The 72089-nt window shown below is 39.9% G+C and overlaps 1 pseudogene and 2 gene segments (V, D, J or C); all 3 read left to right on the top strand.

Moving 5' to 3' along the window:
* Positions 1-11715: 11715 nt before the first annotated feature.
* Positions 11716-13169, top strand: LOC134372830 (Ig heavy chain V region 1B43-like). The segment is given in 3 exon segments: positions 11716-11761; positions 11846-12265; positions 13132-13169. Coding segments are annotated over 3 exon segments (504 nt in total).
* Positions 13170-22514: 9345 nt separating this feature from the next.
* On the top strand, positions 22515-66965 carry LOC134372829 (immunoglobulin heavy variable 2-70D-like). The segment is given in 3 exon segments: positions 22515-22560; positions 22650-22946; positions 66640-66965. Coding segments are annotated over 3 exon segments (669 nt in total).
* A 1784-nt stretch (positions 66966-68749) lies between these two features.
* On the top strand, positions 68750-69885 carry LOC134372828 (actin-related protein 2/3 complex subunit 1A-like; annotated as a pseudogene).
* The last annotated feature ends 2204 nt before the right edge of the window (positions 69886-72089 follow it).

Below are 72089 nucleotides of genomic sequence, written 5' to 3'. Positions count from 1 at the left end.
ACTCACACAAAAGTGCTTCAACAAATTCATGGAAACATTTATATCATCTTTTAATTATATATTTCCCCAAATATTTTAAAGTATCCTCATACAATAGCTCTTCACTTTTATTCTGTACTTTATGTTAGTGATGCCACATTGTACTTCTGTTTCAATTATGCGTCTATTAACACATTATCATACTTGTATGTATTCTTAATAATTTTTTAATTTTATAATAGAGTTTAAATGATTTATGCACCTCTATTACAATATTGGGGTGTTACTATTTTAATATACTCATATTAACCAGTAAGTTTCTATTTTCAATAAATTCTTACACTTGGATATTTACAGTCCTTTTGTTTCATCTCAAAGACATCTCTTTAGCTTTACCTGTAAGGCACATTTACTGGTGATAAACTCCCTTAGCTTTGGTTGATCTGGAAAAGTATCTTCTTTTTTCCTGTGAAACAGTTTAATATAGTATTCTTGGTTTGCAGTGTTTCTCTTTCAGCCCTTTAACTATATTCACACCCCTCTTGCATGGCCTATATGGTTTCTTCTGTTAAATCTGCTCATAGTCTTGTCCATGTTCCCTTGTATTTGAGATGTCACATTACTCTTGATGCTTTCAAAATTCTCTGTGTCATCATTTATTAAAACTTGATTATAATATGTTTAGATGTAAACTTCTTTAGGTTTACATACCACAAATTTTTCATTATAAATAAATATCACACCCACACACATGATATTTTAATGGGAGAATGACACACACAACATATGTGAGTTTCATGCACAAGTATGATTAGTATCATGTAAAGTTATCGCACATGAACATGCAGTTCATTTTGTGAAAAACTGCCACTCCCTGTTAATAAATAGCAAGGGTGGTCACTTCAGCCAGTCTTCCCCTGCCCTTTGCTAGTTTCTTTGCTTTATTTTCCAATATAAGCAATGATGAAATTTAAAATTAAGTCATACACCACTTTAAGGCCTCGACTGGGTGGGGATGATTGATCCTGGTGAATCAGATATGCAATATGGCCCGTCCTTCCAAGGCCATGTCACACTCTCCACTGACAACTCCACCAGCATTGCCCACCTGCAGTTGAACAGCGTGAACTCCTCAGACACTGCTGTGTATTACTGTGCGAGAGACACAGAGGATGTCAGTGGGAGCCCAGACATGAACTTCCCTATAGGGAAACACGGGACCACCAGGGGATGCTCAGGACCCACGAAGTTCAGGGCTGATTCCCATGGGCAGGTGCAGAGGGGCCTGTGCTTCCTTTTGGGTTCAACGGAATCATCCACTCTCCAAGTTCTCAGCTGTTCCCTGAGACGTTTTATGTCTTATAATTTGTGTCTTTAATTCCTCACACCCTCACGGGGTAATGAAGGATAAACCGAAGTGGTCTATATGTAGATGGGATGTGGCAATGGGCATGCTGCCAGCACGAATCTGGACTTCACATCTTGGGCACAAGGGGTGACAATCAGCTCTGTATCTCATGAATATTCATAAGCAATTATATATATAATATATAAATATATATATATACACACACATTAACTATTACAAAAAAAGATTCACTAGGGCCGTTTTCTTCCTGAGTTCCTGTAACTCATGTTTCATTCTCAACAAACAGATCATCCTGAAGATTCTCCTTTCTCTTTTTTGGAGCTAATTTCACTCATAGAAAAAACAGCTATATAGTTCAGTCACTGTGTGTCCCAAGCACACACTCTTTGGCCTCAGAGAAGCAGCTTTTGTAACTTCATGGACACCTTCACTCAGACAGACTACCTCTTCCCCTCATGGTCTCGAATAGATTTGATCATCAAACATCCAACCCCACATTGTCTCCTAATGTGCATCGTATGTGTCAGTCCATTCATGGACACCCTGGATAGGTGACCATAAGTGGGTCACCTGCAGCTTCCTCACTGTGCTGCTGAGCCCATGTGTCTTTCACATGCAGAACCATGTAATTCAGGCACTACTGCAGGTCAATCCTGCAGCAAGTTGGAGGCACAGGTGGCTAATGACCCCACAACACCTAGAACAACTCACGTACCTTATGCCATAAAATGTACAGATGGCTCCACCACCTGCAGGACACACTGGTAGGCAAATCTATGAGATGCTGTGGTTGCACAGTGATGCTTTGGGTGTCCCGGTCACCCTCAATATAACTTTTGTTTCTAGTGACCAGAGATATATGAAATCAAATATCTGTGCATTCCAATGTTATGGAACAGAGCTGAGGTAGAGATAAAAGACTAATCTAAAGCTCTGAAAGGCTTTTATAGAAACAAATAAAATATAGTAAATGCAAAGGATCTAAGCATTCTATTTAACTAATTGGACAAAGGGCAGAGAACGTGTATGTAAAACAAGCATGCTTCTTTTCCTTTAGATTTTATTTACTTTTCTTCACATATGGCAGGGGAAGTGAAACACAGAGAAGCAGTGACTCAAACACTTTTTTGAGTAGATACGATTCATGGAACGCAAGTTGTGAATATTTTATGTAAATTACAACAACATGAACAAAGACTATCAGACATGAGGCAATAAATCACTATTACATCTGCACTGCACTATGCTCCTCTATAAAAATAATAATATGTGTTTGAGACGCTGCTCTATGCCAGGCAGGCCCCACCCAAGCATTATGTAGAACAGCCAAGATTTCCAATTTCTACATGAGCCAGTTAAAGTTTTATATTCATTTGACAAAACAAACCCTTCTGGAAAATGTCAGATGTCCTATTGAATCAAAAAACTGTTTTTGCAGAAAAGTAGATACATTATTGTCTTCCTTTATTGAATAGATGCTATTGTAGCACATATATTAAAATGTGCCTTTTTAAAGTGAGTGTAATCCTCTTGGTAATAAGTTGATTGCTTCATGTCACATTCACCCATGAGAGCCAGAAAGTTGTCCTCATCTAATTTTTTATTGGCATTATTTACCTGTTCATTCATATTTTTCTTAATTTTTAAATGCATTTTGAAGTAACTTTAGGCTTATGCAAATATTGCAGAAATAAGACAGAGAATACCATGTGCCCTTCACCCACATTTTTAGCTTTATTGTTCTTTATGGTAGTTAGTCTTATCCAGTATGAGGATTTTCCTTTCTTGCCAAAGTCCTTTTCTCATAAGCAATGTCCTTGGTGCTGAATGTCTGTTTCTGATATGAGATCCTGCAGGATGTTGTCTAAGACCAAGGACTCTAGTTGTTGTTGAGTCATAGGACGTGAGGCCATGGGAACACACGCATGGGCTAAAGTTCTGATCCATCATTGAGATTTTTCCAGAAGTAGAAAAACTAATAGAACAATGGAAGGGCCAATTCAAGTCTCAGAAAATAAAACCAAATTGATGTGACTGAAGATGTTTTACGACATCATCTTCCAGAAGAAACTATGAGCTCTAAACTAATTCCATCACAGGCATTTCCCTGTAATCTAGCTCCCAGCATATGGTCCTATTCAATGGGCTGTACAGGAGGCTTGGGCCCAGTAGCTACAACACAGGGGTCTGGGAATCAGGGTGTAGAAGCAGGATTAATTGCTTTCACCACATTTGTAGTGACTAAATGCAAAGTTTTATTTATGCCTTCACAATCCTTCTACTAGGGCACAGAAGTGGTTCCACTTAATCTGAGTCTATGTTTGTTGTCTTCTTATGGGGATACTTATGACTGTGGCTCAGCTGATAAAGAGAGTTTTTCTACCAGGGATGGTAACTGCCCCATGTCTTTCAGGCTAAGATGGCACCTATGCACTGCGACAAAGAGGAGTCATTCTGGCTTTTGTGGCAGAGTGGACTGAGTGGACCTGTGTGGAACCAACTAAGAAAAGAGAAATATAAGGACACACTGGACTGGATTTTTGTTCTTTCCTTTCGTGTCCCCGAGGCCAAGACAAATGTTATCAGCAATTGCATTGGATATTTCTGTATGGACATGATCCATCTTTACCTGAAACAGCTCTCAGGTGATGCGTAACTTCCTTCACTGTAGTGGGAACTTTGAGTCCCACAGGTCGATACTGCCCTGATGTGTAGATAAGTCAAACCTCTCAGGGGTATCCACCAGCAGCGGAGGTTGAAACAGGAAGATAATGCCCCACTCTTAGTGCCCAGGTCCACATGTGGCTTCTCAAGAAGTTCCAAGGGAAGGATCTCTATTTCCTACTGGTGGTGACCTGCATAACATCAAGCCCATCCATACAACTTGATTTGCTATTCTAAAGAATAGAAATTTGTTTTAGTGCATTTTCAACTTTAGTTCCCAGACTATCTTTCTTCAGTGATCGAAGGATCTAACACTGCAAATGATTTTATTGAGAGCTTTTGAGCACTGATCAGCATAAATGGAAAATAATAATTTTCTCCCATTTTCCCAAATTAATATTTATAATTTTATTATTCTATGCCTTAAATTTTTTTATTTCATATTTTTTCTTAAAAGTAAATTTATTATATTATTTTTTATTGATTTTATTGAATTTTTTTCTGTAAATATTTGAGGGGTATGGCTTTGAATATCCATATCTGTGTATAATATACAATGCTCATATCAGAATAAATAATATATTCAACATTGTACAGTGTGATATGTTTTGGGGCCCTTTACCAATTCCTTGCTAAACCCATCACCCCTCCTCATTTCACACTCTGGTAGCTTACGTACGATCTCCCCTTTTGAAATTTCTACAAGTTATTGTGATCATTGCATCTTTATTTCTTTTTCTATTTTATTTTTAATTCGCACTTATGAGTGAGGACATGTGGCATTTCACTTTCTGTGCGCAGCTTATCTCACTTAATATAATTTTTCCGAAGTTCATCCATATTGTTCCAAATTGCAGAATTTTGTTATTTATTTATTTGGTACAGTAGTATTACATTGAGTACTGATACCAAATTTAACTAATCCAGTCGTCCACCAATTAGCATGTAAGTTGGGTCCTAATCTTGGCTTCTGTAAATAGAGCTGCAATAAACATGGGAGTGCAAGTTTCCCTTCAACATGATGTTTTCCTTGCCTATGGTTATATACCCAGCAGTGGGATTCCTGGATCATATGGCAGATCTATCTGTCATTGTTTGAGAAACTTCCATGCTGTTTTCCATAATAGCTACACTGATTTACAGTCACATCAACACTGTAGGAGGGTTTCACTTTCTCAGGATCCTGCCCAGCATCTCTTACTCTGTCTTCTGGATAATGGCCAGTCTATCTGAATCAGAAGATATATAAGTGTGGTTTTGATTATTTATTGCCCTGATGTTTAGTGATGTTGAGACTTATATAATATGTCTGATGGCCATTTGTATATCTTCTTTTGAGAAAAGTCTATTAGGCCCCTTTGCCCAATTTTTAATCTGGTTCATTATAGTTTTTCCTATGGCAACATTTTCTGGGTTCCTTGTGTATTCTGTATAATAATCCCACGCTGGATGCATAGTTTACAAATATTTCCTCCCACTCTGCAGGTTGTCGTTTTGTTTAGTTAATTGTTTCCTTTGCTGTGTAGAAAGTTTTTAGTTTGATATAACCCTATTTGTTTATTTTTTTTTTTCTTTTGTCGCCTGTGCTTTTGAGGTATTTCCGTAAAGTTTTTCCCCAGTCCTAATTCCTGGAGTGTTTCACTTGTGTTTTATTTTAGAAGTTGTAAGGTATCAGGTCTTACATTTAAGTCTTTAATCCATTTTGAGATGATTTTCAAATATGGTGGAAGATACAGGTCTAGTTTTATTTTGTTATAGATGGTTTTCTAGTATCTCCAGCACCATATATTGAAGAGGCAGTCTTTTCACCGATGTGTGCTCTTAGTGCCTTTGTCAAAGACCAGTTGGCTGTAAGTATGTGGTTTGTTTTCTGGGTTCTCTGTTCTGTTCCATTGGTTTTAGTGTCTGTTTTTATACCAGTACCATGCTGTTTCTCTTACTATAGATTTATAGGGGAATTTAAAGTCAGGTAGTGTAACACCTTTAGCTTTATTATCATTTTTTCTTTCTCTGGATTGCTTTGGCTGTGTGGTGTCTTTTGTTCCTTGATGTAAAATTTTGGATAGTTTTTACCATTTCTCTGAAGAACGTCATCAACACTTTGTTTGCAAAGTGTCAATTTGTCATGTTCGATTCCAAAAGCATATTTTCTTTGTGTATATGTGTGTGTGTGTGCTCTTGTGTTTAGAATTTTGACAAGCTCACTTGATGTAAATGTTTTCATAATACAGGTTGTAAACACAAAATAAAGCATCATTTTATCAACTGAAAGATTTATTTTCCAATAAATTTATTTGCCAATAAATTACTTCAAGACATTGAAAAAATAGTAAAACAATAAATAAAACATATTAAAATCCCCTCATGAATGGAAGCTGAAGAAAATCCACCAGGAAATGTCCAAAGTGTCTTTGAGGCTTGTTTCATGACCATGTTCCACCTTTAGAGAATTCCCAGGATTGTCTTGTTCACTGGTTACACGTGGTGAAAAAGAACCTAGCGGTGTCAGTGAAGTCTCAAGGCAAGCGCTGACTTAAGATTGGAAACTATTCATCTATACCATGTACAGCTGATTAATATAAATACTTAGCTAATATTAATATGAAATCATCTGCAGCCATCACGCAGCTATATTTACTTTTTATTTATTTATTTTTAGTTTTTATTATTAGCATACTCATTATTGAAAATCTCAGTTTTTCTTAACCCTTGACTTGGTGTGGTCAGCACCACGCTCACCCAGTGAGCGAACCGGCCATCCCTATATGGGATCCGAACCCAGGGCCTTGGTGTTATCAGCACCGCACTCTCCCGAGTGAGCCACAGGCCGGCCCAACTCAGTTTTTCTTTATGCCCTTGACCTGCCTTGTCGTTCCCTTCCACCCTCCCTCCCTTCCCCCATCTTTAGTGTCCCTAGGTTTGTTCCCTCCTTCTGAACGCTCAACGTATTGTTGTGGTCTTTTTCTTTCTTTCTTTCTTTCTTTCTTTCTTTCTTTCTTTCTTTCTTTCTTTCTTTCTTTCTTTCTTTCTTTCTTTCTTTCTTCTATCCTTCCTTCCTTCCTTCCTTCTTTCTTTCTTTCTTTCCTTCTTTTCTTAGCATGCATTTATGATTGAGAATATGCAGTATTTCTCTGTCTTTCTTTGGCTTATTTCACTTAATATGATTTTCTCCAGACTCACCCATGTTGATTCAAATGGCAGAATTTCATTTTGTTTTTATTACTGAGTAGTATTCCGTTGTGTATATAAACCACCTTTTCCTTACCCTGTAGTCTGTCGAGGGACATTTAAGTTGGCTCCATATTTTGACTATTGGAAATAGAGTTGTGATTAACATGGGAGTGCAGTTGTCCCTTTGACAGGATTTCCATTCCTTTGGATATAAATCCAGTAGTAGCATTGCTGGATCATATGACACTTCTATCTGTAGTTTGTTGAGAAACCTCCATATTGGCTTTACTAATTTACAGTCCTATCAACAGAGTAGGAGTTTTCAGATTTCTCCACATCCTCACCAGCATTTGTTATTCACGGTATTTTCAATAATGGCCAGTTTATCTGGGTTGAGATAATATCTCAACGTGTTTTTGATTTGCATTTTCCTAATGATTACTGATGCTGAACATTTTTTTCATTTATCTGTTAGCCATTTCAATATCTTCTTTTGAAAAATGTCTACTCATCTCCATTGCACATATTTCTGTTTGATTATCTGTGTGGTTTTTTTTCTTTTTTTGGCATTGAGAACCTTATGTATTCTGTATATTAATCCCTTGTCAGAGGTCTAGGCAAAGACTTTGTGAATATGATCCGAAAAGCACAAGGAACAAAAGAAAAAACATACAAATGGGATTATATCATTTACAAAAGCTTCTGCACATCAAAAGAAAAAATCAACACAGCAGAAAGACAAACTACAGAAGGCAAGCAGCTTTCTTGAAAGCACAGATTATCTGTGAGGACACAGCAGCTGCTGACCCCAGGACACCTCTCACAGCTCACACACCTTATGTCAGAGGACATGCAGACAGCGCCACCAGCTGCAGAGCACTGAGGGGGACAAGCCTGTGGGAGGCTGGGGTCGTACAACAGTCAGGGAATGGGCTGAGTAGAGTGGTCAGAACCATCAACCCTTGTGACTCAATGACCAGAGGACACATATACAGCCAAATATAAGAGCCCTAAAGTTTGGGAACAGACCTGAAGCAGGATGGAGACAGACATGTTCCTCAGAAAACACTTTTAGCAAAAAATTACTAAATCACATTAGCAAATTAACTCTGTTTTCTAATTTGGAACCTGGACACAGGACAGAAGAGTGTGTTTTTATATTTCAACTGAGCATTATTATTAATGGAAACCTTTTTAAATAATTACATGTGGCTTTCCTTTACATACAGTAACAGTCTCAAAATTATCACACAGATCAGATGTGAACTTCAAAGGGCTGACTTCGTAATATGCAAATATCAAATCAACCAGTGTCACACTCACTTATGTATTTAAAGGGGAAATTTAATGTGTAGCAGAGTGTTTTAGTTAACATTTACTAATTTCCTCAAGACACTGTTACATTTGAAGTTGAACTGCATTATCCTGTGTTGGAAAGTCTGATAGGAAGACCTTGAACAAAGTATGACATGGTGATTGGTTTGTTACCACGTATCAAAAACATGCATTTTGTACTTTTATCTTCACGCATAATTGAACTTCAATAAAGCCTTTGTCTAACATCTAATGTTTTATATCTGCATTGCTCTGGCAGGTATTTTTATTGTTGATTTCTGGTCCTGCACTCTCAACCATCTTGTATTCATGTACTTACACCGTTGCACAGCAAATATTGCTAAAAGCATGCAATTTTTGTAATGAAAGCCCCCATTTTGCGTTTTCTTTTACCTTTTAGTCTACTTAAACTTAATCCAATTACAGGTACATTTTGAGAAGGTGTGGTGTATCACCGATTTATCTCTGACATTATTCATGATCCCAACGCCCCCTTTCTTCACTGCCTAATAGGTTTATTCTTTAATCTCTTCCCTTTTTTCATCTTGATAGATTTCTTTATCTCTCTTTCTTCTATATCAATGATTCCACATATATAAGAGATTATCTGCTCAGTTCATGTTTCTGCTGGTTTCTAATCACATTGGTGTTTGGTGATTTACTATTACAGTTTATTGTTATTATTATCATCATCATTACTTTTTGCTTAGGGTTTCACTAAAAATGCAAGGAATATTAATTGTTAGTATTACTGACATAATAATAGCTTTTAATATTGTTTGATTTATTTAAAGGACATTTAAAATTTTCTCACCTAGAACTTTTACCACTTTTCTGATATCCCATCTAAGACCATTTTTTTCATGAAGATATTTTCACTTTTCAGTCGTGTGTGACTCTTACTTAATGAATTTTCGATACTATACTTATCTTAAAATATTTTTTTACAGTAGATCTATCCATAAAATACAACATTTATTCCAAGTTAGAAACGAGCATGTGCATGAGGCCTGCAAAACAATTATGATTCAAAGAAACAGGCTGTGATGCACTGACTCTCAAACACACAGGGCCATCCTGTCACTTTGTACTATACGAGATTCTACCTACACACTGTGACTTACTGCAGAACAGACTGTAAGGCTTCACATTTTACTCTATGACAAGGAGTTGTTCAGCATCAATCCAATGGAAAGTTCTGGGTAGATTTTCAAAAGACCAATGGTGATCGTTTGTGTGTATGAGTGGATGGGTGTGGAGAGAGAGAGACAGAGACAGAGACAGATACAGAGGTGACACGGACTCAGTGTGTCAGGCTCCAGTCCACACACACACCTGCTGTTCTCATTTATCCTGAAATAGCAGATAACACACACTTTTTATCTTTTGATGTAAGTCAGGGCCATATGACAGATTATGCCAAAGGAAATGTAAACAGGTATCACATACAGCCTCACAGCCTGGCTAATTAACGTAACATTCTCCAGGAGGAAAGTGGCAGTTATGCAGGATGAACAAGGTCTAGAGATCTGCTCTACAACACTGCATTAGTGGTTCACATCCTGTGTCAAGCACTTGCATTGTGTTACTAGGGAGACCTCATGTTGAGTGTCTTTACAGCAGCTAAAAACTTTCCACCTGAAATTCACCATTCCCTCACCTTCCGTTTTCTGTAAATGTCTGTCCACAAGCTGTAGATCTGGGGTCTTACACCAGTGGAGTCTGGGTTCCTGAGTGACGTTATGAATCAGTCACCTCTTCTCACTGCAACTTCCCTCCTGAGCACGTTAGAACAGAAATGAGCAAAATGTAGATCTTTGTCCTTGTCCCTTACTCCACTGAGAGGCTGCGCTGCTTCTCCATGAGGCGGAGCTTCCTGACAAGTTCTTCTGGACACACAGAGCTGGGCGACTAGGACGCTGGAGAGTCAGCTGAGGGTTTGAAAAAAACTGAAACATAGATCCACATGCACAGAGTTATTTCAAATCTCCTCTCTGATAATTCCAGATTCTGTGTCATATCTTATTCTGGTTGTAATACTTGCATTATCATTTGAGAGTGTTGGTTTTGCATCACATTTTACCAGGTATTTCAACATTTTGATAAAACTCCAACACAATGTAGGAGTCAACAGGACCTGAAGAATCATCCTCAAATTGCCCACCAGCAGCTCCTGTCTTGTCATTCATTCACGACTCTTGAAAGTCTGTCCCTCCTTGACATGCAGCTGTCTTTGGGGCTGAAATGGAGGTGACGGGGACAGACAAATCACAGCATCCAGCCCGGCCCTTGGCCTCTCTCTCTGTGGTGGGCAGTCATCCAGAGAGTGATGCCACAGACATGGACTGGCTCTCATGCCCACAGACAGGTGCACATCAAGGGAAAGTGTGCTTTTAAAAGTTTAGTAATAGGATGTTATTACTGCTTTCATGGTAACCATTTTAATTGATTTTATTTTTTGATATCTGATGAGATGATTCGATTAAATGAAGGATTCAAATCCATAAAATGTGGGTGAGAAATGAATTTAAGTTTGGATAAACAGGAATGACCATGAAATGGAGTCATTTAAGATTTTCCTCTTTCCCAAACATTGAGGGTCAGTTTCCTCAATGCTCAGGGCACCATTTTCTACACAGTCTCTGTGGTTCTGATGTGCTGTGTCTTGTATGGCAGGATGGAAAACACAAGGCAGGTCTGGAACTCATGTAACAACAACAATATAACAAGTAACAAGCTCTCAGGTGTGATGAGAACCACATCACAGGAGAGGGTCCAGGGAAAGAAACAAGGGGTTGTGCTGGGATCAGAACTGTAGAAGCAAGACCCAGAGCCTGGGTTTACGTGGGAGAGTTGGGCTGGGTCCCAGTCAGCACAGAACACAGGGTTTGAAGGAAGTTAGATCTTGGCTCAGAAACCTGGGGCCAAATTTTGGAATGTTTGAAGCTCACTAAGTTCCCTCCCATACCATAAATACATGTCAGAGAATTTCAAAGAAAAAAACATATAAACGTTTCAAAAAATACAATTGAACCCACCTCAGTTCCTCACGGCTTATAAGGACAGAGCTCCCACACATGCAAATTTTCATTCAAGCTCTAGGGTAAATGTGGACACATGCAAGGTGGAAGCTCACAGGTCTGTCCTCAGACAGGGCTCAGGTCTCTGGGGAAGGCAGAGTTGAGATCTAATTGAAGATGAGATTGTGGGGTCTTCTCCTTTGCCTGGTGACAGCTCCGCAAGGTGAGTGTCTCAGATGTCACACATGGATTATGGGAAGTTTGTGACTACATGTGACTGACAGGTTCTGATTCTCCTTGTCTCCAGGTGTCCTGTCTGAGGTGCAGCTGCAGGAGTCGGGCCCAGGACTGGTGAAGCCCTCGCAGACCCTCTCCCTCACCTGTGCGGTCTCTGGTGACTCCATCACCAGTAATAATTGGCACTGGATCCGCCAGCTCTCAGGGAAGGGGCTTGAGTGGTTGGGAGTAATTGATTATAGTGGCAGCACAGCTTATAACCCATCGCTCAAGAGCCGCACCTCCATCACCAGAGACACGTCCAAGTACCAGTTCTCCCTGCAGCTGAGCTCTGTGACCACCGAGGACACAGGCGTGTATTACTGTGCGAAAGACACAGTGACAGGAAGTCAGCATGAGCCCAGACACAAACCTCCCTGCAGGATACAGGAGGGGTCTGGGCTGCAGGGGGCGCTGAAGGCCCACCCAGCTCCTGTGCCCCATGGAGCAGGTGCAGAGAGGGGATGGGGGTTCCTCTTGGGATCTGAGGTTTCCTCTGCTCTGCTGACTCCCAGATGCCCTTCACGGTCATGTTCTGCTTTGTTCTTTGTGACTCTAATTTCTCACATTCTCACTGCAGGCAACACAGAGTGAAGTAACTTTCCTCATGTGCAGATAAGAAGGTTCTTTTCACTGGGGACTTTTCTTTTTCAGGTTTTTTCATGACCTGTTTTTTTTCCTGACACACAAATCATTATGATCTAGTATTATTTTCCTGAAACTTTAGATCAGTCCTGGAGCACCCTGTCCCTAAATTAGCATTTTTCCCTAAATAAAGTGCAGCTACACCCACGTGGTTATTATCATCCTGCAGGACCCCTGCCCACATCGTCTCTATCCTCAGTGAGGCAGTTTAGCCTCTGGATCCTCATCCACACTGTGGACAATTTTGTTCAGTATTTGTTCCTCTCTCTGTCCATTCCTCAGTGTCCTGGATGGTGAATCAGCCACCTGAAGGGTCACACACAGCCCTTATATTTCCATGTGGACGATTCTGGGTGACAAGCACAGAGATAAAAACACAGCAGAGCCCTGCTGGGCTGAATTTTGGGCTGGGTCTCTCAAAGTAGCCTTGTGACCTGTGTCCTAAGACTTGCCTCTCAGTTTCCATGGGTAGAATCTATGTGGATAATGAGAACCAGGTGACAGAGTCCTGAGTCCTGCCCACTCTCTGCTGTCCCCCACGTATCCCAGAGACACTCACCCTAGTGTCACTGCCTGTAGTCTATTGTTTAATTTCTCATTAGATCTGTCCCCACACACTCTGCTCCACAGATCTAGAGCCCTGCTCACTTCCTGTCAACTCTCCCTGTGCAGGTGCAGATCCGAGGCTCAGTGATGATGATGAGCTGTGAAGGCAGAGACCTCACGTGGTGCAGAGCAGGGAACCTATGGCTTGTATGTGCTTCAGGAAATGAGGAAATTCCACATGTAGAGGAGGTGAGACAACAGAATGATCTAGGTGAAAACCATGGACTGGCTGGAGTCATTCATTGAAAACTTTGTCCCTGCAAGTGACTATGTAAAGAGGATGATACAAGGAAAATGAAATGAAATGAATGGGTTCAGAACCATGCCAAGCCTGACTGAGGCTGTGCGATGTAAATGCGTTAACTGCACATGTCTGCTCCCCCCGTTTCTTTGCTGTTTGATGTCATTGCGCATGTGCGCCCAGGTTTTCCTTGTTTATCTGACTTAAGTGAAAAGGACAGTCTGTTCTGATCCACACTGCCCACCTGGACACCCCCTCACCTTGTGGGAGGCCACCATGCCTCTATAAGCTGCTGCGGCATCTGCTATAAGCTGCTGCGGCATCTGCTATAAGCTGCTGCGGCATCTGCTATAAGCTGCTGCGGCATCTGCTATAAGCTGCTGCGGCATCTGCTATAAGCTGCTGCGGCATCTGCTATAAGCTGCTGCGGGCATCTGCTATAAGCTGCTGCTGCTGTGTGCCCTGGGGCTGAGCTCACATCTGAATGAAGGCTTCCATCTTTGCCAATGGCTCCCAGGGTCTTTTCCAATTACCTGGTTCATGACCTGATTTTGAGAGATCTGTGACACAGCCTGTGTGTTATATGAGGTGTCTCTGACCCAGTCTGAATATGAGGGTTCCACGACCGTGTCTGCATAAAGGGTTGGAGAGGTCTGTGACCCAGTCTGGACAAGACGTTTGAAGGGTCTGGGAGCCCAAGCCTGACAGGATGACAAGATAAGCAACAGACTGCATAAAGTGTCCCCTGATGTCCTTGTTTTTGTCTGCTCTGTGGACTACATTTTCATGGACACTTCTTAAGTAGTGTCTAAGGTGCACGTGGTGTTATAGTGTTTCTCTGTCATGATACAGAAGCCCTGTTGATGTGGGTAAGGTGTGGGGTAGGGGAGCAGTGCAGTGTCCTAGGATGAGTTCTGTCTTCTAGGGAGCCGTGTCCTGGGTGGGACCTTCCCAAGTGCTCCTCCCTTTACCCTCCCTTAGGGGACACTGCAATCTCTTGGAGGAGGGGGAGGGGATTCATTTTTTCTCTTCTCTCAGAGAGACAGACAGACAGACAGAGGTGACACGTGCTTAGCGTGTGAGTCTCCAGGGCACACCCCACCGTTCTCCTTCATTCTGAAGACAACACGTAACATACGTTTTTGCTACTTTGATGTAAGTTAGAGCATATGATTAGGGATGTGAATGGAAATGTGCACAGATACAACACACACACTCGCAGCCTGGCTCTTTAAGTTAAAGTTCAACATGTATAACATTTCGATTACACAGGAGGAACAAGCGCCAGCTCTGGGCCCACCGTGACCAATACTGATCTGTGCACTTGCAATGTGTAAATAGAGTAGAGCTCATGTTGAGTGTCTTTACAAAAGAAGCTGAAATTCAATGTTCCCTCTTCTTCTGTTTAATGTGACATGAAGGGCTGTCTCTCCATGACATGGACCTGCCCTTGGGACTGCGAGAGAGCTGCCAGGGGCTGACTCAGTCCAGCGTCCAGCCCAGCCCCTGGCCTCTTTCTCTGTGCTGGGCAGTGGTCCAGGGGGCAGTGACTGGAGTCATGGTGTGGCCATCATGGACCCCAGCACATGGCCATCAAAGAAAATTACATTATTAAAAGTTTCATGCTGATTAATGATTTTCAATATTATTTTGTGCTTGCATGGTGACCATTGTAATTGATTTTTTTTAAGCTGGGATATCTAATGAAATTGGAGGATTAAAGGCAGGATTGGAAATGTTTACACTTTGGATGCACAGAAATCACGTTATGAAAGGGGCATAAAAGAGTCCTTTTGTCTTTCCCAGTAAGACTCAGTGTACTGAGTAAGGCACAGGGCACCAGTTTTTGCAGAGTCTCCCTGGGTTCTGATGTGCTCTGTCATATATCACAGGATCCAGAGCAATGGGCAGGCCAGAAACTCATGGAACAGCAACAATGTTACAATGTAACAAACTCTCAGGCATGATGAGAACCACATCAGAGGAGCAGGTACAGGGAAAGAAAGCAGGGGTTGTGCTGGGATCAGTGCTGGGAAGTAAGAGGAAGAGCCTGGGTTGACGAAGGAGAGTTGGGTTGCACCAAGACAGCATGGAAGGCAGGGGTTGAAGGAAGGTAGATCTGGGCTTAGAAAGATGGGAACTCCCTTTGGAATGTTTCAAATTCACCAAGGTCTCTTCCATTCCATGATTGGATGTCAAATAATTTTAAGTAAAAAAAAAAATGCATACAGGCACTTTAAAAAACACTATGTGCCTCACCTAAGTTTATAATCACTTATATGAACAAAGTTCCCCTCATGACAATTTTCCTTCAAGCTCTAGGGTGAATGTAGACCCTTGGGCTGTGGAAGCTCACAGGTCTGTCCTCATACAGGGCTCAGGGCTCTGGGGAAGGCAGAGTTGGGGCCTAATAGAAGATGAGACTGTGGGGTCTTCTCCTTTGCCTGGTGACAGCTCCCCAAGGTGAGTGTCTCAGATGTCACACATGTGTCTGTGAGATGGTTGTGACTTCACACGACTTACAGGGATAGATTTTCCTTGTCCCAGGTGTCCTGTCTCAGGTGCAGCTGCAGGAGTCGGGCCCAGGACTGGTGAAGCCCTCGCGGACCCTCTCCCTCACCTGCACCGTCTCTGGTGACTCCATCACAACCAGTGGTTATGGTTGGAGATGGATCCACGAGCACTCAGGGAAGGGGTGTGAGTTAATGGGATATATCAGTTCTGGTGGCAGCACAAGTTATGCCCCATCCTTCAAGAGCCTCATCTCCATCATCAGAGACATGTCCAAGCTGCATTTCTCCATGCAGCTGAGCTCTGTGACCTTCAAGGACATGACTACATATTACTGTGTGAGGGACAGTGAGGGGAAGTCAGCGTGAGCTCAAACACAAACCTCTCTCAGGATACAGGAGGGGACTGGGCTGCAGGGGGCGCTCAAGGCCCACCCAGCTCCTGTGCCCCATGGAGCAGGTGCAGAGAGGGGATAGGGGGTTCCTCTTGGGATCTGAGCTTTCCTCTGCTCTGCTGACTCCTTGATGTCCCCCAGGGTCATTTCCTGCTTTGTTCTTTGTGACTCTATTTTCTCACATTCTCACTGAAGGCAACACAGAGTGAAGTAACTTTCCTCATTTGTAGATAAGATGTCACATTCACTGAGACCTTTATTTTCTCAGGTGTTAACATGACCTGTGCTCTTTCCTGACTTGCAAATCATTGTAAGGATTCTTATCTTCCCCTGATTAAGAATAATTTTCCCTAAAGTTTAGCTCAGTCCAGGTCCACACTGTCCCTAAATGGTCCTTTTTCTCCGTCAAGCACACGTCCCCACATTGTAGTAATCGTTGTCCATAACCTCTGCCCACAGTGTCTCTGTGCTCTGTAAGGCACTTTAGCCTCTGAATCCTCATCCACACCACGGACACTGATGTTCAGGATTTGTCCCACTCTCTGTCCATCCCTCTGTGCTCTGGAGGGAGAAGCCGCTGCCTTAGGGTCAAGCGCTCCGCTCATATTTCCATGTGGAAGATTCAGGGTGACAAGCACACTGATAGAAAGCCATCAGAGTCCTGCTGGGTGAATTTTTGGTCTGCTTCCCTCAAAATAGCCTTGGGAACTCTGTCCTAAGATGCATCTCTCGGCTTCCATGGGAAATTCCATGGGGATAATGAGAGCCAGCTGGACAGAGTTCTAATCTCTGCCCACTCTCTGCCGTCCCCCTGTGTCCCTCAGACACTCCCCCTCCGTCACTCTCTGTCTTCTATTGTGTAAATTCTCCCTTGATCTGTCCCTGTACTCTCAGCGCCACAGGTCCAGGGCCCTGCTTAATTACTGTCAACTCTCTCTTCCCTGTGCAGGCACAGATCAGAGGCTCAGTAATGAGGCTGAACCGTGATGGCAGAATCCTCATATGGTGCAGAGCAGGGAAACTGCGGCTTGTCTATGTTTCAGGAAAAGAGGAAAAACTACATGCTGAGGAGGTGAGACAACAGTATGATTCCGGGAAGAAATACGGGCATTGTGGAATCATTAATTAAAAACTATGTCCCTGCAAAAGACACATGTAGGGGATGACAAGACAATGCTCCAGCTGAAAAAGAAGTCCCCTGATGTCCTTGTTTTTGTCTCTTCTGTGGACTAGGATTTTGTAGAGACTTCTTAACTAGTGTCTGAGGTGCATGTGGTGTTTTAGCTTTTTTCTGTTATTGCACAGAAGCCCTGTTGAGGTGGGTAAGTTGTGGGGTAGAGGAAGCACTGCACAGTCCTGTGATGACTTCTGTCCTTTACTGAGCTGTGTCCTGGGCATGACCTTCCCAGGTGCTTTTTCCTTTACCCATTTCTTAGGGGAGACTGGAAGGCTCTCAGTGTTGGGGAAGGAATTGGGTGTTTCTCTTCTCTCAGGTCAGTTATGTTCTGATGAAACCCCATCCTATTAGGATCAGCTGAATTAGTTTCTCCTGTGGTCAAGTCTTCTTATAAAGAAGATAATGCCCTGGCATACTTCCAAATGGCATCTTTCCCCCTCTCTCTGCTGGGAACATGAGGATTCTTTTTCTGATATTTTCTTTGAGAATGTAGTTGGAACCTTGAGGTAGAGTTTAAAGTGTTGGAAATCCTGAGACCATTCCCCTGGGATGCACCCAGCTCTCAGATTTTCCCACCCTCAGTCCTCAGCAATTCTTCAGCTACAGTTCTGGTTTTTCTACCCCTTCCCAGATCCATCAGAGATTTCTGCTCATGAGTTTCTGATCAGACAAGCTGTGACCCTCTGCTTCTAACTGACTGCATGTATTGCTATAGACAATTGTATTGCTAGGGCTATTCATAACTAAAGACAAAATGTTTCATTATTTAAGATACACTAAGGTTTCCATTCGTAATGTCAGGGCTAGGGCTAGGGCTTTACAGACGCTTCAAACACATCGTTCTGACTGAGTCACAGACCCCTCACTTGCTGGACTGGGTCAGCAACCTCTTCCATGCCTAGGACACTCACAGGCACTTCCATGCTAGGTAATTGGGAAGGATCCTGGGAGTCATTGGCAGACAACAGAAGCTCAGTCCCCAGCTTCCTCAGAGGGGACAGCATTTTCTCAGAAGTCTGGGCAGTCAAAGCAACAGACTTCAGCAGCAGTAGTGGCCTCCCTGTGAACCCCTGGGGGCATCCTGGGGTCAGGGGAACTGGATCTGTGCCACTCATCCTTTATACTCAAGTCCGATAACCCAGGACACCTGGGTGCCCATGAACAATTATGCTAGACAATAAACAAGGAACACCTGGGCAAACATGGCTATTTACAACAAATGCTCAGCAAGATTCTGAACATCTGCGGGGCCCTGACAATTAATATGTACTTTCCCTAAACTGCTTCTTCCATTTTGGGGACAGCAGTTCACCCTGTGACTTCACTTCTTTTACAGATGTAAGAAGAGTTACTGACTTTCAGTTCGTTCAGTGTTTTTCTTGTTGTCTGGTTGGGAGTGATGACGTCCAAGCTTTTTACGTGCAAAACCTGAAACCAGACCTCTTTGTGTCACACCTGGAGATCAAGGACTGTGTGTGTGTGTCCTTATGGATGTTGCTTCTTTACGTCCCCTTGTCACATTGAAGGTGTCGAATAGAAGCTGTGCTGGCAGCTGTGCTCACCTCGTTCATGATTCTGAGGGACGCCCCGATCCTTTACTACTGTGTGGTCTGAGAGAGGCTTTATTTCTACTTCAATTTTTATTAATATTACCTTGACTGACAAATCATGATTGTATTCATTTATAGGAACAATGTGACATTTTGATAAATGTATATAATGTGGAATAATAAGGTCAAACTGACCAGAGTATTAATCACCTCACCTTATCATTTTTGTGATGAGACATTCAAAATTTACTCCCTTTGCTATTTTGAAATACACAATCTATTATCATGGGCTATAATTTCTGTGCTATTCAATAAATATCAAATATTCATCCCTTCTTGGGGGAGGAGTATATGAGCGTATGTTGCTCGTCTTCACTTTTGAATGAGTGTTTACCTGAATATAGAATCCTGGGCTGTGGTGGTTGTCTATTCCAACACTTCATATATTTCAAACCTCTTGATTTTTGTTTGCACTGAATCTGACAAGTAGCCCTCTGAAATGCTTATGATTCTTCTTTTACATGTAAGCATTTCTAAACCTAACTGCTTTAAGTATGTTCTGTTTTAATGTGATAACATTTAATATCTTGGTCATAGGAGTGTGTGTGTGTGTGTGTGTGTGTGTGTGTGTGTGTGTGTGTGTGTGTGCACTTCATTGCTCTTGCTTTATTTATCATGTCGGTGCTCTGTAGACTTATTAATCTGCATTTTTATGTCTGCCATCAATTTTGAAAAAATCCTCATCCATTAATACTTCCATGTTTTTATCAAAGCATTAGAGTTTTCAGTATACAAATCTTTAATCTGGTTAAATTTATTCCCAAGAATTTCATTGTTTTTCTCTGATACTACTTTATATGGGATTGTTTTACTGATTTATTTTTAGACGGTTCAGTGCTAGTGTATAGAAACACTACCGATTTCAGTATGCTGATTTTCTGTCATGCAATATTACTAAATATGTTTATTAGTTATTGCATTTAATATGTGGAGTCTTTAGTGTTTTTGTATGAGAGATCATGTTAGCAAACAGGAGAAACTTTTATTCACTTTCATAAGTGGATGTCATTTATTTATTTCTATTACCTCAATGCTGTTGTTAGAAATTCCAGAATCTATGTTGAAGGGAAGAGGTGACAGAGGATGTTGTCTTGTTCTGACCACATATAAGAAATGTAATCTTTCACTGTTAAGCATGTTATTAGCTGTGTGATTGTCATATATGACCTTCAATATAGTGAGGGATATTATTTCTGTAACTAATTTGCTGATATTTGTTATTGCAAATATGTTGAAATGTGTTAAATGCTTTTTCTGCCTCTATCGAGATGACCATATGCTTTTTCTCATTCATTCTGTAATGGCACTTATCATATTTATTTACTTGACTCTTTTGAACTGTCCTTGCAACCCTGAGATAGATGTGACTTCATATTGGGTCAGACTATATTATAAAGCTAAAATAATCCAAACAGCATCATGATGACATACACACAGACATATAGACAAATAGAGCAGGGAGCCCAGAAATAAAACCAAACATTTATGTTCAACTGATTTTTAATAAAGTCACCAAGAACACACATTGGAAAGAGCACAGTTACTTCAAAGAAAATTGTGTTGGTCAAAATGTATATCCACATGTAAAAAAGGTGAAATTGCACCCTTACACAAAAATCAACTCAAAACGGAATAAAAATTACATTTAAGTCCTGAAACTATGAAACTATTAGAGTAAAACTTAGCGGAAAATCTCTGCAACAATTGTCTGGGGAAAGCAGCAGAAGCCCTGGAAGTGACACTGAACTGTTTGGGAGGGACACTCAGGACCCACTGCCCCTAGGGTCCAGCTCCAGGGGCAGGTGCAGAGCAAGTATGGGAGTGAGCATACTTTTTTTCTGGTAGGGTTCTGTATTTTCATTTTTTATAAGCAAATCCATGCCTTTAAACCTACTTTACCATCCTACTTTTGAGTCTAAATTTTCCTTAAACCCCGGCCTCTAAGAAAAGAGATCAATTACTCCAGGGACTTCACTGTTTCCTTATGTGGAATCTGCTGATCTACACAGATGCATAGTCCCCGTTTGTTATTTGTACCTCTTCTCCATTTCAAAGTCATTGTATATGTGGCTAGATAGGATTATTCACTGTATGCAACTGGATTGTCACAAGAGCAATTCTTACATGTATTGTATTACAATTACACAACCTGTAACTTATCCCTGCTTATTTTAAATTTAAAAAGCCTAAAAGATGTAATCAAGTGAAAATACCAATTTGAAATTGAGAAAGGAAGTCTTCCTAACAGGGTGGGACTAGGATCCCAAAGAGGGAAGCTGTGAGTCACACGGTGTCATTCCCAAACAGTAGAAATGAGCCAGCACCAGACAGTGGCACAATGTGCCCAGCTGGTGCTCAAAGTTGCTGTGATCTAGTGACTCCCAGGTGCCTGGAATTACTCCTTGAACAGGATTGTCTACAGTGGTCATCCTGAATGTGACTCTCCACAGTATGTTGGGTGAAGGGGAGGCAGGGCACAGAGAGTGTCCATCTCACAGGGCTGCAGATGCAGGAGGACTGCACTTGAGACAACACCACTGAGGAGTCACCTCTGACTTGAAGCATGTGACAAGATAATGAACCTTAAGACTGAGTCTGATGTGACAGTCAAGGCTGACATTGGAAGTGTTGGGGCAGGAGTGTGAACAGATAATTTGTAAATGAGACTGAAGAAGATGGAGTTCTCTAGAAATATCCCCAGTAAGAGTTCTAGTCCCACATGACTTTGTCACATAGTGGGTGGGGGGAGTCATCTTGTCTATGTGTTTGCCTTAGGGACTTGTCTCTCAGGAACAGAATCGGGTATGGGTCTTTCTCTCTCAATAAATACATAGATATATATGTATATGGGTATGTATATGTTTATACTCTCTTTCTCTCTCTCTCATACACACACACACACACACACACACAAACACACACACACACACACACATACACAAACAAACACACACACACACCCCACAATGACACATACTCATATCTGAGTGTCTTAGGAAATTCTGCCTATTCTCGAGGGAGCCAACTACAAAATTCTAAAAAATTCCAACTGTCTCACTTGAAGTCACACATAACAGGTTTGTGTGCAGAGAGACTGAGGCCATCTGCTGATGGACAGCATCAAACACCAGACACAGTCAATGGAGCACATGAGGATCAAAGGGTCATGGACTTTTCCTTGAACCTAGAATCTCTTTAATTTAAACATTTCTTCATGTTCTGTACTGTCGAACCTTCCATCTTCCATCCCCACTTCTCTTCATATTTGTCTGGAAACAGGAAGACCAGGCAGTGATGCAGAGAAGAGTCTCTGAGGTTCTGTCTCCCTAGTTCCTCTCAGCAGCACAAGGTAAAACGCTCTGCCCAGACAAGGACAGACAGAGACCGTCCCCTCTGCTCCCACACTTATATCCGCAGGCGCCTCCTCATGCAAAGCAGACCCCAGTGTCAGGCTGAAAGGCCAGCTCTGGGCTGAGCAGCCCCAGTCTCCTTCCACCAGGAGCCCTTCATCAGAGCATGGATGTCCTGGGGCTGCTTCTCTGCCTGGTGGCTGCTCCCTGCTGTGAGTGTTTCGGGGACTTCAGGAAATGGAACCTGGGAATGTGGTGGTTTCATGCATGTTTGACTGACGGTGATGCTTCTTGTCCCCAGGTGTCCTGTCCCAGGTGCAGCTGCAGGAGTCAGGTCCTGGCCTGGTGAAACCCTCACAGACCCTGTCTCTCACCTGCTCTGTCTCTGGATTCTCTTTAACCAGCTATCATGTGCACTGGATCCGCCAGCCTCCAGGAAAGGGGCTGGAGTGGGTTGGTGTGATATGGGGTGGTGGAAGCACAAATTATAATACAGATCTTAAATCCCGAGTCACCATCACCAGGGACACCTCCAAGAGCCAATCTTATTTAACATTGGGCAGCCTGATAGTCGAGGACACGGCCGTGTATTACTGTGCGAGAGACACAGTGACGGGAAGTCAGCGTGAGCCCAGACACAAACCCCTTGGCAGGAAGACAGGAGGGGACTCGGTGGTTGAGTGAACTCAGAACACACTACATGGAGAATTTCCACTCAGGAGCAGGTGCACAGGACACCCAGGGTTTCCTTTCAGTCTTTGGTCTTTCCTGTCTCTGTTCAGTAAAAGTCATACTCAGGAACTCTTGTTTTTGTTTTTGTTTTCCTTTATTTGCTTTGTGTGTTCCCTTAAAATGTGGTTTCTCTTTCAAATATATATATATATATATTTTTTTTCTTCTTCTTCTTTTTTTCTGACCGGTAAGGGGATCGCAACCCTTGGCTTGGTGTCGTCCGCACCATGCTCAGCCAGTGAGTGCACCGGCCATCCCTATATAGGATCCAAACCTGCAGCCACGGTGCTACCAGCGCCGCACTCTCCAGAGCGAGCCATGGGGCTGGCCCTTCAATTATATTTTTATGGCTGAATAGCATTTCATTATGTATCTATTCCCATTATCATTATGCAATCATCTGTTAATGAACATGTGGATTGATTCCCTGTCTTGGCTATTATGAATAGAGCTGTGGTAAACATGAGAGTGCAGGTGTCCCTTCCACATGATTATTTACTTTTCTTTTGATTCATACCCAGTACTGGGCTTGCTAGATGCTATGGTAGTTCTATCTTCAGTTTTTAGAGAAACTGCCATGCCACCTTTCATAATAGCTGAACTAATTTACAGTCTGTTAATTTTTTTGAGTTCCTTGTATATTCTGGATATTAATCCTTGTTGGATATGTAGTTTGCAAAAGAAAAAACATTTTTTTCCTAACTGTACGTTGTCTTTTTGATATAGGAGGTGCTCGGTTTCCCAGGGTTCAGCTTTCAGGACAATCTCTGGGTTTTCATCTACTGCCTGAGGTCTCTGGAACCCCCTCTGGGCTCTCCCTTAGAGGAAAGTTACTGTTGCCAGTTAGATCTATTTTCAGCACTAACTGAGGGGAAATGAAACCACAAGGGACTGACTTATGCAAATCCAGTGTCTGGGCATGCCCAGTAGAGAAGGGTTCTATAACCCTCATAGCTGAATGACCTTCCACTAGAGGTGCTAGAGAACACAGAATATTCTTGAATATGCCTGGTGCATGTGGCAGGATTTGACCAATGAACATGCTCCAGGAAGAGACTGAGCATGTGAAAGACTGTTGCATAACTGAGAGCCACCTCCTTAACTGAACGTTCATTAGATAGAGAAACTATAAAAAGCTGAATTCCAGCAGGAGGTGGAGTTGTCGCTCACTTACCTGGAGGCCTCCTGAACTCCACTGGCTGCGGTGCGTGCACTTTCGTTTGTACTGAACTTACTCTCAATGAGCAGCTGCTCGCTCTCTTGATCCAGCCTGCACATCATACTGAACTTTAAGTTTGGTTTTCTTGCTTTTGTGGTAGACTTGACGTCTGTACTGAACTTACTTCTGTGGGAAACTTGGCGTGGGCCCTGCTCAGTCTCTGGAGCTTGCTGCACTCTCTCCATGGAACCTGTATTTCTTATCTGTTATATTAAACTTGCTCTCACATTCTAGTGTGACTCTCTTCTTCAATTCATTCCTGTGGTGGAGTCAAGAACCTGGTAATAGAACAGGGTGGATCGAGGCTGACTATTGGTCCCCTGGGACCTTACCTCTGACATAATTTTTATTCTGTTAATTGTTTCCTGTGCTGTGCAGAAGCTTGTTCGTATGAACTAATCCCATTTGTTTTTGTTCCTTTTGTTGCCTGGGCTTTGAGGTCTTATTCATAAAACCCTTGCCCGGTATTAAATCCTGAGGTGTTTCCTGTATTATTTATTTTCTATTAGATTTATTTATTTTGGCCTTGTATTTCTCTTTAATCAGTTTTGAGTTGCTTTTGGTATATGGTGAGAGCTAAAAGTTTAGTTTTATTCTTCTTCACATGGATATCCAGTTTTCTCAGAACCATTTATTGAAGAGTCTGTCCTTTCCTCAATGCATGTTCTTGGTGCCTTTGTCAAAGATCAGTTGGCTGTAAGTACCTGGGTAGATTTCTGGGTTGTCTATTCTTTTCCATTGGCCTGAATATAGGTTTTATGCAAGTACAGTGTTCTTTTGGTTATTACAGCTTTGTAGAATAATTTGAAGTCAGGTAGTTTAATGCCTCGGGCTTTATTATTATTATTATTATTATTATTTATATTATCATTATTATTTTGCTCAATACTGATTTGCTATTTGGTGTCCTTTGTTTTTCCATATGAATGTTACGATTTGTTTTTCTGTTTCTTTGAAGAATATAATTGGTATTTTGATGGGAATTGCATTGAGGAAAATGTCTAATGGACATTTTCACATTAACTCTATCTGGACATGAACATGATATGTCTTTCCATCATTTGGTGTCCTCTTTAATTTCTTTCAGCATTGATTTGTAGTTCTCATTTTAGAGATCGTTGACCTCCCTGGTTAAATTTATTCCCAGGAATTTTATTTTTTGGGGTGACTATTGTAAATGGGATTCTTTTTTCAATTTCTTTTTCTTCTAGTTCATTCTTGGCATGTAAAAACACTACTGATTTTTGTATATTTAGTTTTGTATCCTGAAAATGTACTGAACGTGTTTATCAGATCTCAGAATTTTTTGGTACAGTGTTTATGTTGTCCTGTCTATAAAACCGTGGCATCTTCAAACAGCGACAATTTGACTTTCTTTATCAATTTGGATGCCTTTTATCACTTTGTCCTGACTGATTGCTCTGGCTAGTGCTTCCAGTACAATGTGAAATAGGAGAGGTGAGAGTGAGCACGCTTGACTTCTTCCTGCTCTTAAAGAAAAATCTTTAAGGTTTTTGCTGTTCAGGATGATGTTTGGTGGGTTTGTCATGTATGTCTTTTATTGCATATTACTTATTTTTTTCTTCTATACCTGCTTCATTAAGTGTCTCATAATAAAGAAATGGTGAATTTTGTCACGTGCTTATACTATGTCTCTTGAGATGATCATATGCCTATTGTTCTTGGTTTTATTCAATATGGCATATCATGTTTATTAATTTGCATATATTGAACCATCCTTGCATCCCTTGGAAAAATCCCGCTTGGTCATAGTGTATAATCTTTTTTATGTGCTGTTGAATTCTTTTTTTTCATATGTGTTGAGAATTTTTGTTTCTATGTTCCTGAAGGATACTGGCCAAGACCTTCCTTTTTTTTTTTTTTTTTTGTTATCTTTGTCTGATTATGGCATCGTAGTGATGCTGTCCTCATAGAATGACTTTGAGAGAATGACTTCTGTTTCTTTCTCCCATTCCCCCCTTTTTTGAACAGCTTTGAAAGGATTGACACTAATTTTTTTTTCATAAGTTTGGTAAATTTTAGCAGTAAAATCATTCGGTCCTGGGCTTTTATTTGTTGGGTGACTACATATTACTGCTTCAATCTTGTTGCTTGCTATTGGTCTAGTCAGGTTTTCTATTTATTCTTGGTTCAGTCTTGGTACTTTGTATATGTCCAGAAATTTATCCATTTTCTCCAAGTTATCAAATTTTTTGGTGTATAGTTCTTCATAATAGTTTTCAATGATTCTTTGTATTTCAGTAGTATCAGACATACTATCTCCTTTTCCATTTCTAATTTTTGTTATATTAGTCTTCTCTCTCTTTCTCCCTCTTTTTCTTTAAACTACAGAATTTTTTTTTCTTTTCTTTATCTTCTCAAAAAGCAAACTTTTATAATTCATCTTCTGTGTCATTGCTTTGGTCTCAATGCCATCTAGTTCTGCTGTAATCTTAATTATCTCTTTCAACCTACTAATTTTGGGATTGAGATGTTCTTGTTTTTACTTAGTTCTTTGGGGTGTAAAGATAGGTTGTTTATTTGAGGTTTTTAAATTATTTTGATGTAAGCACTTAATGCAATCAACTTCCCTCTCAGGACTGCTTTTGCATTATTCTATAGGCTTTGGTATAAGGTGTTTCTTTTTTTTTTTAACTTTTATTTTGTCAATATACATTGTTGTTGATTATTGTTGCCCCTTACCAAAACCTCCCTCCCTTGTCCCTCCCCTCTCTCCCCCCAACAATGTCCTTTCTGTTTGATTGTCATATCAACTTCAAGTAATTGTGGTTGTTATACCTTCTTCCCCCCCACAATTTGTGTGTCTGTGTGTGTGTGTGTGAATTTATATATTAATTTTTAGCTCCCACCAATAAGTGAGAACATGTGGTATTTCTCTTTCTGTGCCTGACTCGTTTCACTTAATATAATTCTCTCAAGGTCCATTCATGTTGCAAAAGGCAGTATTTCATTCGTTTTTATAGCTGAGAAGTATTCCATTGTGTAGATGTACCACATTTTCCGTATCCACTCATGTGATGATGGTTCCAACTCTTGGCTATTGTAAAGAGTGCTGCGATGAACATTGGGGAACAGGTATACCTTCGACTTGATGATTTCCATTCCTCTGGGTATATTCCCAGCAGTGGGATAGTTGGGTCGTATGGTAGATCTATCTGCAATTGTTTGAGGAACCTCCATACCATTTTCCATAGAGGCTGCACCATTTTGCAGTCCCACCAAGAATGTATGAGAGTTCCTTTTTCTCAGCAACCTCACCAGCGTTTATCGTTAAGGGTCTTTTGGATTTAAGCCATCCTAACTGGGGTTAGATGGTATCTCAGTATGGTTTTGATTTGCATTTCCCGGATGCTGAGTGATGTTGAGCATCTTGTCATATGTCTGTTGGCCATTTGTATATCTTCCTTAGAGAAATGCCTACTTAGCTCTTTTGCCCATTTTTAAATTGGATTTCTTGTTTTCTTCTTGTAAAGTTGTTCGAGTTCCTTATATATACTGGATATTAACACTTTGTCAGTTGTATATTTTGCAAATATTTTCTCCCACTCTGTTGGTTGTCTTTTAACTCTGTTATTTGTTTCTTTTGCTGTGCAGAAGCTTTTTAGTTTGATATAATCCCATTTGTTTATTTTTCCTTTGGTTACCCGTGCTTTTGGGGTCGTATTCATTAAGTCTGTGTCCAGTCCTATTTCCTGAAGTGTCTCTCCTATGTTTTCCTTAAGAAGTTTTATTGTTTCAGAGTGTAAATTTAAATCGTTAATCCATTTTGAGTTGATTTTAGTATACAGTAAGAGGTATGGATCTAGTTTCATTCTCCTGCATATGGATATCCAGTTCTCCCAGCACCATTTGCTGAAGAGGCAGTCCCTTCCCCAGTGAATAGGCTTGGTGCCTTTGTCATAGGTCAGATGGCAGTAAGTGTGTGGGTTGATTTCTGGATCCTCTATTCTGTTCCATTGGTCAGTGTGTCTGTTTTTATGCCAGTACCATACTGTTTTGGTTATTATAGCTTTGTAGTATAGCTTAAGTTGGGTAGTATTATGCCTCCAGCTTTATTATTTTTGCTCAGCATTGCTTTGGCTACGTGTGGTCATTTATTATTCCATATAAACGTCTGGATAGTTCTTTCCATTTCTGATAAAAATGTCCTTGGAATTTTGATGGGGATTGCATTGAATTTGTATATCACTTTGTGTAGTATGGACATTTTCACTGTGTTGATTCTTCCAATCCAAGAGCATGGGATATCGTTCCATCTTCTTGTATCCTCTCTAATTTCTCTCAGCAGTGGTTTGTAGTTCTCATTATAGAGATGTTTCACATCCTTGGTTAACTCAATTGCTAAGTATTTTATTTTTTTGGTGGCTATAGCAAATGGGCAGGCTTTCTTGATTTCTCGTTCTGCATGTTCACTATTGGAGAAAAGAAATGCTACTGATTTTTTTATGTTGATTTTGTATCCTGCTACTGTGCTGAAATCATTTATCAATTCCAAGAGTTATTTTGTAGAGGTTTTAGGCTGTTCGATATATAGGATCATGTCATCTGCAAACAGGGACAGTTTGACTTCATCTTTTCCAATCTGGATGCCCTTTATTTCCTTCTCTTCTCTGATTGCCCTGGCTAGTACTTCCAACACTATGTTGAATAGGAGTGGTGAGAGTGGGCATCCTTGTCTAGTTCCTGTTCTTAAAGGAAAAGATTTCAGCTTTTCCCTATTCAGGATGATATTGGAAGTGGGTTTGGCATATATGGCTTTAATTATGTTGAGATACTTTCCCTCTATACCTAACTTATAGAGGGTCTTTGTCATGAATGAGTGCTGAACTTTATCAAATGCTTTTTCAGCATCTATAGAGATGATCATATGGTACTTGTGTTTGAGTTTATTAATATGGTGTATCACATTTATTGATTTGCGTATGTTGAACCAACCTTGCATCCCTGGGATGAATCCCACTTGATCGTGGTGAATAATTTTACGTATGTGTTGCTGTATTCTGTTTGCTAGTATTTTAGTGAGGATTTTTGCATCTATATTCATCAAGGATATTGGCCTGTAGTTTTCTTTTTTGGTTATATCTTTACCTGGATTTGTTATCAGGATGATGTTTGCTTCATAGAATGAGTTTGGGAGATTCGCGTCTGTTTTAATCTTTTGGAATAGTTTGTAAAGAATCGGTGTCAATTCCTCTTTGAATGTTTGGTAAAATTCTGCTGTGAATCCATCTGGTCCTGGGCTTTTCTTTGTTGGGAGCCTACTGATAACAGCTTCAATCTCCTTTATTGTTATTGGTCTGTTCAAATTTTCTACGTCTTCACGGTTCAGTTTTGGGAGCTTGTGTGTGTCCAGAAATTTATCCATTTCCTCCAGATTTTCAAATTTGTTGGCGTATAGTTGTTTATAGTAGTCTCGAATGATTCCTTGTATTTCAGATGAATCAGTTGTAATATCACCTTTTTCATTTCTAATTTTTGTTATTTGAGTCTTCTCTCTTCTTTTTTTTGTTAGCCATGCTAATGGTTTGTCAATTTTATTTATCTTTTCAAAAAACCAACTTTTTGATTCGTTGATCTTTTGAATTGTTTTTTGGTTTTCAATTTCATTCAGTTCTGCTCTGATCTTAATGATTTCTTTCCGCCTGCTAACTTTAGGTTTGGATTGTTCTTGTTTTTCTAGTTCTTTAAGGTGAAGTGTTAGGTTGTTCACTTGCCATCTTTCCATTCTTCTGAAGTGAGTGTTTAATGTGATAACTTTCCCCCTTAATACTGCTTTTGCAGTATCCCACAGGTTTTGCTATGATGTATCATTGTTTTCATTAGTTTCAATAAATTTTTTGATTTCCTGCTTGATTTCTTCTTGGACCCATATGTCACTAAGTAGAATGCTGTTTAATTTCCATGTGTTTGTATAGTTTCCTGAGTTTCGTTTGTTACTAATTTCTAGTTTTAATCCATTGTGGTCTGAGAAAATACATGGGATAATTCCAATTTTTTTGAATTTATTGAGACTTGATTTGTGACCTAATATGTGATCTATCCTGGAGAATGATCCGTGTGCTGATGAGAAGAATGAATATTCTGAGGTTGTTGGATGGAATGTTCTCTAAATATCTGCCAATTCCAATTGGTCTACAGTGTTGTTTAGAACTTGTGTTTCTCTACTGATTTTTTGCCTAGATGATCTGTCTAATATTGACAGTGGGGTGTTCAGGTCCCCTGCTATTATGGTATTAGTGTCTATTTCCTTCTTTAGGTCTAATAGAGTTTGTTATATAAATCTGGCTGCTCCAACATAGAGGGCATACATATTCATAATTGTTATGTCTTCTTGATGCATCAGTCCTTTTATCGTTAAGTGGTGTCCCTCATTGTTTCTTTTTATGGTTTTTAGTTTAAAGTCTATTTTGTCAGATATAAGAATAGCTACTCCAGCTCGTTTTTCTTTTCTGTTGGCATGATAAATCTTTTTCCATCCTTTCACTCTTAGTCTGTGTGAATCTTTATGGGTGAGGTGGGTCTCTTGTAGGCAGCATATAGTTGGTTCCTTCTTTTTAATCAAGTGAGCCAGTCTGTGTCTTTTGGTTGGGGAATGTAAGCCTTTTACATTATGAGTTGTTATTGAAAGGTGTTGATTTATTCCTAGCATTTTATTGGTTCTTTGTTTTTCTTAGGTGTCTTTTGTTCCTTGCTCTCTGATTTACTGTTTTGTTTCTGTGTTTGTTGGTTCCTTAGGTTGTAGATAGCATTTATGTTTGTTTTCTCTTCTTGAAAGCCATTTTTATTCTACTAGTGGGTTTTGATTTTTCTTGGGTTTTTATGGCAGTGGTAGTTATTTTTCAGGAACCAAACCCAGTACTCCCTTGAGGATTTCTTGTGAGGGTGGTCGTGTGGTAGTGCACTCCCGCAGTTTTTGTTTCTCTGAGAAATATACTATTTGTCCTTCATTTCGGAAGGATAGCCTTGCAGGGTAGAGTATTCTTGGCTGACAATCTCTTTCTTTTAGTATTTTGAATATATCATCCCATTCCTTTCTAGCTTTTAGGGTTTGTGATGAGAAGTCTGATGTTAGCCTGATTGGGGCTCCTTTATATGTGATTTGATGCTTCTCTCTTGCAGCTTTTAAGATTCTCTCTTTGTCTCTGAGTTTTGCCATTTTGACTATAACATGTCTTGGAGAGGGCCTTTTTGGGTTGAATACGTTTGGAGATCATTGAGCTTCCTGGATCTGAAGATCTGTGATTTTTCCTATACCTGGGAAGTTTTCTGTCACTATTTTGTTTAATATGTTTTCAATGCAATCTCCATTTTCCTCCCCTTCTGGGATACTCATGACTCGGATATTTGAGTGCTTAAGGTTGTCTGATATCTCTCTCAGATTTCCTTCAATGTCTTTGATTCTTTTTTCTTTTTCTTTTTCTTTCTTTCTTTTTTTTTTTTTTTTGTCTGCTTGTGTTATTTCAAACAGCCCATCTTCAAGTTCAGAGGTTCTCTCTTCAACTTCAACAAGCCTGCTGGTTAAACTCTCCATTGTGTTTTTTATTTCGCTGAATAACTTCTTCAGTTCAGCAAGTTCTTCTACATTTTTTTTCAGGACATTGATTTCCTTGTACATTTCCTCTTTCAGTTCCTGTATACTTTTCCTCGTTTCATCATGATGTCTAGCTGAGTTTTCTTGCATCTCATTCAGTTTCCTTAGATTTATCACCTGAAATTCCTTGTCAGTCATTTCAAGGGCTTCTTGTTCTATAGGATCTAGAGTTTGAGATTTATTAACTTTTGGTGGTGTAATTTCTCGATTTTTTGTATTTCTGGTATCTTTTTTTTTTGGTGTTTATTCATTGTGGCAGGGGTTTCACAGTCCACCGATTTGAGACTAATGACTAACTAAGATGTTGCTGTGGTTGCCAATTTGGTATGGCTACCTCCATGACTGCTCAGTTGTCCTCTAGTGCCTTGTGTGTGTGGTTGCCTCGGGTCTTGGGCCTCTCCAGGGAGCCACCTCTCTGGTCAGCTTGGACTCTGCTGGGCTGCTGGATCACAGGGCCATACCACAGGGTTTGTTGTCTCTGCTGAGCTTCCACTTCCCGTTCAAGACTTCTCCCTGTTCCGTGTGCTCTGGCCCGGGCTGTTGGATCGTGCAGTGGTGCACCCACAGGGTGTGTGGTTTCTCTCGAGTCTCCTCTTCCCTAGCCACACATCTCCCCACTTTGTGCACACTGGGCTGGGCTGGGACGTGTCTTCTGCAAACCTCGTCTATCAGCTGGGCCTTCAAGACCCTGCTTGGCACCACCTCACCCAGGAAGTATACCAGGTTTCTGCTTGGTGCAGACGACCTGTCGCTCTGGGTGCCTTTGTAGCACTGTGTAGATCTTTCTCGGGACTTATCACCTTCCTCCTGGTATCACAGTTATTTGTGTACTTGTCTTATCTCCCTCACCAGAGCATGAGCTCCTCGGGGGAGGAGCCCACAGCACACGGTTCACCTTTGAATCCCCCTGGCATGGACCAAGTCCATTGCCTGCCCGCAGTCAACACTCCGGCAGGTTCAAGCGAGCTCAGGACCTCTCCGATCACACTATTCCTAACCAGAAATTGGTTAGGCATTTTTCCGAACTGATGGCCACAGAGATGGTATCTGCCTCCTGGTGACAGGAAGTTTACTGTGGGCCAGAGCCCAGGGAGTGGTGGAGTGACAGTCAGCCCAGCCCATACTTCCTTGCCCTCCCGACACTGGCTGGGGATGCCCCACACCACCAGTCCCACCAGAAAACTGTGGAGGAAGTTGGAGGGGAGGCCGGGCCCACAGGCCCCGGGAAGCCATGCACGGGGGCAAGCTAGTGGGAAGGCTCACTGGGGAGTCGAGCCGTTTGAGGAGGACAGGCTTGGCCTAGCTGGGCCGGAGCTGCCACCACCTGAGAAAATGGAGGCAGCCCCAGAGCCAGTGAGTGACCCCATGGGGCAGGCAGAAGCTGGGTGGGAGTCCGCCCCCTGAGCAGGGCCAGGCTGGGGGTCACTCACATTGCTCTGCCGGGTCGGGCGGCTCCCTCTCTGCCTCTGAGTATTCACCGTCCCCGTTCTCTGCTGCCTCCACCTCAGGCTGCTCACTTGGTCCTGCAGAGTGGCTCGGGCACTCCCAGGAATCTTCTTTTATGCCGGCCTGAAACCTCGAATCCTGAATAGGGCAGCTGGCTGCCTTCAGCATGGCCCCGGCCTCCAGGATCCTGGTAGCATCAACAGCAGCCTGGTGCCATGTTCACTGTTTAGAGACTCACTTTTGCAGCTAAGAAACAGTTCTTTTCCTGCTCCACACTTCAAAGCTGTTGCCTGTAAACGCGGCAGCCTCTCCTGCCAAGGGCAAAGTGGCGGTCAGCCCCTGCGACTGGCCACCAGCAGTGGTCCTCCCTTAAGAAATGGCAAGAGGAAGGTCCACAAGTTTCCCAGCTGCCTAAGGCCCGGTGGCCGCCGTTTCCACTTCAGCTACTCTGCGCCAACCGCCGCAGCCACCACCATCTTAGGATCCCATCATTTAAATAATTTCACTGATCTAAATACATTTCTTTTGGAAAAAGTCTTCCCCTCTTCTGCCTTTTCCTTCAGCAGCAGCTAAAAACCCTGGCTGAATTTTTGGGATTGAGAAGCCTCCTTTGAGTGGATGTGGTATGCTGATGTGGGCGTTGTGGGCACAAGTTTCTCTTCTTTTCTGATGCTGGAACTTGGGAGCAGTGGGTCTCCAGGACCGCAACAGCCTCTGGAGAGACTCTCCTACCTCGTTTCTCACCTCAGCCTCGTTCTTCTGCATGGGCGGCAGTGTCTCCATAATGTGTTTCTAATTTCATTAGTTTTAAGAAATTTGTTGTTTTCCTTTTTAATGTGTTCTTCAACTCCTGGCTTGTTCAAAAGCATGTTGTTTAACTCCCATGCTTTTGTATGGATTCCAAAGTTTCGCTTGTTGTTGATTTCTAATTTTAATGTTTTGGTCTGAAAGCACAACACATGATATAATTTCATTATTATTTTTTTTAATTTAGTGAGACTTGATTTGCAACCTAACATGTATTCTGTCTTGGTGAAAGTTCCATGGGCTAATGAGAAGTATGCATATTCTGTTGTTGGATGAAATGTTCTGCAGATTTCTGCAAAGCCCAATTGGTCTAAAGTGTAGGTTAATCCAATCCTGCATGTCTGTACTGGTTTGTTGCCTTGATGGTCTGCACAACATTAAGAGAGGTGTGTTTATATCTTCAATTTTTATTGTTTCTAGTCTATATCTCTCTTTAGGTTTTATAGCATTTGCTTTTTTATATCTGGGTTCTCTGATGTTTGGCATGTATACTTATTATGGTTATATCCTCTTGCTGTACACATCACTTTTTTATGATATAATAGCCTCTTTGTCTTTTTTTTTTTTTTGATAGTTTTTTTTGTTTAACATATATTTTAACCAATATAAGAATAGTACTTTTGCTTTTTTGGGGTTTCTATTTGCATGGTGCCATGAGACATCCTGTTATAGGGAACGGCATGGGAGCCTGAGGAGCAATACCCCTTGTTCAGCTAGGCTGCAGGGGGTCCCGTATGTTTGACATGGCTCCGTGGATTTTCCTGTTTGTTTACAACTAATTGATCATAACCAGTTACAAATTTCCTTGTTTTTATCCATTCCCACAGTTTCACTTGATTTACCAAGAACATGTTGTTTCCCTAGTAATAATAAGAATGATAAAGTGTGTTTTTGTTAGTTTGAGTAGGATCACTTAACTTTTCACTTTGTCCCCTGTGCTGTTCCCAGAGTCTATCGGGGGGAAATAAAAGGTATTAACATTGTGATTTTGATCATAAGTTAAAATGATCAATATAGAGTATAAGCAATATTAAATTGTTAATTGTAACTAATCAATGTTATTAAAATTAAGTGTAGTAAGTATAAGTAAGAATAAAAAGGGGTTCAATTGTAAGCTAAGAAGGGTAAGGTTTATGATTCGGACCAAAAGTCTGATGTTTTAAAGCCAAGCATGCTGCTATTGTATAGTTTCCTGGCCACAAGCCACAGGCTTTGGGGTGAACTATTGATGCATAAGGTAGGTGCTTTTGTCACAGCGTGAGTGCTTTGGAACATTTTGACATTTCCTTTTCAATAGAAACAAAATAAAATGCTTTGATTAAAAGATAAATCATCAAGAAAAAATTAAACTAAATATAAATAAAGCAAGATTCATGTGGTTGTTGTCCACACTTGCACTAGACATTCGTGGTCCGCCTTTCTCTTTTTTCCTCACCCACAGCACACCACCTGTTCAGGTCCAATGAATCCTGTGGAGCTGGTCTCCAGCAGCATGGAATATCTTTTTCCGTTACTTCACTATTAATCTGTCTGTGTGTTTAGATGTGTGGTGAATTTCTTCTAGTCATCATATAGTTGGGTCTAGTTTTTAAATTCATTCTTCTAATCTGTTGAGTGGAATTCAACCCATTTACATTTAGGGATGTTATTGAATGGTATTTTCTTACTCTGCATTTTATTGATTTTGTATGATTTTTAAAAAATCAATATGAATATCTTTTGTTCATTTCTTTACCTTTTGTTTGTCTTCTGTGCATTTTTTTTTTATTTGTAGTGGTCAGATATAGTTTCTTCCTCTAACTTGTTTGCATGTCTGCTCTACCAGGGTGTTTTGTTATTTCTTGTGTTTTCTTGGTGTTGATTATCATTTTTGGATTCCAGATGCAGGACTCCCTTATGGATTTCTTGTAGTGCTGGCTTTATAGTGTTGAACTCAGGCAATTTTTATTTGACAGAGAAATCCACTATTTCTCCTTACTTTCTCAATTACACCCTTGCCAGGAATAATATTTTTGGCTGGCAATTTTTGTTTTTTATCTAATTATGTCGAATATGTCATCCAATTTTCTCTTGGACGGTAAGGTTTCTCCTCATAAATCCTCTGTTAGTCTGATGAGGACACCTTTATAGCTGACTTGATCTTTTGTCAGGTTGTTTTAAGGATTCTCTCTTTGTCTTTGACTTTTCACAGTTTGAATAAAACGTGTCTTGGACAGGACCTTTTGGGGTTGAATCTAATTGAAGATCTTTGAATCTGTTGGATCTGGAAGTCCATCTCTCTCTTAATACAAGGGAGAAAAATCCACTATTATTTAATTGAATATGTTTTCAATGCCCTTTCTTTCCTCTTCCCCTTTCAGATCACCCATAATACAAATTTTTATATGATTAAGGTGGTGTGACAACTCTTGTAGCTTTTCTTCTTTTTTTTCAAATTAAACTTTCTTTCTTTCATCCTTTCTTTCTTTCTTTTTGTCTAATTGGGTTATTTCAAAAAGCCTTCCTTTGATATGAGAAATTATTTCTTTTGCCCTCCCTAGATTGTTGCTTAAGCTTTTGGTTATATTTTTTCCTTTGTTTAATGAATTGTTCAGTTTCAGCAGTTCTACTACATTCTATTTTAAAGTATCTCTCTGATTATAAAGTTTGTCCTTCACATCCCAGTTTGTTTTTCTCATTTTGTTATGTCTCTGTTTGAGGTTTCGTGTATCTCATTGAGTTTCCATAAGGCTGTATTTGGAATACATTTTCAGTCATTTCAGAGGTTTTTTTTGTTGTTTGGGATTGCGTACTAGAGAATTATTTATTTGAGGGTTTCATTTTTCCCCATATTTCTTGTATCCCTTCACTGATTTCTGGACATTTAGTTGAGAAGTTCCTTCTTCTAATAGTCTGGAGTGGCTTGTGAGGAGAGAGACTCTCTCCTGTAGATGTGTTTTATGCTGAGAGGTGGTAGGGTGTTTTATTTTGGTTCCAGGCAGATGTGATAGTTTAGTCTTTGTGTAGTTTTATTTTGGCCATAATCCATGTCATCATTGTCTGTGGACACATCATAATACTGATATGGTAGGGGAAATGACCACACTGAAAACTGGAGACACAGCTGAATCCAGGACCATACATGAAAACTGCTTACCTGGAACAATATGCTAGAGGCAAAAAGTGGTAGGAACACTTACATGGTTATTATTATAAATGGCTGGATAACACCCACACATGCAGGCAGGTGCAGAAAGCAAGTCCCCCAGAGGTGTGGATGCTCAGAATTCTTGCTCCTTTCCTCCTTCCTCTTTAACCAACAGTGTGAGTTTCAAAGGAAGACAACAGGAGAGGACTGGGCCACCCAGACAGGAACACAGAGATGTTTTGAAAAATGCTGACATGAGGCCCAGGGCAGAAACATTCTCTGATGATACTGGGAATTAGTACTTGGTTTCATGATCCCTCCCATTTTGCTACCTGAAGACCACCCCATGTAAATCAGCCTAGATGTAAGTAGCCAACAAGGCTCCTAGCATGGTCCAGGTCCAGGATGCCCTGCTCAGTCTCCTTCCCAGATTGCCTAGGCTGTCTGTTGGGATGGAGCCCTTTTGGACCCTTCTTGACTTTGTGGTAATACCGCCCTGTGAGCACCTTCAAATTCAGGAACTGCTTCTCTCTCATGTGTTTGCAGTTAGCTAATTGTAACTCTAATTCCAGGTGTGAGGTCCCAGGTGCACCTGCTAGATTCCAGCCCAGGGATGCAGAAGTACTCCTAGAGAATCTCCATCAGCTGCATGTTGTCTGGCTTCCCTCTCTCCAATTACCATATTTTCTTGATCCTCAAGCCTGTGGGAAAGACCTGGAATATGTGGGAAAAAATGCACAATGATGGAAATACTAACCACAGCCCAGCCTCCATACCTCATAATACCCTTGCTAAACACAACTTCAAGAGCCAAGTGTATTTGCAGCTGAGTCATATGACAGCTGAGGACACAGGCATTTATCACTGTGTGAGAGAAACATCAGGAACCACAGCGAAGGGCAGGTGGCCAAAACCTTCCCTGGAGAGTTCAGGAAGTTGCACGGCTGCAGGGAGGTTTCAAGACACACTGAATGGGCTCAGGAACAGGTGCAGAGAGAGGCTGAGAGAACCTTCCCTGGAGAGTAGTGACATTTCCACTCTATCCAAGTCCCCATTTGTCCCAGGAATGCTTTGACCTTTTGTTTTTATGTATCTCATCTTCTCCAGAGCCAAGACACAGAGGACAACTCCTTAGTCAATCCTGAAGAGACAGAAGAGATCTGTGCTGAGTCTCTGTCCACTTTAGAATGATTACTGGCTTCTGTGTGCCCTGAAGTTTGGATGCACATGTGCTTCTTCTAACACAGACTACTCCTCTCTCTTGTCCTTTATCCTGATGACAGTGAGTTGAACTTTCATGAATGTGGGTAAAACAATCCATACATCAGTTTTACAAAAATTATCACTCTATTTACCTTTATGAAAAATACAAAATATATCTAAATATAAAAGTTACCCCTATTATCTGGGTATTGACCTGGAATAAACAGGTAGAATCCGTGTCTTGCTACTGAACAAAAACAATGTTGTACAGAGACACACACTCAAACTCACACTCTCACACACAATGAAGATTGGGAGATTTTACCATCAGACATATCCCACATGTACTAAAAGACGCCCTTCAGGCTGAGGGCAAGTGAAGCCAGGTGGGAATTCAAATTCCGAAGAAGAAATAAAGAATGTAGAAAGTGATTTTTTTAAAAAAGAGTGGGTAAATATAAAAGCCTGTTCAAATTATGCTTTCTTTTATCTTATTTTTAATTAAAAGTCAGTGTATATTTGAGAAAGATGCCAAGCAAATGTGAAACATGTGCATATTTCTTTTTTTTTTTTTTTTTGTCTTTTTTTGTGACCGGCCGCACTGCGCTCAGCCAGTGAGCGAACTGGCCATCCCTATGTAGGATCCGGACTCGCGGTGGAGTGCAGCCACGCTCCCAGCGCCGCACTCTCCTGAGTGTGCCACAGGGTCAGCCCAACATGTGCATATTTCAACAATTGCTGTTGGAAAAATCAATTATCTACATGTAATGGGAAATGCATGTAGACCTTTATCTGACACCATGTTTAATAAGTAAATTTAAATGCATCTTACAGCCCCATGTAAGTTTTTAAATTATAAAATTTAAAAAGAATCCATAAAAAAAGTTATTCAGAAAATCAAGTTGACCAATGATTATATATAAAACTAAATTCATAATTAATAAAATAAGTGTATGGAGCACTTCATCAATATAAAAATATGTTTTTTTCAAATGACATTCACAAAACAAAATAAAAAGCCATGGAATGAAAAAAATATTTACCAATCATATACTTGATGAAGATTTTATAATCAAAATATATGAAATCTTACAATTCAACAGTGGGAAGACAATCAAGTAAAAACAAGCAAAAACCAGGAAAATAAATAAATAGGTATTTTACCAAAGAAAGTACAATGTAGTGTACCTGTAGCCACTTCAACTTGTGCTGTGTCTCACCGTGCATGATTGTTAGGTTATGATTGTCAAGTTATGATTGTCTGCAGTCTCCACCTTTTCTACCCTTGAAAAGATTTAAATAACTCTCTACAACATTTTCATCACTTAACTCTGCTGTAATCATCTGACACTGAAATGTTTTGAAGGCCTAGAGAAGCAATATTTTTCTTAGAATATAATTTTTATCCCATACAATTGTTTCTCTAGAAATGTGTGGATTGTTACTCTAATAACCTTGGATACTTTCTTCCTGTGTACAAATAAATACAAAATACCTTTTCATCATATTTGACTTAAACATTATCTAAATGGTCTAAATGAAAAAAAAGAAAAGAAAAGTAAAGAAAATCATGGTAAGGAGGTTTTTCTTGTCTCTTTGGTAATTGGCCTAATAAACAAAGATTTTAGTTTTTATCAAAATAGTTTCTCATGATGTCTTTATTACCCATTTGACAACTTACATAAACTGAGCTTTGAAAGGGTTAAAGTGTTTATATCTATGTAAATTTCTGAGCTGCTTTTGAAGTATCTTGTTATCGCTTTGGTTAAATACATTTCTTATATTTCACAGAAACCTGTAATCCTGTTTTGATCAAATGTGATAAAACCTTTGACATTCTTTAAGGATTTCCCTAATATTAAAATTCTAAATTAAGTCTTTGAGATTTTCCAGTTGGGCACCTTGAAATTCTCGACATCACTAATCATCAGGGAAATGCAAATCAAAACCACTTTGAGATATCACCTCTCCCCAATCAGACTGGCCATTATAAAAACACAGAGAATAACAAATGCTGGCAAGGATGTGGAGAGAGAGGAAACCTCCTGCACTGTTGCTGGGACTGTAAATTAGTACAGACACTATGGAGAACAGTATGGAGGTTCATTAAACAACTAAAGATAGAACTGCCATATGATCCAGCAATCCCACACCTAAGGATGGATCCAGAGGATTGGAAAACATAAGGTTGAAGGGATATCTGCACACCCATATTTATTGCAGCTCTATTTACAACAGCTGGGTGAAGGAACCAAACCAAATGTCCATTGGTGGATGGAAATTGTGGTAAATGTACAGAATGGAATACTACTCAGCCATAAAAAAGAATGCAATTCTACCATTTACAGCAACATCAATGAGCGTGGAGAAAATTATTATAAGTGAAACAACCCCGGTACACAAATAGGAATATCACATGTTCTCACTCATAACTGGAAGCTGAATCCATAAATAAACAAATGAACAATAAAGAGAAATAGAGAGAAAGAAACAAACAAACAACAATCACAGTAATACAATGACATTTTAGAAAACTGGAGGTGGAATGCGGAGGGGGGTGTAGAGGGAGGGGGACTAAGGAGGAATAAGTCAACAGACACAAAGAACGACTGTGCACTGCAATGATGAATAAGCTGACTATACTGATCTAACCACCACACGTTGTACACAATTATTAAAAATCAACATTGTACCCTACATGTATGTATAATAAAAAATAAATTAAAAAAATAAACAAAAAAACCCCCAAACCAAAAGATCCTCTCCAAGATACATTATTGTCAAACTGACAAAGCTCACAGACAAAGAGATCATTCTAAAAGCTGCAAGAGAAAATCATTAAGTCACCTTTAAGCGAGCCCACATCAGACTAACTTCAGACTTCCTACAAAAACTGTACACACCAGAAAAAAATGGGATGATATATTCAAAACATTTTTTTAAATACCGACAGCCAAGAATACTATAACTAGCAAGGCTAGTTATCTTTCAGAAATGAGAGAGAAATAGCGTATTTCCCAGAAAAAAAACCGTGGGTGTTCATCATCACCACATGGCCAGCCATGTGAGAAATTCTCAAGGGAGTTCTGAATCTGGAATCCAAAACATGATTATCACTACCATGAATTCATACAAAGTACAAAATCCACTGGTAAACATAACTGCAAATGCAAAATAGAAAGAAACTGAATATTACCATTTCAAAATATGAAAAAAACCATTGGAGACAAATGATAAAAGGGAATGAAAGGAACACAGCATATTTAAAACATCCAAACAAAAAAACAATAAAATGCCAAGTGTCAGACGCCTTTCAATAACAACCATAAATGTAAATGGATTACCTCCACTCTGAAAAGACACCGACTGACTGTTTGGATTAAGAAGCTTAGACCAACTATATGCTGTCTTCAAGAGGCTTGCCTCACTTGGAATGACACACACAGACTAACATTGTAGGGATGGAAAAAGATATACCATAGAAGTAAAACAAAATATGAGTGAAAGTAACTATTCTTGTACTGGGTAAATAGACTTTAAACCAAAAACCACAAAATGAGACAAAGAAGGCCACTATATAATGATAAAGGGATCTATCCAACAAGAAAACATAACATCATACATATATATTCACCCAACTCTGGGGCACCCAGATGTATAAAAGAAACACTACTAGACCTAAGGAGGTAGGTAGACCCCAATATGATAACACTGAGGGACCTGAATACCCCCTCTCAGCATTGGACAGAGAATTTAGGCAAGAAATTAACAGAAGGACAGGATTTAACTACATTTTATGCAGATTGGACCTGGAATATATCTACAGAACATTTCATCCAATAACTACAGAATATATAATATTCTCATAAGCACATGAAAAATTCTGCATGATAGACCACATGTTATGTCACAAATCAAGTAGCAGAAAATTATTAAAAATCAAAAGCATTTCAAGTATTTTTTCAGACTACAATGGATTTAAACTGGAAATCAATAATCAATAATAAGCAAACATCTGGAAACTATACAAATACATGGAAATTAAGCAACAGGCCACTGAATGACCTATGGGTCCCAGAAGAAATTAAACAAGAAATCAAAAAATTCTTGAAGTTAATGAAAATAAAGATCATACCAAAATCTGTGATATACTGCAAAGCAATAGTAAGAGAGAATTTATAGCAAAATAAATAAATAAATTTTTAAAAAGGAAATCAAAAGAATAGAAAGACTTCATATAAATGACAATACATCTCAAAGAGCTAGAAAAACAAGAACAATCCAATTCTAAATCCAATTCTAAAAGTAGTAATTGAAAATAAATAACTAAGGTCAGAGCAGAATTAAAATATATACAGAACCCCCCCCCCAAAATGATACATTTCAATGAAATGAAAAAGTTGTATTTTTTGAGAAGATAAACAAAATAGGTAAACCATCAGCTAGACTAAGAGGGAAGACCCAAATAACCAAAATGAGAAATGAAAAAGGAGACAGTAAACCTGATAAAACAGTTAGACAAAGAATCATTAGAGACTATCATAACTGTTTGCCAACATTTGCAATCCTGGAGGAAATGGATAAATTTCTGAGTGCATACAAACTACCAAGATAGAACCAAGAAGAAATAAAAAACCCGAACAGACCAATAACAAGCCATGGGATTGAAGCCATAATCGGCAGTCTCCCAACAAAGGAAAGCCCTGGACTGGATGGATTTACTGCTGAATTCAACCAATATGTAAAGAGGAATTACTACCAATTCTCTTTATTCCAAAATATTGAAATAGTGGCCACTTTCCCAAACTCATTCTTTGATGCCAGTAACACCCTGACACCAAAACCAGGTAAAGAAATAACAAAAATTTAAAACTACAGGCATATATCACTGGTGAATGTAGACATAAAAATCCCCCCAAAATATTAGCAATCTGAATATAGAACAAACCAAAATAATTATACACCATGATCAAGTGGGATTCTTCCCACGGAAGCAAAAATGATTTAACATATGCACATCAACAAAACCCAAAAGTCATATGTTGTCATACAGCACATCAACAAAATCAAAGACAAAAACCATGTGATTTATCTCAATAAATACAGAAAAAAACATCCAACAAAATTCAGTATCCCTTCATGACAAATGCTCTTAGCAAATTAGATATAGAAGGAAAGTATATCAACTTAATAAAAGCCATATATGACAAACCCACGTCTATTATCCTCCTGAATGAAGAAAACTTGAAGACTTTTTCCCTTAAGTACAGGAAAAGGATGCCCACTCTCACTACTCCTCTTTAGCATACTATTAGAAATCCTAGCAGAACAACCAGGCAAGAAAAAGAAATAAAGAGCATGCACATTGTAAAAGACAAAGCCAAATGTCCCTCTTTGCAGATGACATGACCCTATATATAGAAAAACCTAATGGGTAAAATTTGTAGAGAGTGTGATTGAGTATAAAGAATAGGCAGTAATGCATTATTTTTGAATGTGTGCAATAGTAATGGCTGCACTGTAACCAATTGAGCTAACTAGACAGCCACTCTATTCAGTTTAAATACACATTATCTACCCTTTACCTACATTTTTAGAAAGAATGAATATCTCATTTGCATTTACTATATATTAATTTTCCTCTAAAAGCAATCCCATTAGTGGATTATTCTCTCAGCCCTTCTGCACCTGTGCTCCACACCATTAACACTCACATGTACTTGACTGCATATTTGGAGTATGGTCATTGGGAACATTAGTTATACACATTTATGGTGTGCAATTAGACACTTTGATATATGTATACATTGTGAAATGATAACATCAATTTAAATTAACAAGTCTATCACTTTATATATACTTATTTGTGTGTGTATCATGAGAACACTTGAGATAAAGCCTCTTAGCAGTTTTCAAGTATAAAACACATTAGTATTCATTAAAGTCACCATGGTGTACATCAGATTTCCAGAATTTATTCATCCCATTTACTAGAAGCTTTATAAACTTTAACCAGTATCTCTTTATTTCTACAACTCCAATTCTCTGGAAACTACCATTCTGCTCTCTGCTTCAATAAGTTCTATATGTGACTGCATATATGGGGACTGGGCACTGGGGACATTGGTTACATTGGGGTTGACCAGCCTGCACAGCCTACTTTCTGACCACTTTGTGACCATCGCATCTCATGCTCTTGTCCATCAAGGTGTTCTGAAGCTGGTGGAGCCATCTGGTCATGCTCTCCTATAAGGTATGTAAGTTGTTATAGGTGACCTAGCATCATCAGCCTCTTGTGCCTCTCACAAGATGCAGGACTGTCCGGCACTAGTGCCTGAGTTACCTGATTGTATGTGTGAAAGATACAAGGGCTCGCTGGGATAGCTTAGACAGCTTCAGCTGACCCACCTGTCACTTGCTGGTGGGTCCATAGCTGAACGAATACATGAGATGGACACTAGGGAATTAAGTTGGGTTGAGAGCATCGATGGATATATCTTTACTCAAAACCACAAGGGGTGGGGGTGTGCCTATCTGAGGGGAGGTGTTCATATACAAATAAAGGGTGTTTGAGGGCTAAGATTGCGAGCTTATAACACACAGTAAATGGGTCTTGTTTATCTTCATTTAAATTATTTCCAATCAAAGATGATGAGAATTTTCAGGAAGATATGTTTGTCATGAATGAAACATGAATCATAGAAATTCAGTGAAGGAAATGACCCTACTGACTATTCACATAGTCTGCAAAAAGACATAGTCAGTTTCTTCCTCATTATCTGAGAGAGGATGTGAGTGTTTAAAAACACGAAGAAAAAGGCATGAATGTCTCTGGAGACACCTGAAAACTTGGGAAGGACAAGAAACCGCTGATCTTTACAGGAAACTCTTCACTGTCCTCTGCACCTGCCACTGGCACTAGGCTGCTATGCTTAGTGTGTCCTCAGCACCCCCTGGTGGTCAGGGCACCCCTGCAGGGAGGTCTGTGTCTCAGCTCACACTGACTTCCTATTATTGTGTCTCTCACACAATAATACATGGCCGTGTATGTGGCTCTCAAATTTTTCATTTGCATATGCAGAGTGTTCTTGGCATTTTCTCTGGAGATGGTGAATTGGCCCCGCACAGAGTCTGCGTAGCTTGTGCTACCACCACTGCAATTAACAGATGAGACTGACTCCAACCCCTTTCCAGGAACCTAGTGGATCGAGTGTATGTCTAGTCATCAAAGGTGAATCCAGAGGATGTGCAGGAGAGTCTCAAGGACACTCCAGCTATACCAAGCCTTCTCTGAACCAGCTGCACCTCACACTGGACATCTGCAAATTATACATAAACTATAAAACTATAATGACAAAGCACCATGATACTGGAACAAAAATATACACATGGACCAAGGAAAAGAATAGAGATTCTGAAGTCCACATGACTTGAGTCAACTGAATCTCCAACTAAGCCACCTAAACACACAATGGAGAAATGACAGGCCCTTTTCCTAATGGTGTTGGAAAAAGTGGATATTCTTATGCAGAATAACAAATTTGATCCCTTATTTCACACTTTATATGAAGCAAAACTCAAGATGAATTAAAGACAATAAAAAAGTGAACTGAGAATGATGAATTCTGTTGAGGTTGAAGAGAAAAATAAGCACTTCAACACTGTTAGTGGGACTGCAAAATGGTGCAGCCTTTATGGAAAATGGCTTGGACGTTCCTCAACCAATTTCAGATAGATCTACAATATGACCCAGCTATTCCTGGGAATATACCCAGAGGAATGGAAATCATCATGCTGAAGGGATACCTGTACCCCAATGTTTATCACAGTGCTATTTACAGTAGTTAAGGGTTGGAACCAGCCCAAATGTCCATCATCACGTGAGTGGATATGGAAAATGTGGTATAACTACATAATGGAATACTACTCTGCTATAAAAAAGAATGAAATACTACTACAACATGGATGGACTTAGAAAAGATTATTTAAGTGAAATAAGACAGGCACAGAAAAAGAAATACCACATATTCTCACTTATTTGTGGGAGCTATAAATAAATAAATACATAAAGAAATGGGGGGGCAGGGAAGAAGATAAAACAATCACAATTCCTTGAACTTGTTAAGACATGTGAACAGATATGATGTTGGTGTTTGGGGAGGGGTTGAGGGAGGGGTAAGGAGGAATCAGTAACGGGACATGAAAAACAAGTACATTGTATATTGATAAAATAAAAAACAAACAAATATTAATTAATTAATTAATTAATTAAATGAACTATAAAGCTATTCATTTTTTTTAAGACTATTGACATTGCTCTTGGCAAAGTTCTTTAGAATATGGCATTAAAAGCACAGGCAACCACCTCCGGGCCCACACCCTCTGAGACAGCCACATCAGAAAAGTCAGGTGCTGCGAGACCTTCAGCATGGGTCCATCTTCACCACTTATAAGGACATAAGAGACTCAGGAACCACAAACTCCAAGACAACCCTGCCGGAAAAGGCAGGTGTTGCGAGACTTTCAGACCAGGTTGGTCCCTGCCACTTACAGAGACTTCAGAGCCTTAAGACCCATTGCCCTGAGATAGCCAAGCTGGAATAGACAAGCTTCATGGGACTCTCAGCACAGGCTAGTTACTGCTGCCTAGAATTAGCTGTCCCTTCAGGATCCAAGCCAGACAACAGGTGAAATGGGTGGACTGTGATACTCCCTGCCACAATGACAAAACACCAAAGGAAAGATAACAGAAATATGAAAAATCAAGAAAGCACATCACAACCAAAGGAAAACAGTAACTCTCAAGCTCTAGATCCTATAGAACAGGAAGTCTTTGAAATGACTGACAAGGAATTTAAAGCAACAATTCTATGAAAACTAAATGAGACACAAGGAAACTTAGACAAGACAATGAAATGAGAAAAAACATACAGGATCTGAAAGAAGAAACGTACAAAGAAATAATTGCCTTGAAAGAGAATGTGGCAGAGATTATGGAGCTGGAAGATTCATTCAATGAAAACAAAACAAAACAAACAAACAACAACAAAAAAAAAAGGCAGAGAGTCTACCCAGAGAGTCTTGAATAAGCAGAAAATATCATTTCTGACCATTTAGACAGGCTGTTTAATTAACACAGGAAAATCCCAGGACCAGATGGGTTCACCACAGAGTTCTACCAAACTTTCAAAGAGGAACTGATACCAATTCTCTACAAACTATTCCAAAAGCCTGAAACAGAGGCCATTCTCCCAAACTAATTCTATGAGGGAAATATCACGCTGATACCAAAACCAGAGAAAGCTACATCAAAAATAGAAGACTGCAGGCCAATATCCTTGATGAATATAGATGCAAAAATCCTCAATAAAATACTAACTAACAGAATACAACAACACATACACAAAATTATACACCATGATCAAGTGGGATTCATCCCAGGAATGCAAGGTTGAGTCAACATACACAAATCAATTAATGTGATATACCACATCAATAAAAGTAATGGCAAAACCATATGATCATCTCTATAGATGCTAAAAAAGCATTTAACAAAATTCAACATTCATTCATGATAAAGACTGTACAATTTAGGTATAGATGGAAAGTATGTCAACATAAAGCCATATATGATAAATCCACTCCCAATATCATTCTGAATGTGGAAAAGTTGAAAGCTTTCCCCTTAAAAACAGGAACTAAACAAAGGTGCCCACACTTACCACTCCTATTCAACATAGTGTTGGAAGTACTAGCCCGAGCAATCAGAGAAGAGAAGGAAATAAAGGGCATCGAGATTGGAAAGATGAATTCACACTGTCCCTGTTTTCAGATGATATGACCCTATATATTGAACAGCATAAAGGTTCTACAAAAAAACTCCTGGAGTTGATAAATGATTTCAGTAAAGTAGCAGGATACAATATCAACTCACAAAAATCAGTAGCATTTCTATTCTTTAATAGTGAGCAGGCAGAAAGAGAAATCAAGGAAGCTAGCAAATTTACAATAGCCACCAAAAAAAAAAAAAATACTTGGGAAGGAAGTTAACCAAGGATGTTAAAAATCTCTATGAAAAGAACTACAAACAACTGTTGAGAGAAATTAAAGAGGACACAAGATGGAAAAATATCCCATGCTCTTGGACTGGAAGAATTAACATAGTGAAAATGTCCATATTACCCAAAGTGATCTCTACAGATTTAATGCAATCCTCATGAAAATTCCAACGACATTGTTTGCAGAAATATAAAAATCTATCCAGATATTTATATGGAATAGCAAAAGACCATGCATAGCCAAAGCAATTCTGAGCAAAAAAATAATAATAATAAAGCTGGAGGCATAACACTACCTGACTTTAAACTACATTACAAAGCTATAATTACCACAACAACATGGTACTGGCATAAAAACAGACACACGGATCAATAGAATAGAATAGAGAACCCCAAAATCAACCCATACACCCACAGCCATCTGATCTTTGACAAAAGCAGAAGTCCACACACTAGGGAAGAGACTGCCTCGTCAACAAATGGTGCTGGGAAAACTGGATAATCATATGTATGAAAATGAAACTAGACCTGTTCCTCTCACCATATACCAAAATCAACTCAAAATGGATTAAAGAATTAAATATACGTGCTAAAACAATAAAACTCCTTGAAGAAAACATAGGGGAAGCACTCCAAGAAGTACGAGTGGGTACAGACTTCACAAATAAGACCCAAAAAGCACAGGCAGCTAAAGGTACAATAAACAAATGGCATTATGTCAAACTAAAAAGCTTCTGCACAGCAAAGGAAACAGTCAACAGAGTGAAAAGACAACCTACAGAGTAGGGGAAAGTTTTTTGCCAACTATGCATCCAACAAAGGACTAATATCCAGAATATATATAGAACTCAAGCAATTATACAGTAAAAATATAAATAAACTACTCAATTAAAAAATGGCCAAAGGAGCTGAATAGATATTTTTCAAAGGAAGCCATACAAATGGTCAACAGATACCTGAAAAAATGCTCAACTTCACTAGTCATTAGGGAAATGTAAATTAAAACCACATTGAGATACCACCTCACTCCAGTTAAACTGGCCATGATGAAAAAGACAGTGAATAACAAATGCTGGTGAGGGTGTGGAGAGAAGGGAACACTACTGCACTGTTGGTGGGATTGTAAATTAGTACAACCACGATGGAAAACAACTTGGAGGTTTCTCAAACAACTACAGGTAGATCTTCCATATGATTCAGCAATCCCTCTTCTGGGTATATATCCAGAGGAATGGAAATTAAAATGTCGAGGAGATGCCTGCACTCCCATGTTTACTGCAGCCTTGTTTACAATACCCAAGATATGGAACCACCCTAAATGTCCATTAATAGATGATTGGATAAGGAAACCATGATATATATACACTATGGATTACTACTCTGCCATAAAAATGAATGAAATACTCCCATTTGCAACAACATGCATGAATCTGGAGACACTTATGTTGAGTGAAAAATGCAAAGCACAGAGGGATAAATACCTCATGTGCTCACTCATATGTGGGAGCTAAGAGAGAAAGAAAGGCAGGAAAGAAAGACCACAGTAGCCCCATGATTCAACAGAGGGAGGGAACATTCCTAGTGCTAAAATTTGGAGTTGAGGGGAGAATGGATGGCGGAGGGAGATTGGAGGATAATTAGAAGGGGTCAAAGGACAGAAAAGCAATTTCTGGTAAAGGGTATGTCCCCAATATGAATATGGCCCCCACATCATGGGCAGGAGGGGGGACAATCAGCTTTCAGTCTCATGAATATTTGAAATAAATAAATAAATAAATAATTTCCTCAAAATATTTAAAGGGAGAAAATTTAAACTTAAGAGCTGATTAAGAAAGTTTTTATTTTTGTTTTTATGTAACATCTACTATTCAACTGCTGGAATTATCATAATGTATCACTCTCAAATGTATGGTAAAATGTATTTTGCTAATGGACTTGTGATCACTGCCTTCACAGAAATGAAAACAGTAAAATGTCTTTAGAGAATAAAATTGAATGGTTCAGTTAAAAAAAACCATCATTCCCCCCCAAAAAAGAAAGAAACCGTAACTTTTTATTCCTGTAAAATAAACTTCAAGTAAAAAATGTAATGTGTAAATTACACTCTGACATTCTAAATAAAGATTTACCAAGATGTAATTTTAAAAGCTAAATTTGTTTACCTTCTTGTGATACATATATTATTACATTGCTCATTTATCATATGCCTAGAATCATTTAAATATAGCTGACATGGAGTTGAGCTAGGGTGGGCACCGACCTTGTACCATCAGAATTTCTGCTCATGGATGATAGGTGAAAACTTTAATAGAATGTCAATTATACATGCCTTGGTCACTCTTAAATTTAAATCCATTCCCTTCCCACCATCAGTGATATTTACTTGACATAGTTAGATATAAAGTCTTGAAATAAAACATGGTGGGCCAATATTAGGAAAACTTTATTTTAATGGTATAATTAAATCTAAGGGGGTGGGAAGAGTTACTATCAAATATAAACTGAAAGTGCATGATTATATAAGCAGATTAATCTAAGCATTTTAAACACCACATTACTTTTAAAATAAAAGATATCTGAAGAAAAAAATACGAGATAAGTATGAATAGGGTGAAGGAAATGGTTAATGGCATCTGTGGTCAGCACCCAAGGACGTGTTCACTCACATACGAGTAAACAACCAAGAAAAGTCAAGGATTGCAAACAATCCTTGAGAACATTTGAAGTCGTGAGAACACTTTCTTGGGATGTTCCCAGGAGGCATATTATAGATAACCAAGTGCTTGAGAAGGGAGGTAACGGCCTTCTGCTCTTGAGAAAAGTATAACAGAATTTATGCATTAATGCTTCTCTTGCATGCACAACTTGCTAAATGTAATAAAAGCTGTGACAGCGGCTGGGTGAGCGCTACTCACCTGAGAGAGCAGTGGCCCCTGCTCTTCACCTGCATCTCGCCTGCTGTGTCTTCCTTCATGTCTCCGATCATTTTAATCAACCTCTGGCACCCAAACATGGGGCATAAAAGGTAAGACACGTGAATGGATGGGACCGAGGAGGATTTGACTGATGGTGAAGAGTTCCGCCATCTCTTCGGGAAACTTAGAGTCGGGGCATAATGGGGAACTCCCCGTCAGTGTTAAGTGATTATATGGCAGTATTGAAATCATTGTTGACTGCTTCGGGATTAAAAATTAAAGAGAAGGCTTTACTTTCATTATTACAAAAGATACCGAAACATTGTTATTGGTTTACTCCAGACAATAAGAACCAATTCGATTTAAAAATTTGGAGGCAGTTTGGTAAAACTGTACGGAGAGCTCATCAGGCTGGAGAAGTTACATCGGCAGAGGAATGGGCAGCTTTTAACATGGTGGCTTTAGCCTTGCAACCTTTTCAATCTGATTCAGATGATAGCAGCCCGCGTCCTCAATCTGATTCAGTAAAGCCACAAAAGAAAATTCTTTCTCCACATATATATGAGACTCCTCCTGAGCCTCTGCCCCTCCCATGCCCAGTTCAGAGTCTGATGACCCTTCTGATGTTCTGCTGATGAGACTGAGATTCCAAAACCTGAATTAGAAGAGAAATGTCTTATTCAATCTAAATCATACCCACCATTACCTAAGACCCCGAACGATCCAAAAATGGATGTTTTGGATGATCTTATTCAAAAACTGGCGGCTTGCTTACAGGACGCACAAGCTTTCCCTGTTGTACAGCAGAAATCAATCCCTCCATCTGCTTCCGCCCCTGGCAATCCACATCGTATTTTTAAATTTCCAAATTCACCTCAAATGACAAAGATTATGTTAGATGCTGATTCAGGGGCTCCCCAAAAGACTCTTCCTGACATGCCTCCTAATGGATTTTTTAATTATCCCATTTTAAGACAGGAAATGCCTCCTAATGAAGAATTTCCTAATGGATTTTTTCAAGTGCAATATGATCCTGTCAGTTTTCAATACTTAAAGATACATAAGCAGGCTGCTAGTACTTATGATGTTACCTCCCCTTATGTTACTGGACTTTTAATGTCTTTGGCTGAGGACAATTTACTTATCCCAAAAGATTGGGAAGTGCTTGTTTGTATGACTTTGGCATCTCTTCAATACAAACAGTTTAAATCGTGGTGGTGAGATGAAGCAGAATGGGTGTCTCACCTAAACCCTTATCAGCGTAATGGAGGGCGTGATGTGGAACAACTTACAGGTACTGGTGCCTGGGCTGATCTTCAACAGCAATGTCAAATGAACCCTGCTGCCCTTGCCCAATTAAAGGCAATTTGCTTTATGGCTTGGCAGCAGATTCAAGACTCAGGACAATCCCCCCAAACTTTTGTTAAGATAATGCAAGTTCCTAATGAACCCCATACTGATTTTTTGTCTCGGCTTCATGTTGCTGTCAAAAGATCAATTAGTAATGAGCAAGCTCAGGCTGATATGCTCGAGACTCTTGCATATTAAAATGCTAGTGCAGGCTGTAAAAGGCTAATACAACCAACCAAACAATCTGGAGGAGGTAATGATCAATTTATAAAGGTGTGTCGAGATGTCGGTTCAGGAGCATTCAATGCCAGTCTTCTTGCTGCTGCCGTCCATTCTGGGTTTGAAATTTATTCATTATATGGATGATATTTTAATTGCTATGCCTCCAACTTTTTCTTGCCCAAAATTGTTGAGGATTATTCATGCCACACTTTAGGATTTTGATCTTTTAATTGCGGAAGATAAGATTCAATCACAGCCTCCTTTTTCTTATTGAGGACAAAAGATTTCTGAACAAATCATTATTCCCCAGAAGGTACAAATTTGAAGGGATTCATTGAGGACTTTAAATGATTTTCAGAAGTTATTGGGAGATATAAATTGGCTTCGCCCTTCATTGGGTATCCCTACATATGCCTTGCATCATTTATTTTCAACACTAGAGGGCGATCCAACCTCGGATAGCCCTCGAGTCCAACAAGCTCAATTACAAAGAATTACTGACTATACAAATTTACAACTTGTGGTTTTTTCATACACCTCATTCACCCACTGGTGTGTTACTACAACAAGATAATATTATTGAATGGCTTTTTCTTCTGCATAAAACTATTAAATCATTGGAAACAAATATAGATAAAATTTCTGTTTTGATTACTAAAGGATGGCTCTGTTTTCATCAATTAACTCGTCAAGATCCTTGTACTGCCTTCGTCTCACAGAGACACAATCCTTATATGCTTTGAATGTACGGTGGCAATTGGCTGTTAGTGAATTTTTAGGAAGTTTTACATCTCATTATCCTTCTCATAAGATGCTTCAATTTCTGCAGAGAACGTCTTGGATCCTTCCTCATTGTGTTATGTTTTCTCCTATATCTAATGCAAAAACTTATTTCACAGATGCTAACAATTTTGGCCTGGCAGGATATACAGACAAAGTAAACCACAAAGTACTTCAAAGTCCTTATACTTTGGATCAGAAAGCTGAATTACATGCTATATATTTACTTTTAATTGATGTAGGAGATATTCCTTTGAATATTCTTTCAGATTCCCAATATGCTGTCCAAGTGGTACAAACTGTAGAAACTGTTGCTGTTCCTTCTGGTTCTAATGAATTACATGAATTATTTCACTTGCTGCAGGAAGTTATTCACTCCCATTCCTCACCTCTTTTTGTTACGCACATTCACGCTCATACCAATTTGCCTGGACCATTGAGTAAATGTAATGCATTAATCGATACTCTTGTAGGCTCTGTCTTGCAGGCCACTGAGGCTCATTCCCATTTTCATTGTGATGCTCGCTCTTTGCATCATGATCATCATATTTCATGGACTCAAGCCCGTGCAATAGTACAACAATGCCCCATATGTCAAAAATTAGATTCAGTTCCTTTATCGGTCGGGGCCAACGACCATGGGAATGCTCCTTTACAGTTACGGCAAATGGATGTTACAATTGTTCCTGAATTTGGTAAATTGAAACATGTTCATGTGTCTGTGGATGCTTTTTCAGGCTTTCCGTGGGCAACACCGCTGGCATCTGAGTGTGCTGATGCAGTTATTTCTCATCTCTTGGAGGCCTTTGCTATCATGGGGATTCCTAGATGGTTAAAAACGGACAATGCCCCTTCATTTTTATCTAAGAAATGTCAGTTATTTGTCCAGGCTTATTCTATCAAACATTTTACTGGTATCCCTTATAATAGCACAGGTCAAGCCATTGTTGAACGGCATAATAGAACACTTAAATCTTTATTACAAAAACAAAAAGGGGGAGACTATATGGAATCCCCAAGACGACGAATAGCCTAAGCTCTATTTACTCATAATTTTTTGAATAGAAATGCAGAAAATTCAACAGCAGCTGAAAGACAATGGGCACATGTATCTAGTGAACCACTACAACAACCTATATATTATTATGATACACTAAAATCCCTTTGGCTTCCGGCGGTAGTTAACCTTTGGGGTGGAGGTTATGCTTATGTCTCCACAGATACTGAATCCTTTTGGATACCAGATAATATGATTAAACTGAGTAATGGCTCAAAAGAGAAAGAAAGAAATGGAAGAGGTTTGGAAAGATATAGCAGATCTTCAGATTGACTCAAATAGCCGGAAAATGTTTCATTATCCACTACCAAGCACTCAAATAGTGACTATACAAACTTGGGGACGATTAAAAAATTGACTCAAGAAGCGAATAAGATCACTGAACAACATGGTCATGGGGGTAATGCACTGGCAATGTTTTTGGCCATGATGGCTTTGGTGTCTACTCTGGTTGGTTTTGTCACTGCTGATAATCATACTTATTGGGCCTATATTCCACATCCTCCCATTAATCAGGTCAGTTCTTGGTATGATGCCCCATTGTTAGTGTATACTAATGACTCTAGATGGATGCCTGGACCATATTCCCAGTGAGGACCTTTAAAGCCTGAATACGAAGAGACTAATGTTACAAATTACACAGTGAGATTGAGGGGACCTCCTATTTGTATTGGACATGGTGATCATTGTCTTAAAATTGCACCCCAGGCATGGTTAAATGTTACAAGAAATACTACAGATAAGGAACATTTATGATGACCGTTTTTGTTAAGTGCCTATAGTTTCCACAATTCTTCATTTGATCCAAATGCTTCTGTACCCCACATTCCTCCCTGTCAAATACCTATTCTGACTGAGTTGCCCCAATGGGCTTCCTGGACTACTTGTAGAGGAGAAACAGCCCGCGTACTGGTTAATAATTCCTATGGAAATGTCATTGATTGGAGTCCTATTGGCTCTACTCATACCAAAGGCCACACTTCAGATCTAAAGTGGAATAAATATAATAATACTATAAGTACTACAGGAAATGAGTCTATTGTATGGCACGGTGGAGGATTTGCACCTGCATTTCCTCATTTACCATATTATCCATTACAAAAACATTTGTGGAAACTTCCCGCATCTTTATATCCTTTACCTACATGGATTGGAGGTATGATTAATTCCTCATCAAACTATTCCTTACACTTCACTGTAAACAGTTTCATATATGTTCACAGTTGTGTACGATTACCTTATATAATGATGATTGGACAAATTAATTGGAACAAAACCACTGGTGAGATAAAATGTTTAGGTAATTGCTCATTATATACTTGTTTAAATCATACCATGAACATTAATTTTTCTAAAGATAGTTTATATATCTTAAAGATAAAAATTGGCATTTGGTTACCAGTAAAACTTAATCAGCCATGGCAGGACTCCCCTGCTGCTGGTTTCTTATAATATATAGCTGAGTCTTTGCTAAAATGTTAAACTGCAAATGGCAAAAACAAAAAGGGGGAGATGAAGGAAATGGTTAATGGAATTCTGTGGTCAGCACCCAAGGACGTGTTCACTTGGTGAACTCGCATACGAGTAAACAACCAAGAAATGTCAAGGATTGCAAACAATCCTTGAAAACGTTTGAAGTTGTGAGAACACTTTCTTGGGATGTTCCCAGGAGGCTCATTATAGACAACCAAGTGCTTGAGAAGAGAGGTAACGGCCTTCTGCTCTTGAGAAAAGTATAACAGAATTTATGCATTAATGCTTATCTCACAAGCACAAGCTTGCTAAATGTAATAAAAATTGCAACTGCGGCTGGGTCAGCGCTATTCACCTGAGAGAGCAGTAGACCCCCGCTCTTCACCGGCATCTCGTCTGCTGTGTCTTTCTTCACGTCTCCGATCATTTGAATCAACAATAGGGTTTCTAAGCCCTTTGAAAGACATCATTAGAACACAGGTAGAAGCACAAAACACAAAAGCAAAAATTAAAAATGTGCATAATATCATAGTAAATAGCTTCTGCACAGCAAATGAAACAATCAGCAGAATGAAAAGACAACCTACAAAATGAGAGGAAGTATTTGAAAACTCCACATCTGACAAGGAATTAACAACCAGAAGATATAAGGAACTCAAAAAACTATACAGTAAAAATAATAAATAAATAAATAAACAATCAATTAAAAAATGGGCAAAGGAGATGAACAGACATTTTCCAGAGGAAGATGTACAAATGGCCAGCAGGTACATGAAAAAATGCTCAACATCACTAACCTTCAGGTTAATGTAAATAAAAAAGACATTGAGATATCACCTCACCCTAGTTGTACTGGCCATTATTAAAAAGACTCAGAATAACAAATGCTGCCACGGATGAGGGGAAAGGGGAACTGTTCTGTACTCTTTCTGCGACTGTAAATTAGTGCCACAATTTTGGAAAACAGTACGGAGGTTACTCAATCAACTACAGATAGAACCAGCACATGACACAGCAATCCAGCTACCGGCTCTATATCCAAAGAAATGGAAATCATCATGTTCAAGGGATACGTGCACTCACATATTTATAGCAACTCTATTTACAATAGACAAAATAGGGAAGCAACCCAAGTGTCCATTGACAGAGGACTGGAAAATGTGAGCATAAGGAAAACGTGGCACATATACACAATGAAGTACTACTCGGCCATAAAGAAGAATGAAATTCTTACATTTGTAGCAACATGGATGAGCCTGGAGAAAATTATGTTAAGTGAAATAAGCCAAGCACCAGAAGAGAAATACCACATATTCTCACTCATAACTGGGTGCTAAGAAGGACGGAAGGAAGGAAGGAAGGAAGGAAGGAAGGAAGGAAGGAAGGAAGGAAGGAAGGAAGGAAGGAAGGAAGGAAGGAAGGAAGAAAGAAAAAGAAAGAAAAGACAATACCACAATAATACATTGATCTTTCAGAAGAGAACGAAGCTATGGATACTAGAGATTGGGTAAGACGGAGCGAGGTTGGGGAGCGATAGGTTGAGTGGTCGGCATGGAGAGAGATTACAATTTTTGATAATGAATATGCTAATAATAATACAAAAAAATGAGGAAATAAGAATAGTCAATGTATTGGAATATTGCTTTTTTTGTTAATGAAGCTTTTGATCATTTTTACAATATTTTCTTTTTTTCTTATTATTGTTAGGTTCTCATTTTGTGTGGTTTCCCGAGGATATGCATAATTAGTGTCCAGCTCTTGACCTGTCAGAGGTTATATTTAAGAACCTTAATTCTAACAATTCCACCCTTGATAGGCCTGGTCATGGCATGGGTCATGGCATCCAAACTTCACAGAATCTACATGCCTGTCAAAGTTTTTACTTTCTGTGTCCTGAAACCTTTCTTTCCACCAGAAGCAGGTGGTTCACTAGGGTTCTGTCTGGTGAATCATGTGAATATGGGCTGCTTCAGAAATGCTGCAGACTTATGGATTCCCAGCGATAATTAGGAGCTTACTCAGGTGCAGGATGACATCTCACAGGCAAATATCCCTGCCAAGTGTTCTATCACTGGCAGGCAGTGTCTCATCCTAACCAGACCCATGGAGACATCAAGGGGGCTGCAATGTGAGGCTGCCTTTATTGTTTGTCACTCAGATTGCTCTTGTATCCTGCAGGGACAGTGAGCATAGAATGTTTGTGCTGTGCTCCAGGCTGACTTCCCAGGAGGACTTCTGTTCACATGTCTGGGAGAGGCTGGAGATGACAGCAGTCCCATCTGAAATTTCAGACTGTGACTGCCTTTCCTGAGGCTTATGGCTTCTCAGGAAAATGCCTCTTCACTTGTTCTGTGCCTTTGGCCAATTTCAAGAGTCTTCAAGTGTAGATTTTGGCATTTTTATCTAGATTGTTTTGTTTTTCTTGTGGAGGGCATGTGCCAAGGTTTTCATTAAGCCATTGCTGAAGACACACCCCGACCGCTGTGAATTCATGTCCTCATGTGTCACTAGGAAATGCAGAAATCATTAATGATAAGAACTGGAGAGGACCCTGCATGAGCAGCACACATCCCTGAGAAGTGCCCTTGATAGCAGGCAGACAACGGGAGAGCTGGGTGGTTATCATCACAACTCTTCCCACTGCCCACCGTCAGGAACTTAACCTCTCATTGCCAACTCCAGCTGTATGGCAATTGGGAAATGAAGGTTAACTCTGTCCCTGGGAAGAAAAAGTGAAAATTCCATCTGTTGTGCATACGTGTCTTCCCCTGTGTTGTTTTGTTCCATATCTAATTATGTCTGCTGAGGTGCCACTTACACCTGGTGAAATCAGATTCCTGCTTCTAGTAGCTGGTCAAAGATAACCTCTACAGGTCCTTCTGATTTCTTGTCAAACATGTGAAAACCTCAGAAATTATCACCCTTATTCTTACAACAAGAAAATCTAGACAAACTGAACATCAATGACTTATAGTGGACCCATCATAGCACTAAAACTACAGATAAAACTGCCACCCAAAATACTGGAGAGACAGGCACATCCAGAATGATGGGTGAGAACTTTTAGCTTAAATCTGAAACTGCCATAGGTCCAATCTGGTAAAAACACTTACATGAGAAATACCATAAATGAGCAGAGGACAAGTGTGGAATAGTGTAGGGCTGAGAGCTCCTGGAGGTTGCACACCCTGTACCATTTTGGCCTTTCCTTCCAGGAATATCCATGCTCCCATGTTGAGTACTGAGATAGGTCCCCTCGTGCATCTGTCATGTGGGGGACTAATCCCTGAGACATACACCCGCAGCCTTCACCAGGAAGATTCTCCTTCACAGTAACGTTTTTAAACACTATTGTGAGTGAGAGAAGAAGCTTATTTCCCATTTCATATCCATATGCACTGTTTCTGTGTCACCTAAAGAGTTAAAAATATGCAGTAGATGTAAGAGATTGAAGGAAATAGCATGAAGATGCTTCACCAATGGAAGGGAGTAGAGGGCAGAGGAAATGAGTTCTGGCATGAAGGCACTTGTGAAAGGAACATCGTGGAGTCATGAGAACACTAAGTCATCAATTTCATAAAAATATGTAACATTCTCATACCCCACTCTTTACCATTAGACCAGCAAAGTAAGAGTGGATTAAACCTGAAAGTTGCAAATACTCAGACTCTGAGGAGAAAAGCTTAGGGAAACCCAAAGAAAACAGGGGAGAAAAAATTGAAAACAGTAGGTAATTAGAAGACTCTGAGAGCTACAACTATTAAAGAACCTCAGTGCCCCTCTCTCAGGCAGTGTCAGCCTGTGATAACCCCAGGGTGAGACTCACGGGGACACCCATCCCATGCAAGCACCGAGCTGAAGTCTGACATCTGGAGCTATTTTAACTGGGCCAGGAGGCAGATGTGTCCCCTAAACTGCACTTAAGTAGTTCTTTCCTTCCTGAAACTTGAGAACCAAAAACACAATTGAGTCACCCTGTGGAGCCCTTCTGTGCAGGTGAGAAATAAACATAATCCCCACAAGAGACGTCTCCAACAGAAAAAGGAAGGGACTAAGTCCCATCCCAGACGCTGGCCCACAGGAGCCCTGACCTGCAAGCTCACTTTTCTATGGCCCCTGTTGCTAGATCAGCTCCTGCTCTGCTCCTGGGCAGATGACCCATCCCGCCCACTCTGTGGCTCTGCACTGGTGTTCTGGGTGTGTCATTGAGTATGGGGACCAGCTGGTGTGCGAGGCCAGTGCAAACTTTCCACATGTTAAGAGAGTTCACTGTGGGTGCACTGACTGGGCATGGCTCTGCATGTTTTATCCTCTGTGGGGTGAGCCTGGCCCTTTCTCATGGGCATCTGCAGGGGTCCCGGGCACTGGGGGGAGAACAGGCAAACCAACTGGGTAGGCCCTTCCCAAGTCTCCACTTGAGTCCTGCTGCTTTGGTTCTGTTTGACAAAGGAAGACAGGTACCCAGGGCTAGAGTAAGTGTGGGGAGCACTGCCCATGTGCTAGACACAGGGAAGAAATGGCAGATTTCCCACCTGTGATGAAGATAGCTAGACAGGGCGTGTGCACCTGTGTCTGCAAGAGTGCGTGTGGATGGATGCTGAGTCTCACGTGCCTCTACTTGCAGATATTCTATAATGTGACTGTTTTATGAGAGGAGCCTGCAGGAGATAAAAGACCCTCCCATTGACCACTAGAATTTCTGTACTCATTGTATGTGCCTTTTGTATCTGATTCAGTGAAGGGGCTGCCTGGTGTTTTAATAAAATCTTGCTTAAGGTCTCCCTTAAGAATTCACTGGGTCTAGAAAATCACACTCACTAAAAGGATATGGTGTTTTTGAAGGACAGTCTTGAATCCCAGGTACAGCCATTTAATACAGAGCTAGAGATGCTGTGAGGAGAATACACAGTGATGCCCAGTGGGAACCTCCTCTGAAGGGCCAGGGCTGGGCTGCAGGGGGCAATCAAGATGCACCCAGCACAGACTCCAGCCCCAGGAGCAGGTGCATGGGTGACTTGGGAGTGGTTTCTTCTCAAGACTTCAGTTTTTCTTTTATGATACATATAAAGACATACATACATATACATGTACATATATATGTATATTTAGGAAGGACTGCTGATGTTTGCTAGCATATCCTGTTTAATTGGGAGCATTTATCTAACTTAATAAGGCAATGGGAATCACCTTTAATGAGAGGATTTCTAAGGCCTTAACAAACTTAATTGTAAGAATCTTGAGGAATGAGATGGCTTTATTTATTCATATTTTGCAGAAAATTGAGTTACATACTAAACTTAAGATTAAGAAATTAAGATTTTAGCAATAGCATATGTTGCCTGGGCTGGTTTGTGAAGGGGACACTACAGATCAGAAATTGTAGCAGGCGCACAGATCCAAGTTGATAAAAAATAAATTAGTCATGTGAGGAACAATCAATATGAACTGAAGGCAGGTAAAGACTGCCCAAAATTCTATTTTTGGAGCTGAGAAAAAGACACAAGCCTATTCACAACACATATTCCTGGACAAGGTTTGGAAATCTGTAAGTTTATCAAGAGCCCCATGTGATTCCTATAGTCAGTGCAATCAGAAGCACAGCCCTGGATTCCACATCACAGGGTTAGTCTGAGAATATTTGGAGCTTAGGTCCTGGACAGGTGCTGGAGAAGCAAGCTCAGGAGTGCCCAGGAGATGCCACAAATCTCTCTGTGTCCTGCTGGTCACTGATGTAGAGCAGCCAGTGGTCACTCTATGAGGTCCCAATGGGCTCTGCTCATGCCCGATGAAGCCAAATGGGGTCAAAGTTCCTGCTCAGCATCACAGACACTGATAGGACAACAAATAAGTCAGATGGTCTCAGTGCTATTCACACAGGTACTTTCCCAATGAGGAACATGTTTTGTGGGTTGTCTTCCTCAGTGGGAGGAGCCCTGGTCTGCACACAGTTCAGGGCATGGCTGGGGATGCATATCCTCAATCAGAATCAACTTGGAGCCTCAGCATTGCACTGCTGCTTACATGGTGACCAGGTGAGGATGAGGCTAGAGGCGATTTTTCAAATCAGTATAGTATTTTCTATTCATGAAAAAAAATATTTTTTTTCCAACAGACAGGTCATTCTTGTATTTGTATGTGCATGTTTTGCTCTGTTTTTTTGTTATTATATGTGTTTGTTCATGTGTTGGTCAATGTGTGAATTAGTGTGTTTGTGTGTGTGGGTGTGTGCACACATGGGTGCACTGTACTGTGCATTCAAATTTTGGGTTTTAATGTGCGGGTATTAATGTGTGAGTGTGTGTTTAAGTTTAAATTAGCGGATGTTATGTTATGCATGTATGTCAGTATGTGTTATTTTGTGTGTGTCTATATTGTCTACATTAGTGTATTTGTAAGCCTGACTGTTTCTGGGTGAATTTATTTTATCACTAACAGTGGCATGACATTAATAAAAAACAAAGCTTTTCTGTTTCCTCATAGCAGTTCTTAATTTAAAAAAAAAGTTTCAAGTGCTGAAAAATCTTCCCAATGACAACAAATTATAACTTTATGTCATTCATATCTTGTTTTCCAAACTTTTCACTTATGCATAACTCATCTGAATGGCACGAGTTTATTATAGATTGATTTTAGCGACATTTACACCTTTGTTTGCCTCTCAGATGTCTACACAGAGCTTCTCACCAGCGTTTGATTGTTCCATGTGTCCTATCCTTTTATAAATTCTGGAAGATCAGCTGGGTCCTTCATTGGCTGAAGGTATTGATTACACTCAGGACCAATGGATCTCTATCCATCATCTCCAAACTCCACTTTGATTCCAGAAAGAACTGTCATCACAGTCCTCCAAAGAGAGTGAACCCCACACCCACCTTCAGGAAGAACCCTCCCTGCAGGAATCAGTTTGTGCAACACCATGGGTCATGTGACATTAAGTGCTGCAGTGTGTGTCACTGAAAGCTCCAGAATTAGTGGTTCTCTGTATACTTGGTGAGTCAGATCACATCAAATGGGTGCTGGGATATGAGAAGCAGTCTGTGGAAACCAGCAGAATTTCTGGGATCTGATGCTCCAAAAGCACTGCAAGTGACCATGAAGGTCACAGAGGATGCATGTATTTACAAAATTCTTCTAGAGGAAATGTACACCTATAGAAAAAAACTTTAAATAAAATACCATATTGAGTATTTCAATGAGGAGAAACAAAATATGCCAAAGAATGTATAAGTCTACAATAAATTGTGAAAAACTCTAAATGTTGTTCTCATAGCACGTGAGTAGCACACACGCAAACACACACACATGCACCAAAGGTTTTCTTTTCACTCTGTTAATTGTTCCCTTCAATGCACATATCTTGTCTGAAATTGCTGTATTTGTCTATCCTTGCATTTTTAAGAAATTATTGCTAAATCATATTTAAGAAATTATTGCTAAATCTAATGTCATGATGATACCCCCCTAAGTTTTCTTCTAGTAGTTTTATGGTTTTAGCTTTTACATTTAGGTTTTTAATTTATTTTGGGTTAATTTTTGAATATGGTGTAAAATAAGGGTTCGACTTTATTTTTCACATGTAAACGTTCAGTTTTCCCAATGCCATTTCCTGAAAACAATATTTTCCCCCCACAAAATAGTCAATACATTCAGAATATATGTTAAGCCCACAGCTAATATCATGCTCAGTGATGAAAGAATGAATTTATGTTCTGAGATTTGTAACAAGCAGGATGTCAACTCTCACCACTTTTACTCAACATATAAATTGTGACCAGAGCAATTCAGCAAGAAAAAGTAATATAAGCTGTCCATGTTGAAGTACAAGTGCTGCTGAAATTAACCACATTCACAGATCAGAGAATAAGAGCATGAACTTATCTGTGGACTTCCATTTATTCTCAATAACTAAGTATGTATTTCCACTTGTGGAAGAGCCTGAAGTGTGCAGATTGTCGTGTTTGTCTTGTTGTGCATATGAGTTTGCAACATTTTCTTGGAGGAAGCATTATTTAAACTGCTGATATGAAAGAATGTGCACGTGTGAGTCTGCACATGTGCTCTGTGTGAGTGCGTGAGTCTCGTGCATGGAACTTCCTGGGGTGTCCAGCTTACTTGCATGATAGCACCAGTACTTGACACTCACCTCCCTTAACTGTGGGTAACATTAAATTGCTTTATTTTAAAATTCACCCCGGTACACCTAATTACCTCATTTAGTGAGGGGAAGTTCCTCAAGTCAATTCATTTCCTGTCATAACTGAGCGTGTAACCACGTTCGGGCCAATCTTATTCTTTCTAAGTTTCTGAACCTTTAATTTCATCAAAAAGGTACACAGGTCAGCATAATTTGATGTCTTGGAGGCAGTGTTAAAAAGCCCAGGGAATATGGACTATGAGTTGAATGCCGCTCTCTGCCCTTCAGCAGGCTTCTTGTGATCTTTTCTCCTTCTCAGAAAGCACTGTTGACATTCAAGAAGCTAATCTCACTGCCTCTTTGTCATGTTTCTGTTGTGGAAAAACAAAACTCTCAGCAATAGAGCCAATTGTAAAGCACAAGATTTTAATTTTTGTAGACGATGGTTTCCCTTCAACACTAGAATAATAGAAATGGCCTGACTTTACAGCAGCAGTGCAAAGTCATAAATTTCCCCAAATTTATGTATTCAAAACAGCCAGCATGAAGGTTCATGTATAGCACTGTATAGCTCTATAAATGACCAGTTTATGCACTGTATTTATTAATGAGAACAATCTGGAAAAAAGAAAGTCTCTAAGACCAAAAGCACAGGTAAAATAACAAAATCCTGCCATTCACAGCAACATGGATAAACCTAGAGAAAACTATGTTATGTGTAATAAGCCAGCACAGAAAGAGAAATACCATATGTCCTCTTCATATGTGGGAGCTAAAGAATAAACATATAAATTTAAAAATGATGAAAGAAAGATATGACAATAAAAATAATTCATTGAACTTTCAAAGTGAGGGAACAGAAGTGAGGCCACCAGAGGTGGAAAAGGGGAAGATGGAAGAGGGTTAGCAAGAAACTGGTCAAGGGCCACAAAGAACGGTTACATTGTGTAATATTGAATATACTAATTACCCTGAATTGAGCATCACATATGCTTCAATAATAAAATAATAATGATAACAATAATAATAATAATGTAAGAGATAAAATTCAGAGGACAAAGATTATAAAAATATTTTTTAAAGTATAGCACATTGTCCTTGAACTGTGGACTTTAAAATTTTCATTTATGCATGTTTCTCAATGAGATGCAAGTAAAGGTTAATGCTCCCCCACTCCCAAAAACCAAAAGCACGACTAAGATCTCTGGTGCGGGTGCACAGCAAAGCTTTAGCAGTACTTGTTGCCAGACAGGTGTTCCCTGAGAGTCCACAACAACTCCAAACACCTCCACTTGGTTGCAGGCTGATAAAGAGCGAGACAGAAGTGCAGATCTCTGTCTCTACAACACTGGCTGGATGAATGAAAAAGGTTAGTTATCCCTGGACTATTCCTATGGGAATGCACACACTTGTGCAGACACAAGGTTGGTTATCTATGAACTAATCCTATAGGAATGCACACACTTGTGCAGACACACTGAAGAGCATGCTCTTGTTTACCCCATAAGCATAAATGTTTACCTATTTATCATCTCTTATTTAACAAACCCCCCCTCTCATTTTAAATCAAAGAGTAGCTTGAGCAGAACACTGTGGAATAGCCCCCTGCTCTCTTACAGAAATACGTCCCTCTGTATCTTGAATATTGAAAAACACCACTGTTTTTGTTCTCGGCTCTATTTGTCTAGGACAGAAAACATGAAGGTAATGGCCCCTGCATGAATGAGAGAATCACAGCCTTGACTAAATCCCAAAACAAGGCCCTTCTGAAAACTTTGTGTTCTAAAACCGTGGTCCTGAAAATGGCAGGTGTCCCCTGTGAAGAGCAGATACCTGAGGGCTCAGCGCTTCTCATCCAAAACAGACTTTCCTACTGAGTCCTGACACCTGAGCTCACCCCATATAAGTCAAGATCTGGGGTGGGGAATGCAAATCTCCAGCAGCCCAACCCTCTCCTGTGTTACAAAGCTGAGCAGAGTGTCTGGGTCAGTGACTCTTGTGCCCACCATGGACACGCTGTGTTCCACTCTCCTGCTGCTGACTGTCCCTTCCTGTGAGTGCTCCAGTCATGGACTCCCACAGGAATAAACAAATTATTTTTTCTCACTCTAAGCCAGTTTAACCTTCTTCTTGTGCTTTCTCCACAGGGGTCCTGTCCCAAGTCACCCTGAAGGAGTCTGGTCCTGGGCCAGTGAAGCCCACGCAGACGCTCACGCTGACCTGCACCTTCTCTGGGTTCTCACTGACCACTTCTGGTATTGGTGTGAGCTGGACCCGTCAGCCCCCAGGGAAGGCACTGGAGTGGCTTGCAAATATTTGGTGGGATGATTATAAATACTACAGCCCATCCCTGAAGAGCCGGCTCACAATCTCCAAGGACACCTCCAAAAACCAGGTGGTCCTAACAATGACCAACATGGACCCTGCAGACACAGCCACATATTACTGTGCACGGAGAGCACAGAGACACAGTTCGGGGTGACTCCTGTGCAAGAACTCAGGCTGGATCCCAGCTGTGCCCCCTCCTCCTCTGCAGAACAGGAACATGTGACAGAAAGGCCATTTCCTGTCAGGCTCTGGGGTTTCCTCTCCCACAAGCACATTCAGAGCCCTGTCTTTTTTTCCCTTCTTTAAGTGTAAATTACACATCTCCTATGAGTTGTTCATAAAAGAGAAACTCTATAATCTGTGTTATGAAGAGTCAGTATGAAAGGTTCCTGTCCACTAGTCTGGATAGATCGCCGATGTCATGCAACCTGTTTCATGGAGTCATGCCACTCCAATTGGAAGAATACAAATAACTGCATTTTCCTTTACAAAACTGTTAGATATGAAGTCAGAGAAGAATTATAAAGTGAGAAAGCATGTGGAGTTACAGAAATATGGATGCCAGCTTTTCTTGTTTAAAAAAAAGAAATGATACAATCCCAAGATACAAAAATAGCATAACCGTAAAATAGTAAAAATGAAAGAATGTGCCATTGTTATGAAATGTTTTACAGTGGCGGTGCATAAACAAGTTTTCAAGGATTTCATATAGAATCCAGGCCCCATAAAGCATGTTTCCAAGAGTTAAGTAGGAGCCCAAGATAAGTAGGAGGCCTGACGTTTGGAATGGAAAATGCTGTAGCTTGACTCTGAAAGAAATCGCATTAAATCTAATAAGCACTTCAGGAAAAAGAAAAAATAAAATAAAAGCGCAACACATCTCTCTTGAGTTTGATCCTGAAACAGAGTTAGAAGAACCATCCCATGAAAATGATCCCCAGAGACAAACAAACAAGCAAACCTCTGAGTTAGCAGAAATTATTGAGTGAGCAGGTCAGTGCTATGAGACACAAGGAAAAGTACAGCTTTCAGGTAGATGGTGAGACAGTAAACCAACACCCAAACAACAATAATGAAAAAACCCATGATTAATAATATATATATATATATAAATTTAACTTCATAATTTTAAACAATTTTTCAGTCATGTGACTATTAAGAAAAGGAACAAAAAACATCTTACTAGGTGAAGTATTTGCAAATCACACAACCACAACTTGCTCATATGCAAAATTTAGTAAGAATCCTTAAAACTAAACAGCAACTTTAATAAATAAATAAATAAATGATTTATTCATAAGATAGTCACAGATTCACACAGATGCTTTGGCAAACAGACTGTGGAGATTATAAATTAGCATATAAAGAGATACTCAATATTACTGTCCAGTAGAGATATTCACATGAAGACCACAATGAGGTAACAGTATAATCTTTTTAGAATGGTTCTTATTCAAAGGAAATACTGTATTGTACAGTTCAGTATAGTCAGAAAAGAGAATCTTGAACTTTATAACCACAAAGAATTGACAAATGTTTAGGTGATAAATACTCTGTTATGACTGGATAATAATACAATATATACATGCACTGAAATAACAAACTGTACCCCATAAAATATACAATTAAAAATAAAATACTTCAAAAATTTGTGCTAAGATAAAACAGATATTGTACATTCATTTTGGAAGGGGGAAAATTCAATCTGCATAGTTTTTTTAAAATATACTTTTTTTCATGAACCTTTTGAATAACCATTAAATTTGTGAACTATTCCTCTTTAATTTTTGTTTATTCCAAAGCAATTTTGCTCTCTGGTGCTGGGCCCTTGGTCTTCAGTCTTCTGCCCTCACCTACCAGAGCCTGTCCCCAACAACTAATCAGATTCTGCAAATTCTCTGCTCCCAGTCGGCTGGACTGGCACCGACCTCAGCTTTCTATCCTTTGAAAACACTAGAATAATGTCCCGGTATTAATTTTTACTAGAGCTAATCAGCTGTCATGCCTGGAACATGGGTCATATAAAGATTGCCCACAGCCCCAATAATCACGAGGTGCAAATCTGTACGAGCAGGATCCAGTGAGTCAAAGCTCCTGAACTCAAGCAGCCCAACAGATACGTCACAGGTTCTGACTGGGCTCCCGAGAGCGATCGCACCCTCACTTGCCAGGCAGAATGAAATGTCTATATTTGGAGTCAGAAAGACGGTGTCTGGAAGCCAAACCTAGTGATCCTGAGAATTAGTAGCACAGACACTTTTGTGAACTGGTCCCTTCTAGAGAACAAACTTGCTGTGGGAAGCAGAAGACAACTCATTTCTGTTTGCTGGTTGTCGGCTGAAAATGCCTGGTGGGTAAGCAGGCACATTAAAACGCCAGTTGTCTCCGCAGTCCTCGTCTTGGACTGGCATCCCGATAATGTTTGCTGGTAGCAGGATCGTGTGACTTCAAATGCAGAGTGTTTTTTGCTTGCATCAAAGAAGTGGAAGAAAAGCCAGCCAGTACGACCTGGGGCAACAGGAAGCTTTTTGGTCAGCTGATGTCAGAGTTTGGTCGCAGTGGCACTGATGGCCAGTCCCATGGGGTCAGCTGAGCCTCCTATTGGAGCTGCCTGGCCTGGGTCAACCATGACAGCATCGTGTCTATTGCTGATGCCTCAGAAAGTGCACAGGTCTCAACTCTGAAAGCAGAGTTCCTGCCACTCCAGAGTCTACCATTTGTCTCAGAGAGTAGTGTTGTAGCTGCTGGCTGTGACTGCTGCCAGATCCTTTTAAACTACGATGACCTTGGCTGCTTGACCTTTGATTTCAAGATACACATTCCAAAACAGATCATCCAGTGCGACACGTATGCATGAAACGATTCTGCCAACATGGACAAGAGGGTGACCACTGAGGACCACAGTTCATCCTGGAGACTCTGAAGCAGAACAGCATCACCCAGGTGTCTGTTTATCAGGTGGATGAGTAAGATTGTCACACATTTTTCACTATCGGAATCGATGAAGCCATGAGAATTGGAATTTCTAGACCTTAGGGTTTTCTATCCAGGGCTGCTGGATAGTGCGATGCTGAAGGGGCCTCCACAATGCAGCATGAAGATGGCAGCTGATGGCAGCTCCGTGTTTGCATGATGGTGAGGAATGCCAGGCCCAGGGAAACATGGAAACACGTGCAGAGAAAATAATGTGTGGACATAATTTTTGAAGGTGTTTGTTTTATAAAAGTAGCAGTGATTTTTGTTTTGGTTTTGTTTGGTATGTATGTATGTATGTATTTATTTATTTATTCTTGCAATTTCATTCCATTCTTGACCAAAGCTTCTCTTCAAGAAGTTTATGAAAAAATTAAGTAGTTTGTGAAAACAAATGCACACTAACTTAGAGGAAAGGCTGAGGGATGTGTGAGAATTGTCTGCTGAAAAATTAAACAAAAATAATGAAAAAAGCAGTGATTCTGTAACTGAGGTTTTATATTTGCAGTCTGAAAACTAATATAACATATATATATACACACACATACAGAATCCCTGTAGCTTTCCTTCATGTAATTAAAAAATACTTATTTTAGAAAAAGGGGGAAAAAAGAAGAAATCGGAAAGAAAAGAAAGACTGAGAATACCAGTGTTGGTGACTATGCCAGGAACCTAGAGCCTCAAATATTGCTAGAGAAAATGCAGAATGAAACAGCTATTCTGGAAATTAATGTACAGGTTATTTTTGTACATTAAAACATAATCTAGAGTCTTGATTAATTTGTCATTGATAATATCTACAAATGTCACAATCTTTTTCTTCCCAGCTGATCTAATTACTTCTTTCTGGGAACCAGCACACACTAGCAACCTATTCACACCCACCTAAATATATGCACACTTGTCACATTTTAATCTATAAATAGAATTTACATCAATTTCCCTTTAAGTTCATAGTTTCCCTGGAGGTAAGGACAGCTTCTTCTGCATCTATTTAACAGAGACCCCCTGGTGAGTAATGAACTCACCTGATTCTGGACACTGGGTTCCATTTCTTTCCCTCTGTTGTCCACACCAGATCAGCCCACTTCTCCATGTACTAACAAGAGTGACCAGGTTTTGCCTGCTGTTATAACTCACCCAAATTCTGGTGACTCTCCTGTTACCTAGATTTTTGGATATTATTTAATTCACTAAACAAATATGGAATAGCTAAGTTTCAATACTCCATACTCTAGACATTTTTTATATAATTGAATAAAGGAAATATAGGAGGATCTAATTGGTGAATGGAAGTGTGAATACACTGAGCTTGAGCATGACTGGCTGGCCCTATGTCACCGGGTGTGACCTGTCAGATCAGGACCGGAGCAGGTAATCCTTGTGCGCTCAGGGGTGAGGGCTGTCAGAGGTTCTTTCTGGTTCCCAGGGAGGGTAACAGCACGAATATCAGTGATGAGAAAATCCAGCAATGCAGACATCCTGCTACAGAATTTACACATAAAGTTGTCATCACAATCCACAATTCACATCTTTTCAGACAGAAGCATATAGAGGTAAGGCCACATCCTCAGGGTCACACAGTGAAGAGGGCTGCAGATGTGCTCCACTACATCCTCATAAGATCTCAGACACAATCCAGAGTTTCACAATGTCTGTGGAGGGCAGCTCTGAGGTGCTTTAGTGAAGGAGATCTTGTTCCTAGGGCAGGAGCTTTTCTCTGACCATCACAACCACATCCATTCAGCAGACTTTTCAGTGTGCATCTTTATTTCCAACAAACATGAAGGTTTCATACACCAAAGTGTAGAGTATGCATAAAGCAAATGTACTTCACAGGGCCTGGTTTTCCAAAGCCTTGAAGTTTCAAATATTGACCTTGCAAAGGACAAGAAATTTTCCCGAGGCTATAAAGTCTCTGGTATAAGATAAAGAATTGTAACACAGCAAGGTTGCTGGCTCAAAGACAGGTTACTGATTGGTATGTAAAGATACTGGGAAATTTCTGTAAGAAGAGAAAGTTTACTAAAATCAAGCTATTGTTAGTGGATCTACTTAATGTTACCAGCTTCTATTGTTAAACTTGATAAATGGTACTTAGCAAAAACCCTACCTGTGTTCTCTTCCTGTAACTTCCTGTCTGAAGAATAAATGTGGGACGAGAACCCCAACTTGTGGTTAATTTCCTAAATGGAAGAATTGTCTCTCTTGAGGGTTCCAGGAGATTAACCCCTTTTGGGGTCTTCTCACTGCTCAGAAGAGATGGGTTTTGAGTAATCTTTGGTGGCTCCATCACCCAGGGGAA

This window comes from Cynocephalus volans, chromosome 3 (genome assembly GCF_027409185.1).
Source record: "Cynocephalus volans isolate mCynVol1 chromosome 3, mCynVol1.pri, whole genome shotgun sequence".
NCBI classification, from domain to species: Eukaryota; Metazoa; Chordata; class Mammalia; order Dermoptera; family Cynocephalidae; genus Cynocephalus; species Cynocephalus volans.
This window is presented reverse-complemented; position numbering and strand designations above follow the sequence as displayed.